The 72,089-nt window shown below is 40.3% G+C and overlaps 2 protein-coding genes across 2 annotated transcripts in view; both read left to right on the top strand.

Annotated features, from left to right (window-relative positions):
- LOC134616191 (zinc finger protein ZFP2-like) overlaps positions 1 to 14,734 on the top strand; it is an 18,157-nt gene extending 3,423 nt beyond the window's left edge. Inside the window, exons 3-8 of the mRNA XM_065469531.1 lie at positions 277 to 509; positions 11,137 to 11,224; positions 11,837 to 12,115; positions 12,257 to 12,844; positions 12,929 to 13,012; positions 14,703 to 14,734. Coding sequence (XP_065325603.1) covers positions 277 to 509; positions 11,137 to 11,224; positions 11,837 to 12,115; positions 12,257 to 12,844; positions 12,929 to 13,012; positions 14,703 to 14,734 — 1,304 coding nt within the window. The remainder of the gene's footprint in view (positions 1 to 276; positions 510 to 11,136; positions 11,225 to 11,836; positions 12,116 to 12,256; positions 12,845 to 12,928; positions 13,013 to 14,702) is intronic.
- A 19,025-nt stretch (positions 14,735 to 33,759) lies between these two features.
- LOC135932171 (zinc finger protein OZF-like) lies at positions 33,760 to 57,291 on the top strand. The gene is made up of 5 exons (XM_065469530.1): positions 33,760 to 33,822; positions 34,975 to 35,107; positions 38,526 to 39,533; positions 39,786 to 39,953; positions 57,221 to 57,291. Exons 1-5 carry the CDS (start codon positions 33,760 to 33,762, stop codon positions 57,289 to 57,291), a joined length of 1,443 nt encoding a protein of 480 aa, XP_065325602.1.
- Positions 57,292 to 72,089: the final 14,798 nt, after the last annotated feature.

Genomic DNA, 72,089 nt, shown 5'->3' with positions numbered 1-72,089 from the left:
GTTTAATAAAAAACAAACATTTCCACCAGATTTAAGTCATGTTAGTCCAGAACTGTACACAGTATGTAGAAAAATGTTGAGACAATGAAAACTGTGGATTATTGGCCACAAGGACCAAGTTGGAGTAGCGAGCTGTACGCCTCATAAATGATGACTCTGTATGTAAACAGAATTCTTCGCTGTTCACTGCATGAGAGAGAATATTTAAATATCGCTCACATATCTGAGAGACCTGCTCACAGTGTAACTTTTTTCTTGTGTGTTGTGTCCATCAAGACCTCCCACAGCAACATGATTGTAAGGAAAATGAGGATCTGGATGACCCGCAGGTCTGTAGCCAGGAGAGGAACTCCAGTCTGGACCAGCAGGACACAGAGCCTCCACAGATTAAAGAGGAACAGGAGGAAATCTCCATCAATCAGGAAGAAGACCAGCTTGCACTGACGCAGGAAACCAAAAGCGGCATCGTCTGGACCGGGAAGGAGCTGGGCATCATGTGGAACCCTGAAGTAAAGTTGCACAGAATAGGTATGCAAAACCTTAATAGATAGATTTCTTACTACAAAACTGAATCTAACTCATGTTGGGTCCTAATGAGACCTCAGAGATATGTTATAGAGACACATGATGAATCTAAGGACGAACTGCAACAAGGAAACTGATGTAATATTCTAAGAGCCAAAATTTCTAGCCCTCCCAGTTGGAAATAATTAAGTTGAGTACAAGAGAGAGGAAGACACCCTACAATGAGTTGAAACATTATTTAGTCCTGCATATACATTTTTGTCCTTCATATTGTCACTTTGTTTGTCCCTCACGAATTGCAGTCATCACTCCTTCGGCCACATTTTTCAAGTGACCTATATTTGACATCAGCATTATTGCGGCTCCTCCAACCTACGGCCGCGGCAGGCTAAACATGAGGACACAGGTGACGCGCAACAATAAACGCATAAAATACACTCCTGTAACATTTGCTCCTTTATTCACATGCACCGTCCAATATACAAATCAGCACATGGGATCAACTTCTAACCAAATACACAAATGCACAGGCTGCACAAACAAATGACTGCAACTCACAATGATGGCACTAACTACTATGCCAAACTACAACCTTTCTATAGCATCAATTAGTTCATAACCATACAAAACCATGAAGTTACAGACAAATCTATCAAATCGCTCAAGTTGCGGTCAACAGAAAGTTTTGCCCCATGCTCACCCTACCTTTCTGCTCATCAACAGCAGGTGCTGTGAACAGGTGAGTGCAACCACATTTATCCTCTACCACACCCATGAGACACACCCCGCACCCGTGCACCAATAAAGTGAATCTATTTAAACCAACCCACTTAAACAGACAAAGAGCAACTCATATGGCTCCTACATACCGGCCCCTAATTATTTTAGAGCAATAATTACCTCATACTTACTTATGTAGGAGACATATTAATAAACATAATCAATCTTTCATCAAACATTCAAAATACAATTTCAATTCAAATAAGCAAATACACATTAATACAAATAAACATCTGAAAAAGTCAATCTTCATGACTCTTCTGCTTCCTGTAGAAGACACACTTTAGTGATCGGCCTGTCCAAACAACCAGTCTTTGTTTTAACACGAATCCGACGTACAAGTCCTTTACCGTCAGAAATTGCTTCCACAACTCTACCAGTCACCCAAGAGTTACGAGGCGCAGAATCATCGACAACGATAACCACATCCCCAGGAATGAAGTTCCGTCCGATTCTCTGCCACTTCTGACGCTCTTGAAGCTGGGGCAGGTACTCCTTAACCCAGCGCTTCCAGAACAGGTCAGACATGTACTGTACTTGCCTCCATCGACGTCGTCCATACACGTCCCCCTTCTGGAACACTCCTGGTGGCATCAATGGCTTGGTCTTAAGCAGTAACAGATGGTTAGGAGTCAAGGCCTCCAAATCATTAGGATCAGTAGAGGCTTTGGTTATTGGCCTACTGTTTACAATAGCCTCTGCCTCACAAAGAACTGTACAAAGGCCTTCATCATCCAAGTTCTGCATTTTCAAAACAGAATTTAACACCTTCCTGACAGACCTTATGAGACGTTCCCAAACACCGCCATGATGGGAACCAGCAGGAGGATTAAAAATCCACTTTATGCCCTTTTGCAGCAGCATCTCATGAGTCTGTATCTGATTCCATCCTTCCACTGCCTCTTTCAACTCACGTTCACCACCGACAAAGTTCCCAGAGCACACTTCTTCCAGTGTAACCTCCAGGTCCAGTATTATGTCATTTCCTCTGGGAATATTCCTGTCCTGTTGCTGTCGGTTGCCACCAAACATTAACCCAAAGTCACCAAAGAAGCTGGAGAAGATATTACTGTGAGAGCTGTGGTGACCCACTTTGAGCCTGTGCTCTCCATACATGTCATACCGTTTTCTTTTCTCCTTATGTAAGAGGACCTCATAGGCTGCCCCCAAGTCTGCGAACTTGTCCTGGGCTTGCGGGTCGTCTTGCTTTCTGTCGGGATGTAACTGCAAAGCCAGCTTTCTGTAGGCCTTCTTGCTGTCCCTGATTGATGCACTCTTGAGTTCATTTGCATCAACAGCATGAACTAAAATGGCCATTTTAATCTCTGGATCATTTGAAGAGATCTTTCCAAAATCAAGTTTCACTGGCCACTTAATTTCTGGTTCAGCAAGAAACTTTGGCCCTGTCAACCAGGAATCATCCTTGATAAACATCCGTTTAAGGCTCATAGTTCGCTGTTCTACGACCTTCTTATTATTTGGCATTTTTACATGATTGCACCTAAAAGGTAAACCACCGGTATAATGACCATCAACCAACTTAGCCGAGTCCATCACTGACTTCATAAACTGCTGATTTTCTCTAGACAATGCAAACTGTTCATCCTGAATACATTCTGGAAAATCAGCCTTCATTTGACGTTCCCACAGCTCATCCAATCTTGCCACCGAAATGCTATTGACACTCACATCAAAAATGTCAGTCTTACGATCCTCTCTAAGAGGACCATTCACTGTCCAACCCAGCATAGTTTTTACAGCATAGGGACCTCCGTACTGACTTCTAACAACCTCCCATGGCTCTAAAGCCTTGGGCACATTGGTCCCGATCAATAGGTCTACCCCGGAATTTATCTCCAGTATGTTAATATAGCGCAAATGTGGCCATCTATTGAGATCTTCCTGTCGGGGAATATTGCATTGTTGAACAGGCATGCTTTTCTGTGTAAATAAGTCAGGCAAGTCACAGTAGTGATCCAAACCCAAACCAGCTACTTCCAAATCTGAGACTACATAACTACTGACCATTTTCTCCTGACCCATTGTCCGCAACAGAATGCCAGTTTTCCTTCCTGAAAGATTCAGCCTATTCATGAGCCCTTCAGTACAAAATGAAGCTGAGCTCCCAGGATCTAGGAAAGCATAAGTTATCAGTGACTGATTACCTTTCTTGGACTTCACTCTAACTGGTATTATGGCTAGAGCACTATTTTGCTCACCGGCCCCAGTAACACCACTGCTTTGCACAGCACATGAAGGACCTTCATCTGGTGGTTCTCCCCCTCCTATAGTTTGCACTGAAACACTTTCCCTCTGCTTTGAGTGGATATGTAAGAGTGTGGGGTGTTTCTGATTACAGACTTTACACAAGAGACGTTTCCTGCAGTCCTTGCTTCTGTGCCCACTGCGCAGACAACCAAAACACACACCATTCTCTTTCAAAAAAGATAATCTTTCACAGTGCAACTTTCTTTCAAATGAAGGACACAAATCCAACATATGTCCTGCTCCACAAAACAAGCAAACCTTGGTCACAACTGAACCACTCTCTCGCCTCAACGCTGGCTCAGTCTTCCCTTCCACCTTGGCCACTGTAGTAGCAAAACTACTCTTCTTAGCCTTAGGGTAAAACTGAGACTTACTCGCCTCCTTTCTGATGGCTGTTGGAGGATCCTTTATGTCTCCAAACAATGGGTCACTTGCGATCTTAACTTGCTTTTCAACAAACTCAACAACATCTCTAAAAACCACTTTACGTTGAAACCTCTCCTGCAGATCGCACACAACATTCCTCCATTTATCCCTGAGCTTATAAGGCAACCTTTTTATAACTGCTTGCATATTAGCAGAGACATCCAACTCATGCAAGGACTCAACGTCTCCCATTGCATTGCAACATTGCCTTAATAAAAACCCATATTCCTGCAAAGCCTTCACATCATCAGATTTTATAAGTGGCCATTTACTGACCCTTTCAGTGTAGGCAGCAGAAATTTTCAGCGAATTGCCAAAATTCTCCTGGAGCAAAGATTTAGCTTTAGCATATCCATACTCAACAGGCATATACTGACAGCTTCTGACCATTTCTCTTGGATGGCCTCTAGTGTACTGCTCAAGAAAATATAAACAATCCTTAGCACTGTGAGCTTGACTCTCCACCATGTGCTCAAAAGCTCTCATAAATGTTTGATATTGCAAAGGATCACCATCAAAAAACTGAATGTCACGCCTTGGTAGCAAAAAAAGAGACTGCTGCTCAGCCAATAAAGATGTAATTTCATTTTGTTTCTGCAAAACGGTGACTAGATGATCATGACCCTCACTACCTTGCACTGTATGTGTAAAATGTTTTGGTTGTGTGTGAGATTGCGACATCATCCGAGCAGTCGAAACTGCACCTGGAAATACTTGTGGCTTCGTCTCTGACTGTTCCAATGAAATGACCTTGGGCTGAAAAGTACTTTTAACCTTGGGCCTTACATCCAAAACCGGCGCTTGATGATCACTTGCATCAACACCCTGATAGGGTTGCTCTGGTAACACAGGTTTGAATGTCGGAGCATTAGGATTTAAAACACCTAAACGCCCCTGCTCTCGTTCTAAGTACGAATTCATTCCATCAGATTTATCATTAACGGCACTTGAGACTCGGGACATCTCAGAAGCTTTCAAAACATTCACCTTTGCTGCTGAGGCTGCTATTTCAGTTTCTAAGTCAAGCAGCTCCTTTCTTTTCTTAAGCTGTATTTCTTGTTCCTCCAAAGCATGCTTTTCTTTCAACAACCTCTGTCGAACAAGAAGGGACGCCATGTCAGCCTCTGCTGTTATGCGTGCTGACAGGGCAGATGAAACCATAGAGCCACTGAGTGAGGATTTGCTTCTCCTACAACTTCTGTTTCCAACATTAGAGATGCTATCACTTGGATTAACATCATCTATTGCAGCACCTTTACCAGCATTGCCGGCGTGCCTAGAAGCAGGTAATACATCAGAGGAATCAACACCAGGTGGATTTAACTGAGGCAAATCAAGCTCAGACACTTGATTTTTACTCTGAGAGTTTCCCTTTGCATCATGAAGCCATTTCTTTATCTCCTCCATAACCTCAGTATTATGTGCTCGCACACTTATGAACCAAGCAGTTTGTTTTTCTTGCTCTTCTTGAGGAAGCAAAGGAAGCAAGGTTTCATGCAGATGAGTTGCCTCATTAAGCAACACAGACAAATTCTCTAACTGAGTCTGAATAGTAGAAACATTATCCTCAGATTGCTTTAATTCTTTAATCACCTTTATGACCTTTTTAATTTTATTAATCTTAGTGTGACGTTCTGTTTGAAGCCTTTCAATCTGACTCTCCAAAGCCTTAGCAGTCGGTTTCGGCTGTCTTTTCTTTCTATCCTCATCAACACATTGTATTAATTGGTGTGTCTCCATTTTTCTTCAAAGCATTTCAAAATCCAAACGCTGAAATGCACCTATGCCACACAGCTTCATTCCAACACATCAACTTCATGACATTCACTTAATAAAACCTTGGACACACACAATTAACAGGAGCAATATCCCCCACTATCTGCCTATTAAACCTAACTAACTCACCCTAGTCTTCCGTACATACTAGCGGTGGGTATTTATGTACCTCCATACCGTCAGCTGTGAGGAAGACAAACTGTCTTAAACACAAACTGCGGCGGTACTCCCAAGCCAATGGCTTCAGCCGCCTGATGCACAATAACTAGAAAGCAAACCAGTACAATGCCTAATGCAGCTGTACTGCTAAAACCTAACAGGGGAATAAGACTCCTAAAAGAAATCTGTTTTGTGTAGCCAAAGGCTTCATCTAAAAGCTGCGTGAACAAAGGCAACTGCAAACTACAAAACTCTCATCAATAAAACTCATCTATATATAAATAATCCAATAAAACCTACAAAGCTTTCTGTTGACAAATTATTGCGGCTCCTCCAACCTACGGCCGCGGCAGGCTAAACATGAGGACACAGGTGACGCGCAACAATAAACGCATAAAATACACTCCTGTAACATTTGCTCCTTTATTCACATGCACCGTCCAATATACAAATCAGCACATGGGATCAACTTCTAACCAAATACACAAATGCACAGGCTGCACAAACAAATGACTGCAACTCACAATGATGGCACTAACTACTATGCCAAACTACAACCTTTCTATAGCATCAATTAGTTCATAACCATACAAAACCATGAAGTTACAGACAAATCTATCAAATCGCTCAAGTTGCGGTCAACAGAAAGTTTTGCCCCATGCTCACCCTACCTTTCTGCTCATCAACAGCAGGTGCTGTGAACAGGTGAGTGCAACCACATTTATCCTCTACCACACCCATGAGACACACCCCGCACCCGTGCACCAATAAAGTGAATCTATTTAAACCAACCCACTTAAACAGACAAAGAGCAACTCATATGGCTCCTACAAGCATATATATATAAAAAAAAAAAAAAAAAACCTTAAATTATGTTTTTGGTGTGACACCTCAATGTTTTCAGTAGCCCCCATATGGCCACCCATATGAAAAAACTCTGGAGCCGCCCCTGTACATTATGACTGAGTACATCCACTGGACCTTTTGTGGATAACATAATTATCCCCATTAGGACTGAACAATCAATTTAAAATATTGATTTGAAACTAAGCTTTTAACAAACCACACAACACTATGATAGGTGTGTCCTTGTGCCATGTGTTTCTTTCTTCTTCTGTCCCTTTGGATTCCAGCACAAGGCCTGTGTAGTTATTGGTGGATTTCCTGATTGTGTGGCCAATCCAGCATCACTTTCTTTCAGAACTGGTATTGCTATTGGTTCCTGGTTTGTTCTTGACTACATTTTTTAATCTTCTCTGGCCACTGGATACAGAGGATTTGTTGCAAGCAGATGTTGATGAATGTCTATAACATACAGAGCGCTGTCTTTGTCCTGCTCCATGTTTATGAACTATAGAGGACTATAGGTTTGACCCTGATTTTAAAAATGCTCCGCTCGGTGGAATTTCTGACCTCTTGAGTTTCAGACATTTTTTAAATTATGTTGTTTCTTTTTTCTTTCTTTTTAAACCATAATATAAACCAGCAAGTGGCCACCAGTAAATAAAACATACAAACAGACTTTAAGAGAATGCTAACTGCCCTAACAGTACTGACCTTATGAAAGCATACGAGAGAAGAAAATTAAGAAGAAAAATAAGAAGCTTCAGCTTTGCCACTAACTCCTGGACACTGGTCTCCAGAATCTGCTGATACTGAGTGGAATCCATGTGTCCCTCAACTTTGACAAGATTCCCAGTCCCTGCACTGGCCACACAGCCCCACAGCATGATGGTACGACCACCATATTTTACTGTAGGTAGCAGGTGTTTTTCTTGGAATGCTGTGTTCTTTTTCCTCCATGCATAACGCCCCTTGTTATGCCCAAATAGCTCAATTTTAGTTTCATCAGTCCACAGCACCTTATTCCAGAATGAAGCTGGCTTGTCCAAATGTGCTTTAGCAAACCTCAAGCTGCTCTGTTTGTGCTGTGGGCAGAGAAAAGGCTTCCTCTGCATCACTCTCGCATACAGCATCTCCTTGTGTAAAGTGCGCCAAATGGTTGAGCAATGCACAGTGACTCCATCTGCTGCAAGATGATGTTGTAGGTCTTTGGTGCTGATCTGTGGGTTGACTCTGACTCTTCTCACCATTCGTCGCTTCTGTCTATCCGAGATTTTTCTTGGTCTGCCACTTCGAGCCTTAACTTGAACTGAGCCTGTGGTCTTCCATTTTCTCAATATGTTCCTAACTGTGGAAACAGACAGCTTAAATCTCTGAGACAGCTTTCTGTATCCTTCCCCTAAACCATGATGGTGAACAGTCTTTGTCTTCAGGTCATTTGAGAGTTGTTTTGAAACCCCCATGTTTCTACTCTTCAGAGAAAATTTAAATAGGAGGGACACTTACAATTGACCCCCTTAAATACTCTTTCTCATTATTGGATTCACTTGTGTATGTAGGTCAGGGGTCACTGAGGTTACCAAGCCAATTTGAGTTCCAGTAATTAGTTCTAAAGGTTTTGGAATCAATAAAATGACAACAGTGCCCAAATTTATGGACCTGCCTGATTTTGTTTAAACAATTATTGCACACTTTCTGTAAATCCAATAAACTTAATTTCACTTCTCAAATATCACTGTGTGTGTCTCCTATATGATATATTTAACTGAGATTTTTTTTTTTTATTGTAACAAACAACGATTTATACAGGAAAATAATGACTATTAACAAAGTTGCTCAAACTTTTGCATCCCACTGTAATCCCAAACAGTGTCCTGAAGGGGCTTTATACTGTAAGGTAGGTCTGCCATGATTTGTCGACTAGTCACGAAATCGTCGACGACTAATTTAATAGTCAACCTTCGTTTGAAGCTTTGTAAGATCCCGAAAGTTGCAGGAATAAGTAGTAGGATTTAAGAGTGTAATAACGGACTGAAACGGAAGATGGCAGCACTGCATGTACAAGGATGCCAGTTGCCATTAAACCCCGAAGAAGAAGCAGTTTCCGGTATCGTAGCTGTGTCCAAAGTCAGGGGCAGCATCCTTCGGAGGCTGCATTTGTAGGCCGATTACGTTACAGCGACTCGATGAAGGCTGTCGAAATTCGAAGACTCCTCCAAATGCGGCCGACGAATGTGTCCTTCATTTCCAGATTTGAAGGATGGGTCGGGTGTATCCTTTGCTGCCCAACCTATCCCAAGATTCATAGCGCGGCCCAGCCAATTTCAGTTTCCAACAATGGCGGCAGCTACTTAGTTTTAATATTATCTTTATTACTCTTTCTAAAGCTCTATAAGGATAAAACTGAAATCCTCCTTATTTACACCAAATCTAACCTTTTGAAGGCAAACCACTTCTCACTCACTATCGATAACTCCACAGTTTTCCCTTCTCCTCAGGTTAAAAGCCTTGGTGTCATCCTAGACCAGGGGTGTCAAACTCAATTGCACAGGGGGCCAAAACTCAAGGCACACTTTAGGTCGCGGGCCAAACAAGATAAACATTTATTGAACACACTAAAACAATGTTTTTTAAACATAAATCTGAACAAAAACAGACAGGAATATTATTCCAGATTAAATAAACTTAAAAAAACAAACTTTAACTTTAAATATTTTGCTCTTTATAAAACTATATCCTGTCAAAATTATGCAAGTTAGAAATATGAACATGCTGCCAAAAACCCCAGAAAAAATAAATGAAAGCAAACACAAGGTTGGAGCCGCATGTAGACGGAGCTGGGGCATTGCTTCAGGAATGGAACTAATAAACTGTGCGGGCCATTCAGTGTCGTACTTTGCCTTGAGTGTATCATTACACTGCAGCTCCATCTGAATCTGCACAGGTGCAGTTCAGCAAGGTCCGCTGACTTGGTTCAACATTACTTGGCAACAGGGAAAGTGAGGCAGGTTGCACTGGTGCACTGGTGCAACCGGACCTCTGTATGATGAGGAATGTCGGCAAACTCTGAATCTATTTCCCACATAAAAGACTGAAATTGACAGTGGTTTAAACTTTTAGCTCAGATAAAATTTACGGTTTGCGTTACGGTGATCATTACATGCTCCATTTTTAGGACTTTACCACACAGCCTTTCCTGGTGTATGATGCAGTGATATGCTGATAACTCACCGGTACAGTTCTCCTCCTGCATCTTTACTCGCATCCTGCTGACTAGTCCGCTTTTTTTCACCGGCGCTCCATCTGTTGTAAGTCCAACAAGTTTGTCCCAGGGCAGTTTCATGGCGGTTACACTTTGACATACGTTTTCAAAAATGTCTTTTCCTGTCGTTGTCCCGTGCATCGATTTAATGTTCAATATTTCCTCTCCATGGATGAAGATGGCCAGCTGTGCAATGTCCATCATGTCTATACTTTTCTTGTCTATACATGTCTGTACTTTTCAGCTTATCCTGACGTTTTGTGTCGTAGTGCCGTCTTAAATTAAATCCCTTAATTACAGCCACATTAGCTCCACTAATAAGACACACGGGTTTACCAGCAATGTCTGTAAACATATATTCAGTCTCCCACTGGCGCTGAAAGGCTCTGCTTTCAGAATCAACTTTTCTCTCCACCATTGTGAGCGGCTAGCTTCACAATAACAGAAGTTTGACTTGATTGACGCGGGAATGTTCCCAGTTAGCCTAGCGTTCAGCAAGGAGGCTGCAGCGCTGCATTATGGGATCTGTAGTTTGTATATTATTAGCTCCTCATATCGCCGGGCCATGCATAACAATAATAGTACATCTATATAAAATGATCTCGCGGGCCGGATATAAATGTACGCCGGGCCGGATGTGGCCCGCGGGCCTTGACTTTGACACATGTGTCCTAGACAGTTCACTTTCCTATAAGTCTCACATCAATAATCTCACCCGTTCGGCCTATTTCCATCTACGCAACATTAACAGATTTCGTCCTTCTCTTTTCACCCAGTCTACATCCATCCTTGCCCAATCTTGTTACCTCCTGCACTGACTACTGCAACTCTCTCTTGCATGGTCTCCCCCAAAGATCCCTCCATAAGATTCAACTGGTTCAGAACTCTGCTGCTCGCATTATCACCAGAACTCCCTCCTACCAGCACATCACCCCGTTCTTCAGGAACTTCACTGGCTCCCAGTGAAATTCCCGATAATCTACAAGCTTCTTCTGCTCACCTTCAAGGCCATTCATAACCTCGCACCTCCTTACCTTTCTGACCTGTTAAGCACTGCCTTTTCTGTCCGCTCACTTCGATGTTCTTCTTCTATCCAGATTTCTGTGCCTTCCTTCTGCCTCACCACGATGGGAAGCAGAGCTTTTAGCTGCTCTGCTCCCAGGCTGTGGAACTCTCTACCCCCAGGTATAAGAAAGATGGTTCTCTCACCCTGTTTAAATCTCAATGAGCCTAATCAGGGTCACCTGATCCAGCCATAAATGTATGCTTTATCAAAAAGGAAAATTTTAAGCCTAATCTTGGATTGGATTAGATAATCTTAAAAAAAAAAAAAGAGAGAGAGAGAGTGTCTGTTTTCCTAATCCAAACTGGCAGCTTTTTCCACAGAAGAGGGACCTGAAAGCGGAAGACTCTACCTCCCATTCTCCCCAACTTTCAGGCAATGAATAAATGAATAAATCCTGCAGTGAGTGTCCTGTAAAGTTTTTGACTAATTTTAAATAAACTTTTAAATGTTTTTTGCACTTTGATAACAAAATTTAAGAGATACCACTTTGTGCTTTTGTTTGATTATATATTGTCTTTATTTTCTCATCGTAGATGGTCTGTTTATATTATTTGTAGAATTTGTAAATGAGCAGCCAAAATGGTTTTCACTGAAGCAGTAAAACGGATTCTCCCCACAACATGCCTTCATAGGTATATCTAAGCAATATGCTTACCATGTGGAGACCTGCTAGTGGTTAAGCTTACCTTGTAATTCCTCAAATGTATGTTTTTTTTGATCTGTCCCTTCAGATTTTCCACAACATGACTGTAAGGGCGAGGATGGGCTCACAAATCAGCAGGTCTGTAACCAGGAGAAGAACTCCAGTCTACACCAGAAGGATCCTTCACAGATTAAAGAGGAACAGGAGGAACTCCGTACCACTGAAGAGGAAAAACCGCTTCTTCTAAAGCAGGAGACTGCAACTTTTCCTGCTGGTGAAGCAAGTGACCACAGTGAACCAGAACCAAGCAGTGACCAGCTCCTTTCTCACAACTCTCCTGTCACAGATCAGGATGAAATCAAGGATGGTAACTCACACAGAAAGGAGTCGGAGGAAATAGTATCAGGTCTGACAGTTCAAAATTCCAAGACAGCACATTTATGTAGCACCTGTGGGAAAAGATTTTATAGGTTAGAAACATTGAGTCGACATATGCAAATTCACACAGGTGAGAAGCCACATTCTTGCAGCACCTGTGGCAAAAGATTTATTTGGAAGGCAGACTTGACTATACACATGCGAAGTCACACAGGTGAGAAACCACATTCTTGTAGCACCTGTGGGAAAAGATTTACTACGAAGGGTCCATTGAAGATACACATGCGAATTCACACAGGTGAGAAGCCACATTGTTGTTGCACCTGTGGGAAAAGATTTACTCAGAGGGGTCAGTTGAAGAGTCACATGCAAATTCACACAGGTGAGAAGCCACATTCTTGTAGCAACTGTGGGAAAAGATTTCGTTTGAAACAAATTTTGAATAGGCACATGCGAATTCACACAGGTGAGAAGCCACATTCTTGTAGCACCTGTGGGAAAAGATTCACTCAGAAGGGTCAGTTGAAGAGTCACATGCGAATTCACACAGGTGAGAAGCCACATTCTTGTAGCACCTGTGGGAAAAGATTTAGTTTGAAACAAATTTTGAATAGGCACATGCGAATTCACACAGGTGAGAAGCTACATTGCTGTAGTACTTGTGGGAAAAGATTTCATGTAAAATCAAATTTGAAAACACACATGCAAATTCACACAGGTGAGAAGCCACATTCTTGTAGCACCTGTGGGAAAAGTTTTACTCAGAGTGGTCTGTTGAATAGACACATGCGAATTCACACAGGTGAGAAGCCACATTCTTGTAGCACCTGTGGGAAAAGGTTTAGTTTGAAACAAATTTTGAATATGCACATGCGAATTCACACTGGTGAGAAGCCACATTCTTGTAGCATCTGTGGGAAAAGATTTACTCAGAAGAGTCAGTTGAAGAGTCACATGCGAATTCACACAGGTGAGAAGCCACATTCTTGTAGCACCTGTGGGAAAACATTTATTCAGAAGGGTCACCTGAAGAGTCACATGCAAATTCACACAGGTGAGAAGCCACATTCTTGTAGCACCTGTGGGAAAAGATTTACTCAGAAGAGTCAGTTGAAGAGTCACATGCGAGTTCACACAGGTGAGAAGCCACATTCTTGTAGCACCTCTGGAAAAGATTCAGGCAGAAGGAAACTTGAAATAACACATACCAGTTCACAAAAGTGAGAACCACATTGTTGCAGCACCTGTGTGAAACATTTTAGTTCTCCAGTACAGTTGAAAATGCAATTAGGAAAACATCCTACATGCTGAGTTTCATTCTTAGAAAATGGTGATGGTAGGACACATAAACAGTGTTTGGATCATTGAAAACTGAAAATTTCAAAAGGCTTTCGGAAGCTCAGTTTCTGTTTTGACACATGGACAAGACAAACAGTTTGTCTTGCAGCATAAAATGTGTGCACCTTATCACCTTTTTCTGACGTTGTTGTTTTATAGTTTATAGGCTTTGTCTTTGCTGAAGTTTCTTCATTTTCTTTAGCATGGCCTCGACAGTGCTTGAGATATTTTTAGTGTCTTGATGTAAAAAGAACTATTTCTCCAAAACACACTCGGTAATATCTGTTGAAAAAACAACTACACGTGTGAGGTAGCCTTTATTGAAATCAGTTTTTTCTCTGAAGTTCACAGTTTGAAGGTATTTAAAGCAGAAGACAATTGACTAACTTTGCACTGTTTGCTAACTTGCACACTGCCAGAACTCCTGTTGGGATTTTGTTTGGTTTTTTTATGAAATTTATACACTGGATTGACATTAATTGGAAGTGCTTTGTAGATGGAAAGGGAATATTTTAGGGAATGACAATGTTGACAAGTTGATCCATGTTCTCGTATTGTTTGTGACCCATATTTTTAGGTCATTTATTATTTATATTTATAACATAACTTACACTACTTTTATGTGAACACCTGTTGATACCCAGCTGTTGTTTTGAGATATAATAATGTGGACTAATGTGTAACTTTAACAGTGTTGTGTTCCATTTTGACAGGAAATAAATCCAGTTTAAGAAGATAGATTATTCATTTTAAAGATAAAATATGGATAATTATATAATAAAGGAGGAGGAGCTGGTGGTGACTCATCTCCCATAAAGGAGCTCAGAAGTGCCCCGGGAGTCTTCATCTTTATTTATCTCTGTTGGCTTTTGGCCTCCATATGGCAAACACCCTAGAGAGCTTTGCTTTCTTTTAAGTTTTTTTTAAATCTTGTATGTTCAATAAAACTGTTGGCATCAAACTTTACATCATCTCCTGTAAATTTTGTGTTTTGGTTTAAATTGTGTTCCAAAAGCCTGAATCAACATCTTTCCGGCCTGAAGAAATTTTGCAAAGCCTTTAAAATATGCGACTCCACAATCCTGCTGCTCTTTGGAAAACTAACAGTACTTCCAAAAGAGCTGTTAAACAGGGCTTTGTGTGATCTGCCTTTTGATGAAGCAACTGGCCAGGAAGATTCAACACATTCAAGGGGCTTAATCATACTAAGTTCCTTGATTCTTGTCCTCACTTTCCAGGTCCTCAACCGTACTCCATCAATGTCTTCTGAAGTTGTGTGTTTCAGAACAAAAGTGGAGCACATAATAGCAAACACTGAACACACACCTCCCCTGTCTGCTAAGAGCATATCTTCCTTTTTTTATACCACCATCAGTGACGTGAAAAAAGATTATTCAAACAAATCTGCAGTGGTATTTTCAGATTAAGTAAGCCAATTAAACATTACAGTGGACTTAATGCGGTCAACAATTCCTTAGGAGGTACCCAACATGAATTGAAACTAGCATGCATTTTAATTAAATAACACACCTCTCCCTCTCAGAGCTTCAGTAACACCAATTTGTATCAAAATCTTTGTTAACCTCTTTATTAACCTCTTAGGACCTGGCGTCCACATCACATCACATTTTGGGGTTTCTAGACCAAAGTACAAAATTTTGCTGTTCAGGGGCCTGATATCCACTTACAAGGACTGTTCTATCAAAAGGCCCAGGATCCTTCAGCAGCTTCTAGGCCTAGGATCCTCCAGCAGGCACCAACAACTAAGCAGCGTTTTGGTGAGTCGAAATTAACTACTACTTCAGAAATGGGGCCTAAGAGAACACGAACAGCTGAGGAAATTGAGGACATTAAAAAGTCACTGGACTTTTTAACTGAAGAAACATCAGCTATCAAGCTACAACAGAAATATATCCTGGACATTGTCAAGGAGATAAGGTCGCTTCGCAATCAGAATGCAGAGAAGGAGAAATGGATTGTCTATCTGGAGAACAGGGTCACAGACCTGGAGCAATACACGAGAATAAATGATGTGATCATCATGGGGCTAAACATAAAACCTCGGTCATATGCTCGGGCCGTGACTGCTGACAGCAAAGAAGAGCATGGAGAACTGGATGTTAGCTCTGCAGAGCAACAGGTGGCTGGTTTCTTGCAGTCAAAAGGGATTGACCTGGACTCTAATAACATCAAGGCATACCACCTTCTGCCCAGGAAAAACGTTAGTGATAAACCAGCTGTCATAAGATTTGTAAACCGGAAACACTGGAATGCACTGCTGAAGCAGGGGAGAAAACTAAAGGGATTGAACGTCTACATGAATGACCATCTAACCAAATACAACGCTGACATAGCTAAGAAAGCACGGCACCTAAAGAAACTGGGTAAAATTCAAAATACCTGGACTGCAAACTGTAAAATATTTATTAAACTCAACGGAACATTGGAGGAAGCCAAAGTGCTGGTCATCAAACACATCCAGCATCTGGAAAAATATTAACAAGCCACATGGACCACAAATGCAAGAAGCTGAACAAATAATCTACACTCATCAAACCATGAAGGTAACAACAGAAACTAAAGCACAACATATTATAACACAATCAACTAATTTAACATCTGGGAATTATACACTGCTATCACAGAGGATTGCTAATCATGAGAATCTGGAGTTAAATTCACCACAAAACACGGAATACATACACACTTCACAGAGCAGGACATTGATCAAGAATTGAACTTTTTTAACACCAGTAACACCTGCTGTTACTATACTGAAGAACAATTCAATTAAATTGTCAAGGCTGACTGCAAAATGTCCGTAATCCACTTTAATAGTAGAAGTTTATATGCCAACTTTCACAACATAAGAGAATATTTAAGCAAATTTGCACATCAATTCAGTGTGATTGCAGTATCTGAGACGTGGATTAATAAGGAGAAAGGAGTGGACTTTGAAATAGACGGATATTAACTAAATTTTATGAACAGAAAGAATAAGAATTGTGGGGGTGTGGCTTTGTTTGTGGACAAAAATTTTAAATACAGGGTAGTGGAAAAAATGACCGTGGTGGTGGACAACATATTAGAGTGTGTAACAATAGAAATTAGTATGGAAAAAAAGAAAAATGTCATTGTAAGTTGTATATATAGAACACCAGGTTCTAACATTGAAATGTTTAAGGAGTGGGTAGATAAAACATTTATTAAGACAAATCAGAAAGTTATGTTCATTTGTTGGGATTTCAACATAGACCTATTAATTCCAAACAAACATAGTATGACAGATGAGTTCATTAATACAATGTATAGCATGGGACTCTGTCCAATGATCACTAAGCCCAGCAGGATTACAGCACAGTGGGCAACCTTAATAGACAATATATTTACTAATGAAATAGAAAACAGATCTATAAGTGGTCTCCTAATTAATGACATTAGTGATCATCTACCTGTTCTTGCAGTGTATGACAGCAATAACAGGAAGGTCAAACAGGAAAATACAACAAAATACAAACGAGTGAGAACAGAGGAGTCCATAAATGCATTTAAAAGTAATTTACTTAAGCAAGAATGGGCGATGGTGTATAAGGAAAAAAATATTGATAAAGCTTATGAGACTTTGTTAGGAAAATTTAAAGTGTTATATGATAGCCGTTGCCGAGTAAAGAAATATAGCAAAAAGCAAAAATATGCAGCGTGCCCATGGATCACAAAAGGATTACAAAATGCATGTAAAAAGAAAAATACCTTATACAGAGAATTTATAAAGAACAGAAGTGTAGAAGCTGAAAATAAATACAAAAAATATAAAAAATAAATTAAGTAGTGTTTTGAGGTCATGTAAAAAGGAATATTATGAGAAATTATTAAATATGAATAAAAATAAAAGGGATTTGGAAAACATTAAATGCCATCATTAAAAATGGTTCTAGGCAGTTAAATTATCCTTTGTATTTCACTAATAATGATAGAAATATTAGTAACATGAGTGATGTAGTTAATGAGTTCAATAAATTCTTTATAAGTGTTGGGCTGATAGAATTCCTGATACAAGAAATTGTGCAGCGAAAGAAACTAAACTCATTCAACGTAATCCTCATTCAATGTTTTTAACGGTGGTAGAAGAAAAGGAAATCACTGATATTGTCGGGAAATCACAAACAAAAAATTCTACAGACTTTGATGACATTGATATGGAAATCGTTAAGAAAGTTATCGATGGCATCTCCAAACCCTTAACACACATTTGCAATTTGTCTCTACAAACTGGTCAATTCCCAACACAAATAAAAACAGCTAAAGTAATACCACTGTTTAAAAATGGAGATAGACACCAATTCACAAATTACAGGCCTGTTTCTCTACTTTCACAATTTTCAAAAATACTGGAAAAAGTTTTCATTAATAGACTTGACAAATTTATAGATAAATATAAAATAATAATGGACAGTCAGTATGGTTTCAGACCAAACAGATCAACATCCATGGCATTAATGGAACTTATTGAAAATATCACCAATAATATAGACAATGCACAGTTGGTGTTTTCATTGACCTAAAAAAAAAAGCTTTTGACACAATTAATCATGAAATATTACTTGATAAACTGGAGTACTGTGGCATTAGAGGATTGGTGCTAGAGTGGGTCAGGAGTTATTTGAGTGACAGGCAACAGTTTGTGAAGCTTGGTGAATCTCCACAGAGATCAGTATTGGCCCAAAGCTGTTTATTCTGTACATCAATGATATATGTAAAACATCTGATATATTACAGTTTATTTTATTTGCAGATGATACAAATATTTTTTTGTGCTGGAGAGAATTCACAGCAGCTTTTGGAAATTGTCACACCAGAAATTATTAAACTGAAAACATGGTTTGACAGAAACAAGTTATCACTAAATTTGAATAAAACTACATTTATATTATTTGGAAAATGTAAAAAAAGATGCTGGAGCAAAATTGTTGATAAATTATGTTGAAGTAGAGCAAGTTTCTCATACAAAATTTCTGGATGTGATAATAGACAACAAAATCTGCTGGAAACCTCACATAAAGCATATACAAGCTAAACTGTCAAGAAGCAACTCTGTACTGAGTAAAGCTAAAAAATTTTTGCATTTTTCCAAATCACTCCGGGTACTTTACTGTTCACTTATAATGCCATATTTGGAATACGGTGTGGAAATCTGGGGAAATACATACAAAACTTCACTTCAACCATTATGTAAAATTCAGAAAAAAGCTATCAGGATGATTACTAAAGCAGGATTTAGAGACCACACTAACATTATGTTCTTGAAATTAAAAATTCTGAAGTTTATGGATCTTATAAAATATAAAACTGCAAAATTTATGTACAAAGCCAGATACAATATGCTACCGGGATATGTGCAGAGGATGTTTTTTGACAGAGAAGGGGACTATGAATTGAGGGGAAAATGAAATCTGAAGACTCTTAAAGCACGGACAAAGGTTAAAACATTTTGTATTACCATTTGTGTAGTAAAACTGTTGAACAGTTTTGCTGTGGACCTACAGCAATGTTCAAGAATTAGTCAGTTTCTAAAGATGTTTCGAAAACTGCTTTTGGAAGAGTATGATGTTGATGTTGTTGATGACCCATTGTATATATAACTATGCTAAATTGTATCAAAATTATATCTATCACTGTAGCTAGGTTTATACATTTCCTTCATTCCTTGTTTATTGTGTGGGGTAAGTAATAATGGGAATTAGGGGTAACAATGAATAGTAGGATTCAATAGAATGTTGAGCATGGGTTAGGGATTAATAAGTATGTATATACAGTAGCTTGTAAAAGTATTCGGCCCCCTTGAACTTTTCCACATTTTGTCACATTACAGCCACAAATATGAATCAATTTTATTGGAATTCCACGTGAAAGACCAATACAAAGTGGTGTACATGTAACAAGTGGAACGAAAATCATACATGATTCCAAATATTTTTTACAAATAAATAACTGAAAAGTGGGGTGTGCGTAATTATTCAGCCCCCTTTGGTCTGAGTGCAGTCAGTTGCCCATAGACATTGCCTAGTGCTAATAATGGATTGCATTTATATAGCGCTTTTCTAGGCACCTAAAGCACTTTACAATTCCACTATTCATTCACTCTCAAATTCACACACTGGTGGAGGCTTGTAGGGCAGACTGAGTGAAGCGAGGTCGCCATATCGCGCCATTGGCCCCTCTGGCCAACACCCGTAGGCGGTAGGGTAAAGTGTCTTGCCCAAGGACACAACGACCAGGACAGAGAGAGCAGGGGGATCGAACCGGCAACCTTCCGGTTACAGATGAGCTTCCCAACCCCCTGAGCTACGATCGCCCTAGTGCTAATGACTAAATAGAGTGCACCTGTGTAATCTAATGTCAGTACAGCTGCTCTGTGACGGCCTCAGAGGTTGTCTAAGAGAATATTGGGAGCAACAACAGCATGAAGTCCAAAGAACACATCAGACAGGTCAGGGATAAAGTTATTGAGAAATTTAAAGCAGGCTTAGGCTACAAAAAGATTTCCCAAGCCTTGAACATCCCACGGAGCACTGTTCAAGCGATCATTCAGAAATGGAAGGAGTATGGCACAACTGTAAACCTACCAAGACAAGGCCGTCCACCTAAACTCACATGCCGAACAAGGAGAGCGCTGATCAGAAATGCAGCCAAGAGGCCCATGGTGACTCTGGACGAGCTGCAGAGATCTACAGCTCAGGTGGGGGAATCTGTCCATAGGACAACTATTAGTCGTGCACTGCACAAAGTTGGCCTTTATGGAAGAGTGGCAAGAAGAAAGCCATTGTTAACAGAAAACCATAAGAAGTCCCGTTTGCAGTTTGCCACAAGCCATGTGGGGGACACAGCAAACATGTGGAAGAAGGTGCTCTGGTCAGATGAGACCAAAATGGAACTTTTTGGCCAAAATGCAAAACGCTATGTGTGGCAGAAAACTAACACTGCACATCACTCTGAACACACCATCCCCACTGTCAAATATGGTGGTGGCAGCATCATGCTCTGGGGATGCTTCTCTTCAGCAGGGACAGGGAAGCTGGTCAGAGTTGATAGGAAGATGGATGGAGCCAAATACAGGGCAATCATGGAAGAAAACCTCTTGGAGTCTGCAAAAGACTTGAGACTGGGGCGGAGGTTCACCTTCCAGCAGGACAACGACCCTAAACATAAAGGCAGGGCAACAATGGAATGGTTTAAAACAAAACATATCCATGTGTTAGAATGGCCCAGTCAAAGTCCAGATCTAAATCCAATCCAGAATCTGTGGCAAGATCTGAAAACTGCTGTTCACAAACGCTATCCATCTAATCTGACTGAGCTGGAGCTGTTTTGCAAAGAAGAATGGGCAAGGATTTCAGTCTCTAGATGTGCAAAGCTGGTAGAGACATACCCTAAAAGACTGGCAGCTGTAATTGCAGCAAAAGGTGGTTCTACAAAGTATTGACTCAGGGGGCTGAATAATTATGCACACCCCACTTTGCAGTTATTTATTTGTAAAAAATGTTTGGAATCATGTATGATTTTCGTTCCACTTCTCACGTGTACACCACTTTGTATTGGTCTTTCACGTGGAATTCCAATAAAATTGATTCATGTTTGTGGCTGTAATGTGACAAAATGTGGAAAAGTTCAAGGGGGCCGAATACTTTTACAAGCCACTGTATGGCTGTATCCCAATTCAGGGTCTGCAGCCTTAAAGGTCGCATTTTAAGGCCGATTACGTCACAACGATGCGACGAAGGCTGTTCCAATTCGAAGGCTGCTCGAAATGCGGTCCTCAAACGCGTCCTTCATTTCCCTGAATTTTAAGGATGTGGCGGTGTAGACTTTGTGGCCCAACATATCCCAGACTTCATAGCGCAGCGGTGGGTGTGGATAATTTTGCCGAAAAAAACGGTGGAAGCGGAGCGGCCAAGGAGTAAACTTTTAAAAGTAAGTACTGAATAATATGTAACTTATTTGTGTGCAAATGTTTAATAATGAAGAACATTAAAGCAGTACTGTTGGCCACATGTCGGCAAAGTTATGTGACATTAGTGATGTTTGTACTTTCAGCGTTTACTTGGTTAACTTTAAAATATAGGCCGTTCAATAGTTGACCTTAATCTTACAGAGAATGTGATGATTTTATGGATAATTAAAGTCAGTCATATATCCACAAACACAACAAGCTGAAAGTCAGTGAATGCTGCTCAGTTTGCAGTCCTGAATATCACGGCACAAGCAGGATTCACCTCACTGTTAATGTTAGCTATGTTATATTGCTGCCTCTGTTCAGTGGTGTCGAGCCAAACGGACTTTAACGTGTGTTTGAACGAGCTGACGGTTCACTCGTTAAGCTGAAAGAAAGATGCTTTAATCACAGGAGTCACACATGTGTCCACTGTACCATCTGGGAACTCTTCTTGTTTAGCACTCGTAATAACACAAACACTAAATCCTCCTTTTCTTGTGCTGTTTTGTAGCAGTGTATACACCTGAGACTGTCACCTGTCTGTCTGTCCTGCACTCTCTCTCTTTTTCTTTCTCTCTGATTGTGTTTGAATTCTGCAGCTTATCACACATTTGATTTCCATGTGTGACGACTGCAAGTGTCCAGAGTGAGGACAGACTGAGGGACCCACTGCTGCACATCATCTGTGAGGCTTTGCACCCCTGATGATCCACCAGGACAAACTCAGCAGTGTGTGAGGAAGAGGAGGAGGAAGAGCCAGCAGCAGCTGACAGATGGAGAGAATAGACAGACTGTTCCCTGTTTGTGAAGGACTGCTAGAAAAGTTTAAAATAACTAATTGTCTGTCCTGAATCAGTCGTATTAGGTAATGTTCAAATAATTTTATCATTCCAGTGTTTTCAGTGTGGGAGAAAGTACTCAGGGCCTTCAAGTTAAACACTATGAAAGGCAGCAACAAGTTTAATATTCAGAAACCTAAAGTATGTATCAGCAGCAGAATGGAGCTAAAAATTAATGTTTGTTTCAGTTCTATGAAGCTTTGAGTATTTTGGATTAGTAGTACTGCTGTGTTTGTTGCATCATATTGCTGTAATTGTTTATATGCTTTATATATTCTGAGGTAAGTTGATCTATAGTGTTACATCATATTCTATAAGGATGTTATGTGTTTGTTTACTTTCTGCCCAGTTTGACCCATTTAGCAGAAGTCAGCCTGTTTAAGGCTCTGATATCTATTCTGTATGACTGAAAGCAGTTATGACATGGTATGATTTTCTCACCCAATAAAGGAATATTTAATATATCAGTCTACTCTTCATTCTATCAGAAACAGTTATCACAGCTCGTACATTTGTTTTTTCCACATATATGTAAGCACTGAGCCAAATTTAGTAATGCCAACATATTAAACGAACAATATTTGTCTCTTATATATAATACATCTATATATACACTGTCAAAGATACTTGTCTTTGAGTGAAGATTTAAGGTGATAGGACATATAAATAAATGCAACTTGAATCTTTACTGAAGCTCAGTATTTGACACAGAGTTCAAGTTCACTGCTGTAATAACTAATAATGATTAATATAATAACTATAATATTGGCCATATTATATTTACATTACCAAAGTGAGATGACTTTAGTCTCATGAACAACATTAGCTAATTGTTATTTACTAGCTAATCTTAAAATGACTGTTCAGTACAGAAATGAAGCCCAAAAATCATGTTTTACAGTCCTGTGGTCTCAGCCTCAGATACTTATTAAATCACACAGAGCTCATGTAGAAACAAATGAGCAAAATATGTTCTCCTTCATTTTTGTCAAACAAAGCTGTATGAAACGTTTCCAGCTGTTAGTATCATGGTTGCTAGGCAACCTGGGCAGTGTGACGGCGGTTAGACCGTCCCATTTCACAAGCCTCGCACTTCCGGCCTTAGCGGTCTTTGAGTACACGGCCCTTGAGGACCGTTAAGACTGCGTACTTTAAGGCTGCAGACCCTGAATTGGGATACAGCCTACGTCCACTGTGAGCGACCATTTTCCACAGAGGCGGTGGCTTATGACACCAACTGTCGGCCATCTATAATCCAGTTTTGAGATCCCTTCCCAGGCGCCTTAACGCTCACTCACACCCTGGGCCATCTTACCTCGGGAAATCACATGATAGGGTGGGGCTAGGTTTCACAATGAGCTCACCCGAAACCCTGGCTGATTGTGACCCACACCCGTTTTCACACCTTGGCTCATGTGATTAGGTGGAGTATCATCAGGGGGTCCCTTTGTCCCTCTTTGGGGGTATACTCCCGCAGGGTTTAAATGTGGGACTCTCCACCATTTGACCCTAGAACTGAAGAAGCTTCTCGGATGAGAGGTGAAACATCTTCAAGCAACTTAAAGAAGTCCAGATGCTTTTCTTTGCAAGCTCCTTAGACCATAAAAACGCAACTTTCAAGTTTGGACAGTGGACTTCTTTTGCCTGAGTACAAAATATTATCTCAGTACAGCAGTGGCTTGTGGATTTTTAATTGTGGGATGTTTGGTTTGTCAAACTAAATGAATTTCCACTACACAGCTGTTATTATCAGAGGGGAAGAGAAAGGCAACCACAATTAAAACAACAGCCTTATCCTAATTGTCCGTGATCATTAGCTCCACATGATACGTTAAATTTATCTGTGCTCTAAATGTCTGTAGTATATTTATATTAATGTATTTGTATATTTTTATTTCATTCCACTTCATGGACCGTACGAGAAGAAATCAGGAGACCTGATGAGGGCAGTATTACGCCTTTGATACCTCCAGTCTACCGTAAGTTCAGTAGAAGAAGAATAGCGGCAATGGCGCCATTGAGAGATTCCGTCGCGATCCCGAGTTAAGTTTGAAGACGTTGGTTTGGCGGTATCGGTTGTTGTTGCAATGTCTTCAGTTCAGCATCTGAGAGAGTTTATCAAGGAGAGATTAACTTCTGCTGCAGAAGAAATCTTCTCAGAGTTTGAAAAAACGATCGTCCGCTATGAGGACCAGATCCGTCAGCTAAGACTGCTTAATATCAGACCCGGGATAAAGTCACACAATACAGGTGTGTAAATTTGTGGAGGTGTGGGATTGGGGGATCATCCGTGGGCATGATCTAAATGCATTGATCTAAGCTAGTAATATACCACAGTAAAGTGTATGCAGTTATATCTGTGCAGTGTTGAGAAGGTTACTTTTAAAATGTTTTCCACTACAGATTACAGAATACATGGCCCAAATGTAGTTTGTAACGTATTCCGTTAAGTTACTCAATGTGAATAACGTATTCTAAATACTTTGGTCCGGATTATTTGGTATATTTTAATGCTTTTTACAACTACATGAATGTACTATTGCCGTGTGAATTATTGCTATAACTGAAGGCTACTAGCCACCGAGCTAATATTGTTAGCTGGCTTTAGCTAAAGTTAGTTCATAGATTTCAGACTGTTAGACTTGATTCATAGCATTAACATCCTGCTAGCTACAAACAATCATGTGCAGTTCTGAAAGCAATACCAAGTAAATTTTTAAATCGTGATGTAAAATGAGTAACAGTAGGGTGGACATTAGGTAAGGCTGCAGTTTTTGCAGTGATCTCGTATAGAAAACAATTTCTGTATCAGTAACATGTTTTCTTTCTGTTTGCTTTCAGAACTGCACATGATTATTTGCAGCTAGCAGGTTGTAATGCAGCCTTCAGTAATAGTAATGAGTCACACAGCAATAGTACATCGAAGATTCCGAAGTGGGGCATAACATGGATAGCTACAACAACTAAAACAAGGTAGTTGTAGTAGGCTTACGTTAGGGCTGTGCAATATGACGAAATATATCAGATGATGAAATGAAAACATCTATAGTTTCAAATTATATGCTATTGGTTTTTTTGTGGTGTCACAAAATACCTTTTTAACAACATACAACAACATTTTTTCATTGGTTTCATCTTCACTGGCTATCAATAAAGATGAGGCAGAACCTGGTAACTCCAAACAGAAGGACCAGTCAAAACAAATTGAGGATGTTAATCCTAAACGAGGGGCTCCCCCTGTTGCATGGACATGGCTTGGTTATGGAAAGCCTGACATGGATCAGGAAACTCTACTATTGAAATTATGCCCAGACCGGTCCCCACCATGGATTCAAACACGACAAACCTCTTCGACCACCTACGCAAGAATCATGTGAAAGTTTGTGGAGAGAGTTTATAGATGAGAAGCAAAAAAGAGCCGTCAGGTGCTCAAAATAAACCTTAGACTTAGTACTTCCAGATGTTTCTTTAGGTTGGAGGTGGAGTCTTTATAGTTGAGAGCAGCTCGGTTGCTGGGTCCATTGTGTAACTGACGCCACCAACATTACCAGGACACTTACACTAGAGCCTCTTATTGCGTGTTTTGTTTGGGTTTCCGGCAATGCGTGAAATCAACAAAATTAGAGAGAGTATAGCCTAACATATGAAACAGGAAAAGACCATCGTGTAATCCATTTATTTAGAAGTAACTGTATTCTAATTATTACCAATTTATCGGTAAATGTAATGGAATACAGTTACTTATATTTTGTGCTTTACATGCGTAACCCTGGTACATGTATACCGTTACTCCCTAACACTGCATCTATGTAAACATACTTACGGCCACTTTGTTAGGTAAACCTGTTCAACTACTCTTTAATCCAAAATGTAATCAGCCAATCAAATGGCAGCAGTCCATGCATTTCAGCATGTAGCGACCAGATGGTGATTGAAATCACTTTGATCGTGGTGTGGGTGTTGGTGCCACACTGGCTGGTCTGAGTGTTTCAGAAACTGCTGATCTGTTTAAATTTCCAGCACAAACATCTGTATGATTTACAGAGAGTAGTCCAAAAAAGAGAAAATATGCAGTGCCCGTAAAATGACAGTGAGTTCCCTGTACTCGGGTCTCCAGAGTCACCAGCTCTCAACCCAACAGAGCACCTTTGGAATGTAGTGGACCATGAGATTTGCATCATGGATGTGAAGATGACAGATATGCAGTAGCTGTGTGGAGCTCTCCGGTCAGTATAGACCACAAATATCTGAGGAACGTTTTCAGCACTTTGCTGAATCTCCACAAAGAATTAAGTCAGCTCTGAGGACGAAAGGGGCTCCAATCTAGTACTAGCAATGTGTACATTATTAAGTCACCAGTGAGTGTATATTTATTAGTAAAATGTTAAAAAATTAGCATTAATAGCATATCTTACCTTTGTCCTAAAATACTTTAAGCTTTCATGATCATATTCAGATCATGCTGCTGTTCATTTGTTTGTTTATTCACAGTGTGTGATGATCACTGGCAGTCAAATCTAAAAATTAGACGCCAGACAGCTGTAAAGTTATCAACATCACCCAATGAACAAATGACTATGAGTGAATGTTTCTGTGGCAACATCTGCAAGAATGCAAGAGACTGTGAAAACATAAGCTAAATTCTCAATAGGTGACCCCTTTTCATCCTTCTTTATCTTTCCTATCATCACATTAGTCACTATTTTCTTGTCTCCCTTTGTTGAACACGAAGGTCTGGATGATCAGCAGTTCTGTGTCCAGGAGAGGAGCTCCAGTCTCAAGCAGGAGGACCCAGAGCCTGCACAGACTAAAGAGGAACAGGAGGAAATCTACAGCAGTGAGGAAAGAGAGCAGCTTGAACTGAAGCAGGAGGATGAAAGCATTCATGTCTGGACCGGAGAACAGCTGGATTTGTTGTGGAAACCTGGAGTAAAGCAGACCAGAATAGGTATGTAAAAGTGTAATATACAGATTTCATAATATAGAAATGAATATGACTCGTAACAAAACGTCACAAAGTCACATGGCGTGCATTACCGCCTGGGGTACTGCCTCACTAAAGACATGTTTTCTGTTAGTACAGTAAAATAAAAACTGGGTTTCAAATCTTCTCTTGTTTAATAAAAACTAAAATTTCTACCAAATATAAGTCATGTTAGTCCAGAACTGTACACAGTATGTAGAGAAATGTTGAGACGCTGAAAACTGTGGATTATTGGCCACAAGGACCAAGTTGGAGTAACGAGCTGTACGCCTCATAAATGATGACTTTCTGTATGTAAACAGAATTCTTGGCTGTTCACTGCATGAGAGAGAATATTTAAATATCGCTCACATATCTGAGAGACATGCTCCAGAGTTCGTATGGGTGCTTGAAATCCTTGAAAATGCTTGAATTTTAATATTTTCTTTTCAAGGTTTGAAAAGTGTTTGAATTTCAGATGTGGTGCTTAAAAGTTCTTGAAAGTGTAACTGTATTTCATTCACCACAAATAACTCTCTGATTGAATAGTTTTCTTATCAGATAGAGAAATAAAATGAGTCGCAAAATGTAAAAGCAAAATTTCCCCGCCTGGGCTGCCTTGCGTCTGTTTCAACGTGTGACCCCGCCCCTCCCTCGGTCAGTCGGTGATGAGTGCGCTAACATACCTGTAGGTTGCTGTTTTAATGAGTGTTTGATGGAAAACGACAGTCGCATGATAGGTGAGTCCTAGTAAATAATTTTCCAGTACGTGTACGTTACACATGCTATTTGTAAAAATTATGATTATTATTTTGCTAGCTATCAAACTCGCTGGAGAAATGATTGAAATGCACTGAGTGTGATGCAGTATGGCAGCGCTATTATGGAATATGCTGTGAACTTAGCTAACAGTACTTAGCAGTAATATGAGTTAATTTACTCAAGTGAAAGCTTTAAACATTAGCCCGATGCATAACTAGCCAACTTAAGGCTTTCTGATTAACCCTCTGAGGTCGACGGACCCAGAGTCTCCATTTCAACTTGGGTCGAACGTGCGGACTTCAAACTATATACCAGTTTTTAAATTGTGTTGATAGGTCACGTAAAACCAATGTTTTTTGTTTTCTGAATAAAACAGTGGCGTTTAATCCGGGAAGAAACAATAAAAACTGTGTTTTCTAAGGAGAGCGCTAGCAAACACGCTTTGCTTGTGAGTGAAAAAAGAAAAAACACTCCTTCCCTATTGCTGGAAAAATGTACCATGTCGACCAATCAAAAAATGATATGGCAACATGTGGCATTTGGTTGCTTGGGAAGAGGGGGGAAGTTTTAGGAGTTACCGGCGAGAGAGAGCGAGTGAGCAAAAGAGAGAGAGAGAGAGAGTTTTGATACGTGAGAGATTTGTGACGTTTACCGTGTTTGGAGTCTCAAGTTAGTGTGTTGTCTTGTGTAGTTGGTGTGCAGTGTAGTCGTTGTTTTGTTTTTGTGTGTCAGTTCTACTAGTGAATGTCACAGTTGCTGCAAAAAAGCCACCAAAGGCAGGTTGCAGTGTAAACGCTGAGTGACACACCTGCTGTCAGACCTGCAGGATTTATCCCTGTGCTGTTCTCATCTGTGTCTTAGTGGATACAAAGTATTTTCTGGAGTTGCATAAATAATTTGTGTGCCTTCTTCTTTGATGCAGAACACCTGATTGTTCTGTAAATAGTTTGAAATGGTTATATAAAAAATGTCTGAGCCTTGGCTGCATTTGTAGGTAAATAGTACCATATAACTTTGTTGTTTGCAAAACTTGTGCATATTTTTTTTAAAAAATGTACAATTTCTATTTGCATTTCAAGTTATGAAAATGATTCGTTAAACATGCTTGTGATTTTTACAGTCAAAAATATCACTTTCTACTCGTATTTTAAATTTTGTCTGAATTTAGATAAATTGTGCTGATACAGTATGTCAAAATGAGAAAATAACAGTTTGGCAAGACAAACAGTTTTTAAAGGTGAAATATAGAGGCCAAATCAAAAGTAGTCAAAAACGGCCAATTATACCCTGGACCCCAGAGGGTCAAAGGCTAAAAGCAAAGTTGTCACCAAGTACTGTTTATATTTGTGTGTATTGCTGCAGCTTTTTTGAGTATTAACTTGGTGCCTTTGGGTGAAATAATGGTAATATGAGGGACCGATCCCTATGGTCACAAAGAATAACCACTTATTTCTGTGCTACCAAAGTTCCCCGGCTTTCATTCAAAATGTGTTTATGGTCAGCACCTACACATTAAACTACTTAAACATTATAAATGTCTTCAAGCTCACACTGAGGCCTGTGGGGCACTATCAGCCACTGAGACAGTACACACATTTATGTGTATTTGTATATGAATATTTCATACTTTAAGGCTGCCTGTTTATTTAAGGGAGATGAACAAAATACATTAGAATTGTACATAATAATATCACGGATGATAAATTAAATAGATTTTAAGTAGATGCTTGTGCATTCTTAAAGTCTTATATGTTGAATTGAACTATGTGATCTATTCAAAGCCTCTCCCAGTCAGTGCTGTTCTCCATGCCTGTCTGACTGTACATGATGTTATTAGCACAAACACTTTAAAGGTGATCATTTAGGACTTCAGCAATAATACAGACAGCAATGTAGTTAGCAATAAAACAGTTTAATTGGGAATTAACTTAAAAAACAAACAAACATCTGTCTCCTATTTTTTGTCACACAGGAAAGAAGCATCAATATCTGATGAGAAGACTTATTTATTTCTTTTTTTTGGGGGGGGGGGGGGGGGGGTGTTTCAAGAGGAGAAGAATATCTCTAACAAGTTGATTTGTTCACATTTTCACATCTTAATTTTTAAGTGAAATGTGTATTTTGAGTTTATACACTATGTATATAAGGCGACCGTTTCCTTTTGCAGTATTTTTGTTTGGTGTGTTTTTCTGTCTTAACAAAAGGGGAACAAAGGTGTTTAAGTTCACCTAGGATGATTTGTTTTAATTTTCACATGGTCTTACTGAGGTGATGCGAATTGAAACATGCATTCTTTTTTTTGGGGGGGGGGGATGTGCTGGAAAAGCTTGAAAAGGGACCTTGAAAGTGCTTAAAAAGTGCTTGAATTTGACCCTAAAAAAGGCGTATGAACCCTGATGCTCACAGTGTAACTTTTTTCTTGTGTGTTGTGTCCGTCAAGACCTCCCACAGCAACATGATTGTAAGCAAAATGAGGATCTGGATGACCCGCAGGTCTGTAGCCAGGAGAGGAACTCCAGTCTGGACCAGCAGGACACAGAGCCTCCACAGATTAAAGAGGAACAAGAGGAAATCTCCACCAATCAGGAAGAAGAGCAGCTTGCACTGAAGCAGGAAACGAACAGCGGCATCGTCTGGACCGGGCAGGAGCTGGGCATCATGTGGAACCCTGAAGTAAAGTTGCACAGAATAGGTATGCAAAACCTTAATAGATAGATTCAGTTTTGTATTAAGAAATCTAACTCATGTTGGATCCTAATCAGACCTCCGATATACTTTATAGGGGCACATGAAGAATTTAAAGACCAACTGCAATAAGGAAACTGACATAATATTCTAAGAGCCAAAATTTCTAGTCCGCCCTGTCAGGACTGTCTTATGTTGGAAATAATTGAGTACAAGAGAGAGGAAGACACCCTACAATGAGTTGAAACATCAGCTTGTTATTTATTCCTGCATATACATATTTGTCATTCATAGTGTCACTTTGTTTGTCCCTCACAAATTGCAGTCGTCACTCCTTCGCCTGTGCTGCGCCCCTGCACCTGCAGGCGCATTTACTGTGAATATCAAATTTAATAACAGGAAATAAACTAGGCATGCAATACTTTTCTTTCTTTTTTTGGCCACATTTTTTAAGTGACCTATATTTGACAACAGCATATTAAAAAAAAAACAAAAAAAAAAAACAAACCCTTTAAATTATGCTTTTGGTGTGCCATCTCAATGTTTTCAGTAGCCCCCATATGGCCACCCATATGAAAAAATTCATGAGCCGCCCCTGTACATTATGACTGAGTACATCCACTGAACCTTTTGTGGATAACATAATTATCCCCATTAGGACTGAACGATCATTTTAAAAATAAAATATATTGATTTGAAACTAAGCTTTTAGCAAACCACACAACACTATGTTAGGTGTGTCCTTGTGCCATGTGTTTCTGGGTCTTTCTTTCTTCTTCTGTTCCTTTGGATTCCAGCACAAGACCTGTGTAGTGATGTTATTGGTGGACTTCCTGATTGTGTGGCCAATCCAGCACCACTTTCTCTCAGAAGTGGTATTGCTAATGGTTCCTGGTTTGTACTTGTCCACAGTTTGTAATCTTCTCTGGCCACTGGATACGGAGGATTTGTTGCAGGCAGCTGCTGATGAATGTCTGCAACATACAGAGCGCTGTCTTTGCTTCATGTTTACGAGCTATAGAGAAGTATAGGTGTGACCCTGATTTTAAAAACGCTCAGCTTGGTGGAATTTCTGACCTCTTGAGTTTCAGACATTTTTTAAAATTATGTTGTTTCTCTTTTCTTTCTTTTTTTAACACTAGATTTACTAACCCGATGTGTTATTCACCCCTGCTGAGATTTTCACAGGTGTTCAGCTCGATTCTCCTCCTGCTTTTGTTGTGCAAACCACCCATTATCTTTGAGGCCTGGCACATTTGCATTTGTTTACTCAGAGTAGCTCAGATCCAAGGCAGGCCAAACCTCTGTGTTACAACCTTCAGAAATGCCTGCCGTATCTATACAAAATATCCCACACATTGACTGACCTGCAAATATGAAAGACACACATTCACAATATATGGAAACACAAGAATGTTTTATTTATAAAAACAATGTGTGAAAACAGAATGAAAAGTTGCTAATACAATGACATGAGTGACATGTGTGATCTCCCCAGCTTTGCATGTTCTCTCCTTTGCCTGTTCATGTAAAACTAGCAAAACCTAAAAAAAGAAAACATAAAAAATAAATTCTGTCCCTCAGTTCCAGGTTGGTTCATCTCTTCATCTCTCTGCCTTTTGTCTTAGGTTACTCTCCCACACAGTCTGTCTGTCTGTGTCATAGTCTGTTTGCAGCTTTCAGCAATGGAGTTCCTTGACTCTCAGCACAGATCTTCCATTGTTCCATTGTGACTGTGTATGTGAGGGAGTGGCATTGCATGACTACAGCACAGTGCTGTGCATAAAAGCAGACAGACCCAGGCGGGAGAATCATTTCTTCTTCGCATTTCTGACAACGCACATCAGGATGGCCTCCGTATCGCTGCCTCGCAGGAAGAACCTCTGCGCGCAACAGGCTTTGGCTTTGCTTCAGGAAATGGATGAAGCAGACTCTGATGGAGGAGAGGTTTCATTTGTGCAGCAGGCCACTGATACCTCCTCAGAAGAATCTGAAAAGGAGACGGAACAAGAACCCAACATGCCTCCACAGATGAGGCACCGTGGTACTGGGAAGCCCTGTCTGAGCCACACGGCAAAAGACGGCACTGTGTGGGCAGAGGAGGACATTGGAATGCCCAATGCAGTAGCAAATCGCTCGTGCTTCACTGCGCAAGCTGGACCCACAGAGTCTGCTAAGGTCTGTCATTGCCATAGTACGTATGATATTTATATAAAGCCATTTAGAGTGGGGTTCATATAAATTTACCATTCTTTATTTGTTTATCTTCCGACAGCGTAAAATTACAAGTGTGCTCCAAAGCGTCCTTTGGCTGTTAGACGTGGGAATGCGGCAGACCATCAGGGAGTGTACGGTCCATCAAGCCCGCAGAACAGAGCCGGACTGGAATTTGTCAATTCATGAACTGATGGCATTCATTTCAATTCTGTTTGTAAGAGCAATCATGCGTCTCATTGGTGCCATTGTGGATTGCTGGTAAGACAGTTTTCTGGTGCCAGTAATCAAAGAGACAATGCCCCGAGATAGATTCATTTCAATTATGCAACACCTTTGATTTGATGACAAGGACACGCGGGCAGAACGGGTGAAAACAGACAAATGTGCGGCAATCTCCGACATCTGGACACGCTTCAACCAGAACTGTGCTAAGAGTTTTACTCCAGGAGAACACATGACCATAGATGAACAGCTGTTCCCTACCAAGGTTCGTTGTCCATCCACACAGTATATCGCAAACGAGCCAGACAAATCTGGGATCAAGTTCTGGATGGCCACGGATTTGGAGACCAAATATGTCTCCAATACATCTCCTAACTTGGGAAAGGACCCCAGTCGTCAGAAGGGAGAGAGGCTGGCAGAGAACGTGGTCATGAAACTGATGGAGGCGTTTTTGGATGATGGGAGAAATGTCACAACGGACAGTTCCTTTACTTCCCTGTGACACTGCACAGCGAGAGGTATTCTCCACTTCAGTCCTTGGAAGTGGCAGTGTCTGCTTGACAATTTATGCACCTAAAAACAAGAAGACTGTGTGTTCAAGTTCAAGGCACCAAGACATGACGATCGGTGACGACAGAAAGAGGAAACCCAACATGATAACTGACTATAACCACATGAAGGTATGTGAATGTGTGTATAATTTTACACCAGTGCTACAATGTTTTCTCATGTGTGCTATACAGGCCTATAGAAAAAAAAGCATATTTTATTTATTTATTTATTTTATTTTATTTATTTATTTCAAACATGTAAACAATATACAGGTACATTTAGAAAAGAAAATAAGAGACAAAAAAATACTATACGAAAATCAGTACATTTCAATATTGCTACCATTCTGATTCATTTACATGTTGAAAGGGAGTGGGAAGAAGTAAACACTTATTTGATCCCACCCCTTTGCCATAAATTATCAGTTAATATTTAGTCAGCTTCCTTATTGATATAATTTGTAATAAAAATAGTGAACAGATTTCTGATATACTATATCCTATACTATCAAATCATGATTATTTTTATAACTCTTTTTTAAATAGGGACGTTCACATAATTTCAATATTTTCCCTTTCTTTATAGTTCGAGAAGATCATATTTTTATAACTCTTTTTTTGAACTGTTTTATGTTTGCACATTGCTTTAATTCCATATTCAGACTGTTCCACAGTTTCACTCCATGAACAGAAACACTTGTAGTATGTACCTTCCCTGTTTTGAAGTTGCAAAAACCCCTTCAATTATAACTTCCTTCTTTCAAAACAAACATACTCTGAATATTACCTGGCAGTTCTTTATTTTTTGCTTTGAATAGAATTTGTGCTGTTTGGAATTTTACTAGATTGTCAATTTTCAATATTTCAGACTGCAAAAATAGTGAGTTTGTATGTTCCCTATAACCTGCATTGTGGATGATTTGAATTGCTTTTTTTTTTTTTTTTTGAAGAGTAAAAAGTGAATGTAATGTGGTTTTATAGTTAAGTTTTTCATCTAATTTTCACTGACTCTTTCAATATCAACACCATTTATTTGAATCTTAGCATTTGTATTTAAACTACTATTTCCAAATAACATAAGTTTAGATGTATTCAAATTTAATGATAATCTGTTTTTATCAAGCCAGAACTTCACTTCACTTATTTCATTAATCATATCCTCCAATAAATTCTGCAGATCATCACTAGAGCAAAAAATGTTTGTGTCGTCAGCAAAGACCTAACCCTAACCCTTAACCCCCTAACCCATATACTCATGACTCTCTCTCTCTGCTTTTACAGTGTGGTGTAGACTTGTTGGACCAAATGGCGCGAATGTATTCCGTAAGAGCAGCAACACGCAGGTGGCCAGTAGTGGTTTTCTACAATATTCTGGACCTGGCGAAGATGAATGCCTACATTTTGTACAAGGGATGTACAGGATGGACAAGCGAAGGAAGATTGTTTCTGAGTCTTCTAGCTAAGGAACTTTGTTGTCGATTCATGCAGCACAAGGAAATACTAGCACAGTGGCAGGCTGCTGAACCTGCTGAAGCTGCTGCAGCTGCTGTGCCAGGGACTGTAAAGACAACGCAGTGCAAGAGAGCTGCAACAGGAATCGCAGCAGGTTTACCTGTGCAACATGTCAGAAATTCACCTGTGCCAAATGCAGGGATAATGGACACGGGATCTGCAAACGCTGTAAAGTTCGCAACACTTTAAAATAAAGCAGACTTGTGTATCCATATATTGTGAATGTGTGTTTTTTGTATAGATACGGCAGGCATTTCTGAAGGTTGTAACACAGAGGTTTGGCCTGCCTTGGATCTGAGCTACTAGTAAAGAAATGCAAATGTTGCACAACAACACACACACACGCACAAACACAGCAAATCTGTCTTTATTAGTCCCACAAGTGGAAAATCTGCATTGTCATTGCAGAAAAGTGGACAGTGCTGTGGAATGCCAGGACTGCCAAAATGAATTAATTAAATACACCATAAAATAATGAATAAAATGTATCAATTATTAATTAAAATTGGAATTAAATACATATTTAAGTAATTAATTATTGACACATTTAATAAATTCTTAACTCATTTAATTAATTATTTATTTCATATTTTAATTCTTTCTTGACACATTTAATTAATTATTTCATGATTTATTTATTTCTTTTTCACAGTCCTGACCTCTGGCTGTTCATGAATTTATTTTATCTGTCAGCCTCACCCATCAAACTCGGGGCGGGGTTAACGCTGATCGAGTCAAAACCATTGCTTTAGCCTGGTGGCCCCGTTTGTCCTTCTCCACACTAGCAACCGGCATGTGGAAAATAACTGAACTGTACTTTGAAAAACCCTATTTGTGTGTCACCAGATACACTTTTAATATTTTTTAGCAGTGAATGTAGTGGTTTAATCTTCAGATATCTTGTCGGTTTGTCAAGATAGAGCCTGTTTGTAAAAGTGCTTCGATGATTTTGGAGATGTCTGCCCAGCCTAGTCTCACAGCAAAGTGTGTGATAGTCCATCTAAGGAGCTTGGAAAGAAAAGCGTCTGGACTTTAAGTTTCCGTGAAGACGATAAAGAAGTCCAGATGTTTTCTTTCCAAGCTCCTTAGACTATGATGACCTGGATGACTGAGAACCTTCACACACGTGTGACAGACCTGCTCGGCTCACAAGCGCTTGCCGCAGACAAAGCATGGGTCCCGGTACACAACTGTCATAACCCCTGCTGACTGTCACCTCTCGGAGGTTCAACATAGACTTGGTTTAGTGAGGATATATCTATCGAGTGTTTATTTTCTGATGTTTGTATGTGCCATACTTGTTTCAATCGCCAATTCTGAATTATAACTAATGTTAAAAACATGTTTAAGGAGGAGATGGAGCAAAAACAAATCCAGTCAGCATTTGATCTTTGTGCTTTTTGTTCAATTATCACTGTGACCTGTGTATAAATGTGTGTGTGTGTGTGTATATGTATGTATGTGTGTGTATATATATATATATATATACATATAGATACATGTATTAGGGGTGCAACGATACACAAAATTCACAGTTCGGTTCGATACTTTGGTGTCACGGTTCGATATTTATTCGATACAAAAATATGTTCATGCCTTTTTAATTTGTCATTTATTAAAATTATAAATATATATTTTAACTCAAAAGTACAGTTTTTTAAATTTAATGTTGCTGAAACAACAAAATAATAATAAAAAAAGAAATCTATCTGATCGAGAAATCACTTGTTAAGTCAAATTGTTGAATGTTCTCATTGTGTTTCTTAAATTTGTAAAGTTTTAGTTCAAGCAGTAGGATCAAAGCCACTCCTTTGACCCTGACCACCTCTCCAGCCATTTTGGTGCTGGGGGAGGCTGACGTGGGTTTTATTGTACAGGGTGGGCCATTTATATGGATACACCGTAATAACATGGGAATGGTTGGTGATATTAAAGTCCTGTTTGTGGCACATTAGTATATGTGAGGGGGCAAACTCCTCAAGATGGGTGGTGACCATGGTGGCCATTTAGAAGTCGGCCATCTTGGATACAACTTTTGTTTTTTCAATAGGAAGAGGGCCATGTGACACATCAAACTTATTGGTAATGTCACAAGAAAAACAATGGTGTGCTTGGTTTCAACGTAACTTTATTCTTTCATGAGTTATTTACACGTTTCTGACCACTTATAATATGTGTTCAATGTGCTGCCCACGAGCTAACTGCACTAACGCACTAGTTCCCACCAAAGTAATTGAGCATTGCGTGGCACATCCGACATACTGTTTTACTTTTGTCCATGACGCGCTTACCATCAGGGTCATACTTCACATGAAAACCAAAAGAGTTCCAAACGCCAGATCTGAATGAGGGTGGGGGAGGTTCAATTTCGGGTAGCGTTGAGGCAGTTGCCATGTTGCAACGAGCTTAGCTTCTGTCTCACTAGCTTGCGCTGCGCTCAGTGGCGCTGCGCTCAACAGTGCAGCCTAGGCGGAGTAGTCAAACGCAGATCCACTGATCTCTCAATACAGACAGCATCGTCAGAAGAAAAGTTGATAAAATAAATTAAAAAATTTGTATTGTTCGATACATATGCGTACCGAACCGAAAGCACTGTATCGAACGGTTCAATACCGATACATGTATTGTTGCACCCCTAATATATATATATATAAATTGGGGTGCTAGTAGGTGTTAGGTTCAGGGAATTTACCCAAATTTGCGTGGGGTTAGTAAATCCAGTGGTAGGGACTTACCACTAGATTCTAGAAAGTCAGTATTTCTAGTGTTAACCATAATGTAAACCAACAAGAGGCCACCAGACAGTAAAACATACAAAGAGGCTTTAAGAGAATGCTAACTGCCCCAACAGTACTGACCTAAGCCTAATCTTAAAAGTAGAGAGGGTGTCTGTCTTCCGAATCCAAACTGGCAGCTGTTTACACAGAAGAGGGACCTGAAAGGTGAAGGTTCTACCTCCCATTCTCCCCAACTTTCAGGCAATGAATGGTTAATCTAAAAAATAAACAAAAAAATCCTGCAGTGAGTGTCCTGTAAAGTTTTTAACTAATTTTAAATACATTTTTAAATGTTTTGTGCACATTGATTATAAAACTTCAGGGATACGACTTTGTTGTTTTGTTTGGTTATATATTGTCTTTATTTTCTCATCGTAGATGGTCTCTTTATATTATTTGTAGAGTTTGGTTTTCACTGAGTCATCAAAACTGTTTCTCCCCACAAAATGCCTTTCATTGGTATTTCTAAGCAACATGCTTACCATGTGGAGATTTGCTAATGGTTAAGGCAAAAAATGTATGCTTTTTGATCTGTCCCTTCAGATTTTCCACAACATGACTGTAAGGATGAGGAGGGGCTCACAAATCAGCAGGTCTGTAACCAGGAGAAGAACTCCAGTTTAGGCCAGGAGGATCCTTCACAGATTAAAGGGGAACAGGAGGAACTCAGTACCAATGAAGAGGAAAAACCACTTGTGCTAATGCAGGAGACTGCAAATTTTCCATCTCGTGAAAAAAGTGACCACAGTGAATCAGAACCAAGCTGTGACCAGTGCCTTTCTCACAACTCTCCTGACACAGATCAGGATGAAAGCAAGGATGGTAACTCACACAGAAATAAGTTGGAGGAAATTGTATCAGGCCTGACAGTTCAAAATTCCAAGGCAGCTAAGTTATGTAGAACCTGTGGGAAAAGATTTATTTGGAAGTCAGACTTGACTAAACACATGCGAAGTCACACTGGTGAGAAACCACATTCTTGTAGCACCTGTGGGAAAAGATTTAATTTGAAACAAATTTTGAATATGCACATGCGAATTCACACAGGTGAGAAGCCACATTCTTGTAGCACCTGTGGGATAAGGTTTACTCGGAAGGCTCACTTGAAGAGACACATGCAAATTCACACAGGTGAGAAGCCACATTGCTGTAGCACCTGTGGGAAAAGATTTCCTGTAAAATCAAATTTGAAAGCACACATGCGAGTTCACACAGGTGAGAAGCCAAAGTCTTGTAGCACCTGTGGGAAAAGATTTACTCAGAAAGGTCAGTTGAAGAGACACATGCAAATTCACACAGGTGAGAAGCCACATTCTTGTAGCACCTGTGGGAAAAGATTTACTCAGAAGGGTCCGTTGAAGAGACACATGCAAATTCACACAGGTGAGAAGCCACATTCTTGTAGCACCTGTGGGAAAAGATTTAGTCTTAAGGGTAACTTGAATGTGCACATGCGAATTCACACAGGTGAGAAGCCACATTCTTGTAGCACCTGTGGGAAAAGATTTACTCAGAAGGGTCCGTTGAAGACTCACATGCAAAGTCACACAGGTGAGAAGCCACATTGCTGTAGCACCTGTGGGAAAAGATTTACCAGTAAGAGTCAGCTGAACAGTCACACGCAAATTCACACAGGTGAGAAGCCACATTGCTGTAGCACCTGTGGGAAAAGATTTACCAGGAAGAGTCAGTTGAACAGTCACACGCAAATTCACACAGGTGAGAAGCCACATTCTTGTAGCACCTGTGGGAAAAGATTTACTCTGAAGGGTTACTTGAATATGCACATGCGAATTCACACAGGTGAGAAGCCACATTCTTGTAGCACCTGTGGGAAAAGATTTAGTCTGAAGGGTCACTTGAATATGCACATGCGAATTCACACAGGTGAGAAGCCACATTCTTGTAGCACCTGTGGGAAAAGATTTACTCAGAAGGGTCCGTTGAAGAGACACATGAAAATTCACACAGGTGAGAAGCCACATTCTGTATTACTTTAGTACAGTTGAAAATGCATTTCGGAAACCATGCTACATGCTAAGTTTCATTCTTAGAAAATGGTGATGGTAAAACACATAAACAGTGTTTGGATCATTTAAAAATGAACATTCGGAAAAAAAAAAACCTTCATTTTGAAAAGGTTTTCGGAAGCTCAGTTTCTCTTTTCACACATGGACAAGAAAAACTGTTCGTCTCACAACATAAAATGTGTGCACCTTTATCACCTTTCTGACGTCATTTTCTTTTTTGTTTATGGGCTTTGTCTTTACTGAAGTTTCTTCATTTTCTTTGGCATGGCCTCAACAGTGCTTGAGATATTTTTGGGTCTTGACATATTTCTCAGAATCACACTTGGAAATATCAGTTTAAAAAACTACCCGTATACATGCGGTAGCCTTTATTGAAATCAGTTTTTTCTATGAAGTTCACAGTTTGAAGGTGTTTAAAAAAGTTTACTAACTGTGCACTGTTCGCTAACTTGCACACTGCCAGAACTCCTGTTGGGATTTTTTTTTTTTAATGAATTTATACACTGGATTGACATTAACGGGAAGTGCTTTGTAGATGGAAAGGGAATATTTTAGGGAATGACAATGTTAGGCTGTTGATCCAAGTTCTCGTATTGTTTGTGACCCATATACTTAGGTCATTTATTGTTTATATATTTAACATAACTTGCACTACTGTTATGTGAGCACCTGTTGATACCCAGCTGTTGTTTTGTAAAAGGACCTCAGAAGAGTCCCGGGAGTCTTCATCTTTATTTATCTTGATTGGCGTTTGGCCTGCATGTGCTTATGGCGAACACCTTAGTGTGCTTTTCTTTCTTCTAAATCTTTGTTAATCTTGTATGTTCAATAAAACTGTTGGCATCACACTTCACTCATCTCCTGTAAATTTTGTGTTTTGGTTTAAATTGTGTTCCAAAAGCCTGAATCAACATCTTTCCAGCCTATAGAAATTCTGCAAAGCCTTTAAAATTTGCGACCCCAAAATCCTGCTGCTCTTTGAAAAACTAACAGTACTTCCAAACGAGCTGTTAAACAGGGCTTCGTGTGATCTGCCTTTTGGTGATCAACTGGCCAGAAAGATTCAACACATTCAAGTGGATAATCATGCCAACTTCCTTGATTCTCGTCCTCACTTTCCAGGTCCTCAACGGTACTCCATCAATGTCTCCTGAAGTTGTGTGTTTCAGAACAAAAGTGGAGCAAATAATAGCAAACACTGAACACACACCTCCCCTGTCTGCCAAGAGCATGTCTAAGACTTTTCTATACCACCATCAGTGACGTGAAGACAGATTGTTCAAACAAATCTGCGATGGTATTTTCAGATTAAGTTAGCCAATTAAACATCACAGTGGACTTAATTAATGCAGTCAACAATTCCTTAGGAAGTGTCATGGCTCGTGGGGTGAGCTGTGTGGAATTTAACTAGGACCCAAGATGCTGGCAGCTGAGATGCAGGAGAGTTTTATTGAGAAGGTGGAGATACAAACAGAAACGGCGGAGGTGTGTAGGAAACTAAGCATAACCTAAACTGTAAAAAACAGTTTACCTAAACTGTAAAAAGTCGTCAGACCCAGGACCATGACAGGAGGTACCCAACATGAATTTAAACTAGCGTGCAATTTAGTTAAATAACACACCCCTCCCTCTCAGAGCTTCAGTAACACCAATTTGTATCAAAATCTTCATTAAATCAAAATTCAGGAATCGTCTAAACTGCACTGATATCTGAGTTAGGTTCAACCTTCACAGTCACTGGAAGCACTAATCTTACTGACATACAGGTTCCAGACCACATCTGACACAGCAAATTCAAAAGTGTTTTTCTCCACAGAACCAAAATAGGCCAGTCCTGAAACGAAGTAACTGACAGGTGTTATGCTGATTCATAATGTTTATTATTTTATTACATCATGCAGGCTGCATTTCACTTACCTCACTGAGCTATCTATTATTGATGATGATTGTAATATGACAAGATCTGACCTAATAAATAGGCTGATAACTGATACATGCCATTCACTTTTTTATGACCCAGGTCATGATGCTGTGTGTTGTCTGTGCTCCTCACACCTGAGGGTGGTGTTGGTCGTTTTCTCTGTTTGTGTTTATGTAAGTTCCAGATGGAGACGGACCACTGGCTGAGGATGGAATGAAGCTGGCTATAAAGTGGCACCTTTCGAGACCGGCGGCACCGCCTACTTCCTGCTTCCAAACAAGCTGTTCGTTTAGCCCTGTGTCTTGTGTTTAGTGGTGTGCTGCGTTTGACCACATTTCGGTGATGAGAAGAGCTTGTTTGTCTTGTATACATTGTAAAAAGTGTAAATAGACCTTTTCTTCTTGATCGAGGAGCTGTAGGGTTGGGAAGCCTTTTTAAACAAAAAATAGAGAAAAAAAAAGCTTTTAGGTTTTAGGTTTAGGTTAGAGAGATAGGTAAGAGGTCTGTATTTTCTTTTTTCGTTTCTCATTATAGGTAAGTCAGTTCTGTTTCATTTCTTGAGTGTTTTGTTTGTTATTTTCGCCATGCCCACCAATGTTCCCTCTAATTTTTAATGTGTCTGAGCGAACACACAAACTCTCTGAGCGATCCCTTGGACCACTGTGAGCGACATCAGACGTGTGCACTGTGGTCACGCCAGCATCGAATCCATCCAAGTCACATGGTTTATTAAAATAATCAAATTACAGCATTTACATTTATGTTAGACTACTTTTAATTAACTGCTTTAGCCCACTTACAATGAAAATTTAAAACAAATCTTGTTCATGACCTGTGGAGTATGTTAATGTGGCAGGATGAATGTTATTCCTTGGTTTAACCCACTTTCAGCCTGGCGCATTAGGGGGCGCTAGTATAAATAGTGGCCATTTGAGCATTCCTGGATCGCTTACCTGTGATCTTCTTTTTGGTCACCTGACTTCCCTTTGGTGTTGCAGAGATCATTTGCGGGTTACACTTCTGAAGCCTCCATTGCGGCTGGTAGGCGTTTACTCATTGTAGTGTGTACATTACCTTACTTGGTAGTAAACAGATATTGTTTGTAGGTCGTAGCTGTAGAAGCCTCCTTTGAGCCTTTCTGCTCGTGTTTCATGACGCGGCTTACTCGGTACGTAATTCAATTTTGTCACGATCTCTGCCTTTTATTTTTCTTTTATAGTAATTATTTATTTATTTATTTTATTTTATTTTTTTTTATTTTTATTTTTTTGTCTGTCCCATTTGGTTCTTTAGCCGTCAGAATTGTTGTCTGAAGACCAACAAGGATACCAAATGGATTTATTTTGCCAAATGGATCATCATGGCATTGCCGTATTGGTCCATTTGATCAACTTTTGTTGTTATTATTTATTTTATTTTCAGTAGTTACAGATGAGACAGACATGATTGGGGGATAGGAAAGGGAGAAAGAAAGAGAGGAAGGAAAAGAAAAACAGAAGGGAAGAGGGACAGTGAGAAAGGGCACTTACAAAGACAAAGAGAAAAAAAAAAATCTCCTGGATCACCTGTTGAGAGAAAAAGAATAGAAGACAAGCAAAAAAAAAACAAAGCAACATACTAAACACAACACCATCATGTTAATCTAGCTAAGTGTAAACAGCAATAAATACTAAATATTGAATGTTGTTGTGCAGCACAGACAGCGCACAATGTGCTTTGAAGTAGCAGCTAAGAAAGGTGTAGTTTATGTCTACGAACAGTGAACACCCATGTGCACACCCGTGTGGATCAGCGCGCTTGTATACAGAAGGTTTCCCCATGTAACGGTCTGCTAGAGGGTGTGGAGGGCCATAGCCCCGTCCCCCAGGGCATGAAGCAGGCATGGAGGAGATCCAGGCTCCAGACATCCAGGGACCCCAGAGTGCGAGAGCCCAAGGAGTACCACCGGAGGGGCATCTGTGCCACCCTCCTGGGAAGGGCTGAGGAGATCCCCAGACGAGGGGTCACCCAGTAGCCACGGAGCAGAAGCCAGAGGGGGCTGCACTGGCGCGCCCGCCGGCACTGCCGGCAGCCAGCTGTGCCAGAGTGAACCGAGCTGCAGGCCCCGAGGCCGGAGGTTCGAGGGCCCCCTTTGCCCCGGAAGAGGCCTGACCGAGCGACAGGCACCAGGCCCCGCCAAGTAGCCACCGGGAGTGAGCTGGTGTATACCTGAGCGCCCAGCCCCGGACACCAAGAACCACCAATGCACCGACCCCTGAGTGCATCAGTTACCGGCAGGGAGTGTGGTGAGGGGAGATAGGCCTCCACACTTTGGAGGGCCTGGGTGTTCCCAGAGAGGTGGAGTCTAAGACCTGACCTGACATATAAACACAGACAAACAGGCACACACAGACACAAACATGCATTCCCACCCTCATGCACACATATACAAACACTCAGCACTCATCCAACGTAGGAATAGACATATATGCACATGTACACACAATCGCACTCCCCAAACATACTCTATACCCCGGGTCCAGGTACCCTCGCCCCCAGAGGGGGAAACGGCACCCAGACCCAAGAGATGTGACCCTTTCCCCCCAGGGTGGAGGCAAGCAGACCGCTCCAGGCCTCGCAGAAGCAGGGAGGCCAATCTGTCAGCCAACACCTCCTCCCAGCCCCCCGCCCCGATGGCTGGCAGAGAACGGGGGTGTGTGAAGACCCCATACCTCCCTCCTCCCGCTCATGTGTAGTGTTGCTGCGTGTTGTTCTAAAGTGCATTTAAAACAGGGGAGGGCATGGTGCTGCTGCCGGAGAGCAGCAGGTGTTAGCACGGCCCCTCCCGAGAACCCTCAATGTCTACATGGATTTAAAATTGAGAGGTGGGCACCGGCGCCAGAGGTAGGGTTGAATACTCAGACCATTCACTGGACGCCGTTGGCGTGGTCACCCTCAAGGCCCTATATATATGTGTGTGTTATGACAGTGTGAATAATGTGGATGTCTAAGTTGTGGAATAAAATTGAGGCACAGGTGGCCAGAAGGGGACAGAGGGGGGGGATGTCTCCCCTGCACCCTGGTGACACACCCACACCCCAAGGCCCTACCTGTGTGGGTGGGTGTGGTGGAGCGGGAAGAGGGAGGCAGCCGGGGATGGGGAGGAAAATAAAGGAGGGGCAAGATGCTCCTCCCTAGGGCCAGCTCCCCCGCTGACCCCAGTAGGCACCCCCGTCCTCTGGCACCCACCAAGGCAAGGGAGTCCAGGCCCATCCAGACCGGGGCCTACGGCAGCAGCACCGCCAAGCCCCACAGGACCCAGGGAAGCCCACCCTACCCCACCGCAGAGGAAACTGTACCCACCCTAACATTAAATCATCTCCCAGACTACACAAGACAACAGACACCCAGGTTAGGTTTGTTCTCCACCTCTCCTATGTCTCTCCCCCACCTGCAGAGTGGACTTCTGCAAGGATGGAACAACCTCCCCGCCAGTTAAAGAGCCCCCCAGTTAGGCCGATGCACCAGAGGCCCCCTGCGCCAGGGCTGAGCCCCCGTGCACCCACCCGCCCACAACCTCGGCGACACACCGACTAGGACCGAAGCCCCAAGGCCCAGCCAGAGCCCCATCACGTAGACAAAGCACCCCCGAACCCCAAGCCCCCCCGCCTGCCCCGGATCCACTCAGGGGCAGCCAGGCCACCAGGCCAGTAACCTACATCCGCCAGCACAGACCATCCCCCAACCCCCGCTGCACGCAGCCACGAGGAGAACACCCTCTAAGAGCGACCAGAGCCACTGACCAGGTTATGACCACAGCCCCCCGGGTTGAGCCCTCCCGGGATAACGTCTCTAGGGGTCCTCCAGGCGCCCTAAGCCCGTCCCAACCTCCACATCAACCACAATAGCTAAGACGGGACCAAACCACGACCCCCCACCCCCTCTAGGTGACGGAGCCGATCAAAGGAGCCCAGAGGGATTGATCTAATGTGGTGGCAGAGGCTGTATCAAGACTAATGTGATCTATTAGATGGTTTCTATATTGGCTAGAATTAAGATTATTTTTATTTTTCCAGTTCATGAGGATCGTTTTCTTGGCGATGCATAGGGCAGTAAAAACCATGTGGACTGTATTAGTTTCTGTAGTGACATCATCCAATTTTCCCAACAAGCACACTAAAGGGGAGGCTGGAATTTTACATTTCAGACACTTTGATAAGTCTTCACATATCTCACGCCAAAACTTCTGAACTGGTGGACAGAATCAAAGAGCGTGGATGTAATTGTCTGGTGTATTGCCTTGACAGTGTGAGCAGTTGTTGGAAGATGTAAAGCCCATCTTGAACATCCGATGACCAGTATAGTGCACTCTATGTAGTATTTTGTATTGTATTAATTGCAGACTGGGATTTTTAATCAATTTAAAGGTTTTTAAGCATACCTGAGACCAGAAGTTTTGGTCTAAGCTTACTGATAAATCTGCTTCCCACTTTGCAATAGGAAGGGATACTGATTCATCTATTTTAGAAAGTGTTCTGTATATTTTAGATAATAATTTGGGGGATTTAAGAGTAAGAAAATGTACCACACTTGGTGGTGTTTGTAATTCAGCTTGACTGGGGTAAAATTTCTTTTTTACTATGGATTTAATTTGTTGATATTCTAAAAACCTTTTCTTGTTGATCCCATATTGTGCAACTAGTCTGTCAAATGAAATAAATTCTGTTCCCTCTAATATATGTTCTAAGTATTTAATTCCTTTACAACTCCATTCTGGAAAATTAATCATATTATTGTTTTGTAATATGTCAGGGTTATTCCAGATAGGTGTACGTTTGCATGGGATTAATGAAGACTCCGTTATTTTTAGAAACTCCCACCATGCTGTCAGAGAAGAGCTGATGTTAACACTTTTGAAGCATTCATATCTTTTGATGTTTGAGCTGATAAATGGTAGGTCTGAAATCTCTAGATCATTGCATAGTGCCTGTTCAACATCTAGCCAGGGCTCATCTAAGAGGGTATGTTTTAACCATTCTGAAATGAACTGAAGCCTGTTGGCTAAAAAGTATTGTTGAAAATTAGGCAGATCTAATCCTCCTTTATCCTTAGTTCTTTGTAGCGTTTTTAAGCTGATACGCGGGGGTTTATCTTTCCAAAGGAATTTAGAAATATATGAATCCAGAGATCTGAACCAATCTTGTGATGGTTTGTTAGGGATCATTAAAAATAAGTAATTTATTTTTGGCAAGATCATCATTTTTATAGTGGCGACCCTTCCCATGAGTGATATGGGTAAAGATTTCCATCTAGTCAGATCACCTTCTACTTTCTTAAGAAGTGGGATGTGGTTTAATTTAGTTAAGTCTGAAAGCTTAGGAGAAACATTAATACCCAAATATTTAATGTTTCCAGATTGTAGTGGGGCAGAAGAAGAGTTATGGAAGGAGCAGTTAATGGGAAGAACTGTAGATTTTGACCAGTTAATTGAATAATCTGAAACTCTTGAAAACCAGTTTATTAGAGTAATTACCTCAGAAAGGTTGGTTTGTGAGTTTTGCAGAAAAAGCAACACATCATCTGCATAGAGACTGATTTTATGTTCTACGTTCTTACATTTTATGCCCTTAATTTTTGTGGCCTGTCTAAATGCTGCCGCTAGTGGTTCGATAAAAATTGCAAAAAGTGAAGGGGAGAGTGGGCATCCCTGCCTGGTGCCCCTCAGGAGACAGAAGCTGGAGGATGTCTGGTCATTTGTCCTGATACAAGCTGTTGGAGAATTGTATAATATTCTTATCCAGTTTATGAAAGAGGTTCCAAAACCAAATTTGTGTAAAGTTGCAAATAGAAATTTCCAGTTTACTCTGTCAAATGCTTTTTCTGCATCTAGAGATAATATTATGGTTTCAATGTTTTTACTGCATGAGTAGTCTATCAAATTAAGTAATCTACGAGTGTTTGTTGATGAGTGTCTACCTGACCAGTTTGGTCAGGATGAATTAAAAGGGGGGTTATTTTCTCTAGTCTCTTTGAGAGAGCTTTGCAGATTATTTTGAGGTCTACATTTATAAGAGATATTGGACGATAGCTTGAGGGAAATAAAGGGTCCTTGCCTGGTTTTAGTAGGAGACTAATGTTGGCAGAATTCATATTTGATGGAAGTCTGCCATTTTCCTTGATTTCCTGCAACATTCCGCGGAATACTGGTGCCAAAATTGTCCAGAATTCTTTGTAGAATTCTGCAGGAAAGCCGTCGGGACCTGGAGCCTTATTATTGGGCATACTTATCAGGGCTTCCTGGAGTTCACCTGGCGTCAGTGGCGAATCCAGTGCCATTGCTTGACTGTCTAGTAATTTCGGAAGATTTACGTTGTCAAGAAACTGATCAATTTCATTATTAGATGGGTTTATTTGTGGTGAATATAAAGTTTCATAGAAATCCCTAAAAATGTTGTTTATTCTTCCCGGGTCATATATTGTGTTCCCCGATAGATCTTTAACAGCACATATAGTTGTTTTTTCTTTATTTATTTTTAACTGGTTAGCTAGAAATCGACCGGATTTGTTACTGTGTTCAAAATTCTGCAAGCGAAGTCTTTGTACTAGGAATTCTGTTTTTTTATTAATAATTTCATTTAATTCTAGTTTTGTTTTGCATATTTTGTTCATTATTTCTTGATCTTGGTGGGACGCGTAGGCTTCTTCTAAGGATTTGATGGTTTTTTCTAATTCCTGAATATTTTTGTTTTCTTCTTTCTTTTTATGTGATGAGAAAGAAATTATTCTACCTCTCATCACAGCTTTCCCTGCTTCCCATAGAACAGAAGCAGATGTTCCGGGAGTGTCGTTAAAGTCTAAATATAAAGTCCATTCTTTTTTAAAATATTTAATAAAGTCTTCATCTTTGAGCAGTGATGTGTTAAATCTCCAGTTTTTACTTGGTGTAGTATTATTCTTGTGCATCAATGTTAAAGATACAGGAGCATGATCGCTGACAGCTATAGGGTGAATCTCAGTGTCTGAAATGTCACTCAGCAGTGAGCTGCTGACCAAAAAATAATCCAGACGAGAGTAGGAGTGATGAACATGTGAGAAGAAAGAATATTCCTTACTGTTGGGGTGAAGGGAGCGCCATGCATCACAAAGACCAAAGTCGCTCATATACTGTTTGATTATATTTGTGGACTGCCAATTACGCTGAGTTCCTGTTGTGTTGAGCCTATCCATTTCTTCATTTAGTCCCAGGTTGAGGTCTCCCCCAAGAATGGGTGTGCAATCAAGGTGTTCAGAGAGTGCACTAAAAAAACCGTGGAAGAATGAGGGATCATCAACATTTGGACCGTATATACTTACAATGCATAGCTTTTTGTTCAATATTGATAGTTTAATAATTAGAAATCTACCCTCTGGATCTATAACTGTATCGAGTACTGTAAAATTAACATTTTTATGTATTAAAATTGCTACTCCCCTTTGTCTAGAGTTATAACAGGCTGCTAACACAGTAGGAAACTCAGGTGTTTTAAGTTCATTTAAACCTGTGACAGGTCTGTGAGTTTCTTGTAATAAAACAACATCTGCCTGTATTTTTTTAAGCTGGTTAAATATCTTTAACCTCTTTCCTCTGGTGCCGGCTCCATTTATATTCCATGTGACAAACCTCAGTGTGCCCATAATTGTGTGTGTATGTCTAATGATGTGCGCTGGGTGTTTCCTTTAGACAGGTGAAGAGAATGTGGAAACATCACTTGTTTGTGAATAGAAAGAGAGGAAAAAATTGTGGTGAGAGAATCCATAAGTCTGACTATGTGTGTGAATATTCACTAATATGAAGACCCGTGGTTTGCTTATGTGTCCTGTAAGTCTGTGCGCTGTGTGAGGTTGTTGTAGATGTGCTGCCGTTGAGCGCATGTGTTTGCGTGATCGTGGTGTGTGAATATGCAGAAATAGAGGGTGTTGTTTGTAGGTGAGTGGGGAGGTAGGTGATCACAGCAGTGGAAGAAAAGAGAAAGAAGGAAACCACATTAACTGTGAGTGACAACAAAAAAAAGAAAAGAAACGGAAACATTCTAATAAACACAATAACGGAGGGTGACGGTGTTATATCTGCTATGACATCATATTGATATTACTAGGTCAAACACATGTCAAAGGAGAGCGTGTGAGTGAATAAGAAAAGAGTGTAGCGGGTTCTTATCTGGAGTGCAGTCAATATAACCGAAGTCGATGTTTTTTACGGTGTCCTCCGGCAGCTTCAGGTGGATTTTAATGAAGCTTTTCACCGTTGCCTCCGCGTCCTCTCCGGGAGATTCTGGAATACCAGAAAACACAAGATTATCTCTCATGCTACGGGCTTGTAGATCGATAACGGATTCTTTTATTTTTTTGTTTTCTATGTTTAGCTGGGTCACGTTATCAGTGAGAGATTTGACCGACTCCCGTAGCGTGGCATTTTCAGCGGCAAGCGTTTCCACCTGCTGCTGGCTGAATTCCAGGGATTCTCTCAGAGATTTAAATTCCCGGTGTAAAATCTCCACCAGGGACAGCCTCGCATCGAAACTGGACAATCGCCTGTCGATTGACTCCAGGATGTTTGCAATGTCTTTGCCGGCAGGCGATGTTGTTCCGGGGGAGTCTGCCGGGCGACATCTCTTCGATGACGGCGTCTCAATTTTGGCCGGGGAAGATGCACTCTGGGCCTTCTTCATTACTATATCTTGGAAACAGCGGTCGATATAATCTTGGAGAGCGTCTAAACTCTCCCCGTTGTCCTCCAGGGTGTTAGAGATGATAGGACAGAAGTGGTTAGTTATATGACAATTTGATTAGTATATTTGGTAATAGTGAAGCTAAAGAAACTTTGTTAAATTCTACACTACCATTAGTTCTTTTTCCGCCAAATCTCCGGTGTCTGACGTCACCTACTACATGGGTCGCTTACCTTACCGACGGGTAAGGTAAGCGACGGGTTTATTATGCTTTGCAGGAAGTGTGGGCCTTAGTTTTACGCCACGCTACGCTAACTGAAGTGCTGCTGCTTTGCTTTGCTTTTACCGTCTGTTCCTTGCGAGGTTTCTTTTCCTGCTGCTGCCAGCTTTTAAAGTGGATGTCGGCGTGGACAGCGGCCATATGCATGCCGGTTATGGGCGTCAGCTGGCGTGCATATTGATTGACCAGATGATTAACTTATAGTCGTGCAGACAGCAAGTTGGAGCAATACGGCGATTCCGTTTGCCCCAGATTTTAAAGTTTTATCCAGATTGTATGTTGTTTTCTGGTGTTTTGATTTGTAGTTTGGATTTTTGTTACGCCACTGGTGTGAGGCCCTTTTTCTAGCTGTAGATCACCAGTGTGGTCCTGCAGTTGGGTTATCCCCCAGCGCTGCATATTAGTTTTGTTGTAATATATTAAAATTTTCTTTGTTTCTTTTATTCAGATGCGGCGCGCCGACGTGGAGGAGACTAGGGTGCCTTGGTGGTGGGATCCTTTGAGTGTACACACCTGCCTTGTTTACTTTATTAGTGTGAGTGCGTGATAGTGTGCTGCACTTGTGTCTTGGTGTGTTTTCTTCTTTTTTTTGAGTTTGTGTGTGGCATCCCTGCCCCTCCACTGGTAAGCCTCGGCTCTGAATACCTTTTTTTAAGCATATTTGTACACTGATATTTATGATTGTGCTTTTATACGTTGTTTTAAATAATTAATAAATTGTCAACTTATTTTATCATTGAACCTCGTCTCTGTACTGAGTATAACAAACCTAACTGCCTTCTTGGTGATTAGTGTTACCTCCAGTATCCTCCTCTGGGTGAAATTCCCAGGGTGGCGTTGTCTTTTAAACTGTGAAGCGTATTTACTTTATTTCCACCTCGTGCTGCCACATTAACACTATTGGAAGTAAAAATGACTCCAAATTTGAAAACACAACTTTCTTTCTTCTTCTTTTTTTTTTTTTTTTTGTAAAGCTCTGACTTGTATTATGAGTATGAGTCTGCGGTCTGGGAGAGAGTCCTGTAACTCTGTCTGCAAAATACAGTATATAATGACCAATGTTGGGCAATTAATTATATAGTTACTTCTTCAAAAAAGTACCTCAGTTTGGCAAACAAATTTTTTTGCAGCTTTTTTTTTTTTTAATGCAGCCAATGCGTTTTTAAATAAACATTTCAAACTATTTACAGAACAATCAGCTGTTCTGCATCAAATTTGATGCCACACAAATTATTTGTGCCACTCCAAAAAATAATTTGTCCACTATGAGATAAAGGAGAACAACAGCCTGATACCTGCAGGCTTGACAACAGGAGATTTATCACTCCTGTAACACCTGTAACATTCAGCATTTGCCTCATTGTTCTGACACACACAACAAAACTATTGACTAAACTACACACTGACTACACAAGATTTGCACTAAACGTTGCAAATCTCTCACATCTCAAAACACCGCCGTCGCTCCTAAAACTTCCCCCCGTTTCTTAACAACTAGATGCCACGTTGCCATATCATTTTTTGATTGGTCGACATGGTACATTTTTCGACCAATAGGAAAGGGTGGGGTTTTGGTTTTGGTTTTGCTCACAGGCGGAGAGTCCTTTTGAGCGTTTTCCTTATAAAACACAGTTTTTACCATTTCTTCCCACAGTAAATATAAACAACGATAGTATCCAGGAAGAAAACCAAACATTGCAAATATTTTTATCATAACTCTGGTTTCACGTGGCCTATCAACACAATTTAAAAACTGCTATAAAGTCCACATGTTTTCCATCAATTGTTCAGTCTGTCCTGCTCACATCTCCAATGGTTGTACACGTTGTCATTAACGTGGCTTCACTCCACATCAGCCACGCCGCTTTGCTAGCTAAAACACCGGTGTCGGCACATAAGGATGCTGTCATAGCCTGTCAACAACATTGATTAGCTGCGTATATACGAATGTGAATTGCGTGATTGGCTGGACTATGGGATAAGGTGGCATCGTTCTAATCCCATACTGGAGCAGCCAGTCACTTACAGACTAACACTGCAAAACAGAATTGTTAAAGTATCAATTTCAATTCAGGTTAGATTTTTTTTGTGTGTGTGCGACGCAGATTTTCTGTGCGTAGAGACCGTGCCAGCAGTGCGCAATTGCGCACGTGCGCAGCTTAGAGGGAACATTGATGCCCACCCCCACGCTCACTACCTTTTGAAATTAATAAAATATCTGGTTGCTCTGAAAGCGCAATCCTGTGGCAGCGTTGGTCTTTCCTTGGGAGCAGGGGCGATATCTTTCCTTCGTTTTTGTTTTTTTGTGTTGCGCTCCTGTTTCCTCTAGGCCGCGGTGTAACAATTTACTGTAGAAAAGCTCATCTGTGATATAATATACAAATTCAAGTAATTTCTTAGTCAAAAATTGAAGTTCACTTCTTTAAGATATAAGCACAGGATTGCAATCCTTGGCTTCAAATGAGAAACAAATGAAAACAGGGTTTCTAAATTTGTTACTAATAAAGCATGATATATGTTCAGTGACAGGGATTTTACTTGAATCACTGACCTAGGATTTGACCCTCCAACATTTGTATGCTGTTCTAGTGCAATGCAGCAAAACAACAGAAAAAACATTTAGGAAATTCACAGTTGCAGGAAACCAAAGTGCAATTATTTAAAATGAAAAACTGAAGGAGAAAAAAACAGAAACTGCTTTTCCTTTCAGTCCTGTTTTGTATATTGACTCATATTAGAATATGAAACATTAAGAATTCAGGATTTTAATTTCATTGTATTGCAGTGAAGTAGATTCTGGGGTAGGATTTTACATGATGTCCACAAACGCACCACTGACATCCACACCTTCCCAGTTGACAATTAGCAGGCTTATAAGAAACAGCTGCGCTTCACTACCAGAAGGAGTCATTTGGCAGTCTTGTCCATCCAAGGTGGCTGCGAGCATTAGGCAGTTAAGCGCTGCAGATCTCTCAAGGAAAGCTACTCAGTTTAGTATTGCCCTTTAGAGAGTGGTTTGCACTATACTGCTGCTGTCTTGTCATGCTGTTTTGTTGTTATGCGATGCTTTTATAACGAACAGTAATTTGGGGTGTATTTGTTTTATGTAGATCTTTTACTAATTTGTTTAACGTTTTATGCTTTCTTTTATTGCTTTAGTGGAGGTGCGGCCGCTTGTTGAGGGGCTAGGCACGTGAGGTGGAATCCCCTCCCCGATGCATGCGAGTGTACACACCGGGCATAGGTAGATTGCACCATTTAGAGTTTAGTGTGAGTGAGGTCTGCAGTGAAATCACACGGGTGAGTAATTGGTGGCACCCTTGGGCACTCCTCCCTGTAGGTTGCCTCCTCAAGTGGCCGGTCTCCACCATTTTTTTTAGTTATTCTTTTATCATGCTGTGATTGTTTTTAGGGTAGCATCGTGGTAGGGAGTCTGGTCGTTTTAATCATCGGTTGTTAATAAAGTGTTTTAATTAACTATTTTGCCGTCTCAACCCTGCTACCTTAGGTGCCTTTTTGATTTTATAATTCTATGCTCTTAGTAGTTCTTAATAAACTTTGATTTGTAAAATTCATCTGTCTCACCTCTGCCGTTAATAACGAGTCTGTGGGCTTTGGTAGCCAGTGTAACACTTACATTGGCTAGAGAAATCTTTCCTGGAGTGTAACTCCCTCCCCCAGGTGGCGTTGTCAACATTTTAGTTACCGTCCCCAGTTACCCCGCATTCGCGCCACCACAGTATTTTTTTCAGTTTAAAATAAGCTATTAGGTTTTGAATAGTCTATTGAAATTGGGCTCTACAAGTTTCCCTGTTAGTAAAATAAGCTGCAGGTGAAGAGAAGCAGAATCGAGCCCTGAATACAACACCCAGTGGTGGGCTGCTCTTAAAGCAGGAAGGAAAGCTAAATGCTAATCACCAACACCCGAGGGTATGACAGTGTTGCTGCGTCAAAATATTGAAGGTGTTGGTTTTTCTGGAATGTTACTGGATTTTTCTCATGTAAAAGTAATTCTGTTTTTCTCCTTTGTAGAAAAAGGACAGTGTCACAGCCGAGGGGCCAAAGTGAGAAAATGGACTCAAATGCAGACAGCACTCGGAAGCACAGAGACTGGGAGTAAAATAAACTTTTATTACAGAGTTTGTGTAGACATACAAAGTGAACCGAAAGATGCACTAAACAAGAGGACCGTAAACTTAAAGCGCATAAGTAAACCATGAACCTTCTACTCAGACAATTCAATGTTTCACTGTGAATGAAAATACTACTGTGGAACTACAAGCTCCTGTTACAAAACTGTAAGTACAACTTAAACACTTCTATGAATCACTACGAATGAGAGTACTACTATGATACACTATAACAACACTAAAGTCACAAACATTAACTGTGAAACAAGGTGCAGGTAATCACTACATGAACTGTGAGGGGGTCCATGAGGGAGCCTTGGGAACCCGACACTGGGTAACATGCAGTGCAGGAACCGTGAGGAGTGGGGCAGAGGGAAGTTACGTGGTGAAATTCTCAGAGTCACTAAAACAATGAAAACAGGTGTTAGAAATTGCAGCAGATCCAGAGTGTAGGTTGCAATTAGTAAACAGTCTTACTTTGTTGCATAGAGGGTCAGGTGATCCAGGTGAGGCATAGAAGAAATCCAAGGAGTAAAATCCAAGAATGTCAGAGTGCTGGGCAGGAAGGCGGGCAGGTGAACCTAAACAGAGAAGCTGCGGGTGGATCAGCAACTGAACAAAGGCATGTTATGGTTATGTAGAGCAACAACATCCAGAAGTTTACTCTGAGCAGAGAAACACAAGGTCAGCACAGGAAAATAGAATAGAATAATCCTTTAATTGTCCCACAAGGGGAAATTTGGTTGTAACAGCAGCAAAGAAACCAACCCCCCCCCCCAACATATATACACAAACAGAACAGGCAGACGATCTGGCGAGGAATGGTTGTGAGCGCTGGTCTTAAATCCCTGCAGTGTAATTACTGCCTGTTGCCAGTCTGTGGAAAAGAGCTGTGAAGATGCTAATGGCATAGAAAGCCTCAGAACTGACCCAGACCATGACAGACAGTGACAACACTACCTTTTTCAGAAACCTCCAACTAAAATAATTCAGCATATTCAGGAGGGGCAAGAGCTGCAACTGGAGCTGGGCCGTGATTTGTGGTTGTGAAGAGCAGTGTTGGTCAAGTTACTCGAAAATAGTAATTAGGTATTAATTGCTTATTACTTTTCCAATAATATAATCCTGTTACTTTACAAATTACTTCTTTTTAAAAAGTAATTAGTTACTTTATTACTTAGTTGCTTTAAAAAAAATTGGTACACAACCTGAGTACATTAAAGCAATTACATAAAGTAATAGCCAAATTATCTTTCTTCTGCATATTTCATGATATAAAACTGAGTCAAATGAAAAAGACTTTTTAAAATTTGTTTTATTACTTTTAATCTTATAATTTTATGCACATTGCATCAAGCAAAAATTAAATTATATGCAACATTCTCTGAGTGGAAGAAATTTGTTTAACATTTAAACCAATTTTCTCCACATTTCAGTATATAAATTTTTTTGTTTTGTTTACAATCCCTCTTTCAAATAGATGCAAATAAAACAAAGCAAAAAAAAAATAAATGAAATCAAAGATTCAGCAGCACTAAATCTATTTTCACCTGTTTATCAGGAGGGGGGCCGGTGGAGGTTTGCCTGATGCTGCAGCAGTCATATCAGTGGGGGGATCCGGGGGTTTCTCTGTGAACTTCACATTTCTGTGGCAGCTTGCTAGCTGCTTTCGGAGATTTGAAGTTTAATTTTTCGCTGTAGAAAGAAGTAAAAAGAATGTACAATGGACGCTAATGTTTTTGTCACTTTTTACAGACTCATGCTGCATGGTCGTACTCTCTCCCGCACTCCATATTATCCATTGTTGGGTCTGAGCGACCCAGGGTCCCTGAGAAGTTATGGACTTGTATTTTATTATGTGTTTTTGCTACTCTGCGTTGCTGTCCCTCGTTCTTCCTGCTTGCAGGTATGTGTGTCTGGGTGTGGATGCAGGCAGACACACATTTGTTTGCAGGCATCTTCAGGCCTAGCGGGTGTGCCCTGCCAGGTGGCTGGCCACACCCAAGGAAATGATCACACACACCTGCAGCTGATCAAGCATCGTGGGGGGAGCTACAAAGCAGTGTGACTGAGAGCTCCTCGACGTTGGATAGTTGAGTGACTACCCGTCAGTGTTTTCAGCCAAATCAGTGAGTGCTAGTCTGTCGCTGTTTAGTTGTGTGTTAATGGCTGCCTCTGTGGATTTTCCAGCAGGAGTGTGGGAACAGGAGGGCAGCGAGCTCACGTATCAGGGGAGCGGAGACACAGAGCACGAGCACTGAGAAGAGGACACGGCACAGGAGTTGGAATAGCACGGGGATTTAATGTTGTGTACCATTTACTTCACTATAAATAAACGCACTGCATTCATCGCACAGAGTCCTGCATTTTGGGTCTTCCTTCCCCACACTCCCACGGTCTGCCACGCAGACCATGACAGTTATGCTGTTCTTTCAAAGTTTCTGAGTTTTATAAATTGTGTAGTTTAAGTAATTGCCTGACAGAAATCAAGTAATGTTTAAACAACTTCCTCCAGATTAACTCTGATAAAACAGAAACTGTAATTATTGCTCCCGACTATATGATTTCAGAAATTAGGCAGCATATCAGCTTCTTAGACCCTTCTGTTAAATCAAGCCTTAGAAATCTCAGTGTCATATTTGACAGTTCGATGTCACATGAGCAACATTCCAAACGGCTGGTCCGGAACGGTTTTTATCATCTAAGGAATTTTTCAAAACTCAGACTAATTATGTCAAAGGCTGAAGTTGAGATGATTATTCATGCTTTTATTTCTTTCCGTTTGGAATATTGCAAAGGTCTTTATACTTGTTTTAACAATTCAGCTTTAAATTGTCTTCAGATTGTGCAGAATGCTGCAGCAAGACTCTTAACATGCACCAACAGAAGATCACATAACACTCCAGTTTTGACCTCCCTTCAAAATTTTAGTTCTAACCTTTAGGGCCCTACATGGTCAAGCTCCCCGGTATATGGCTGTGCCCACATTCAGGGGAATGATGCTCCCAAGGATCCTACCTTCCTGTATCACGTATGTAGGATCCTTTGACCGCCAGGTAGGACGGAAGTGAGCAGCTGTGAAACTGGACGTCCTTCTAGCCATTGTTCAAGTCCACCCTTACTTCAGTGTTTTTCCGGTCGCTAGCGCCACAGTGCGAAAACTTTAAAATGGACCCAGAAAGGCTGCTCCGTTTTTATTTTTGTACATTTTTAATTTTCGAGGAGCTAGAAAAACTTGATTGTCGTCGCCGGCAGGTTTTGTACCTGTTGGGTCTAAACTCAGACCCCGCTGTATCCAGGACTTATTCCCGTGAAAGAAAAACAAGGCAACAGCATTCGATCATTTTTATTTGCAAGGAAGGTCTCGTCGGTATCTCAGCTCATCACAAATGACCCTGACGATGGCCTCCTCTCGCTGCCTTTTATTGAAAACAGTTCAAACAATAGTTTACAAACACCTCCCCTCATAACCCCCCTTGGTTACAAAGACAAGGCACTATGTATATATGTGTGTGTGTGTGTGTGTGTGTGTGTGTGTGTGTGTGTGTGTGTTCTCCTGCTGATCAAAGGGTCATAAAACATAAAAGCAGGAGGAACATCCTTGGTCATAAAGAGCAGCAGGCAACATCCTTGGTCATAAAGAGGGTAGTCTCCCCCACACCCAATGTATGGTTTGCCATAGATAACACAGTGAAACCATACAAAGGGCAGGAAGTTTTACCAAACATCAAACAAACCTTCACAAGGATGTTGCCTGTGATAAAAACACTACAGCCCCCACCCAGAGTCTCGAGAATCTGGGGAGGGGAGGACGGAAAGAATTCCTTTCCTCACACAGTTAAACAATGCACCGATAGTAAGCTTAAAAATGACAAACATTTAACAATTCACTCTAACAGTACCTTAGGCTCATCAGAGACAATCCTATCCAGGTAAAATAATTTTCTTTAATCTACACATGTGTGGAAATTACTTAGCTAATTTCATGGATAATTTCACTGACTGAATGATCGCCGGTCATTCGTACACATTTACTGTATTATATAAAAGATATAAACTAAATGTCTTTGAAACTTATAGAATCTAATCTTTTGGTCACTTTTTTTTTTACAAAGCACTTTATCAAACTGTGGTCTGCTACAGAGTTATAAGTATTGTACTAGTAGTAATATAGCATCCATCATCTCCTGCTTGCATATTTCTTGCATACCACATCTTAGTGTTGTGGCAGCCGTCGATTGAGCCAGCCCTGCAAACCCTGTGGATGGACAATGCAGTGGTTTGCAGGGCTGGGAGGAAGCATCCTAAAGCTCTCTTTGCAAACCACCCTGTGTGATTCTCCACTCACTGACCAGAAAAGACAAACCGCAGGTCTCAGTTGCAGCACCCCATCCATGTCTGATTTTGCTTCAGCAGACTCAGCAACACTGCTAGAGACTTCCTGTAATCTATTACAGTTGTTAAAGAAACGGTCCAGCAACAGGTCACTCAGGTTAATCCTGTGTGAACAACTGTAAATGTTGTTTTTCCTTTTTTAGATATTGTTGGTGTATTATAAATATTCTTGTTGAATTGTTATTGTTATTTACTTTATTGTCATCAAATAAATATCTTCCTCATTGCTTTCGTTTTGGTCACCCACTTCTGCGCTTGGCCCTGGAGTGTCCTCAGGGACAGAGGAAATTAGGACAGGAGGCCTAATGGAAGGCCTTTGTCTGATCAACTCATCCATGAGGTGCTTGTGTGAAAAATTCTCCTGTATGGCCCACAATGAATCCTGGGATACGGTAGGACATGAAGGATACACCCGACCCATCTTTCATATTTTAGGGAAAGGAAGGACGCATTTGTCGCCACATTTGGAGGACTCTTCGAATTTGGACAGCCTTCGTTGCGTCACTGTGGCGTGATTGCCTCCAAATAGGGCATTTGAAGCATCCTTCCCCTGATTTTGGACACAGCCTATATCTGACCTGCCGAAACCTCCTTCATCATCCTGAGCTCTAAGGTCATCAGGTCAAAGTCTGCTGGCAGCCCCAGAGACTTAATTTAAAACTCATGGGGATCGGGTCCTTCAAGCAGTGGCACCACATTTGTGGAATTCTCTTCCACTGTTTTTGCGCTGTACAGACTCCATTGATTCTTTTAACAAGCAGCTGAAAACATTTTTATATAGACAAGCTTTCAACTAATTTGTTTTTATTTCTTATTTTCTTATTTTTATTTTATTTATTATAACTGTTTTTATGTTGCATTTTATTGTTTTACATTGTTTTATGTTGTATTTCATTCTTTGTATTGTGAAGCACTTTGTAATTTTTATGTGTGAAAAGTTCTATATAAATAAATTTTACTTACTCCTGCCTGCCCTCCTGCTTGCTTGGAAGGACGCCCCCGTCTCGGATCACCGACACCCCAACCTTCTTCGGCTCCCCCCCACAGAGCTACTCACCTGCCTTACAAGTTAGCCCCCCCCCCCCCCACTGTACAATCGCTCCCCGTCACAGGCAGCACATGTCGCTAATTCTCTCTCTTTTCAGACCTGTCTCTCCATGACTTTCTCACCGTGCACTTTCACTATTCACCTTTAAATAATTTCACTGTTGCATTCAAAAATTCTGTGTACTGTGTCTGCCTTTGGGTCCATTCCTTTGCCGCGTTTCTTCCTCCTTATCATGTTCCTCATTTGCTTTTTGATGCAGGGCTCCTATTGCATCATTAGTAGGGACTGGTGCTCCTGGATATGTGGAAGAAAATCCTTATTTTCCCACATTTTCCATATTTTTCATTTCGAGGCGTTTTCCCAATTTTGACAATTTCTTCATCTCTTTTTCTGTTCCCAGCATCTGGTACTTTGCAGATTCCTTGATGTCATAGTCTGTGTGAGTGTTCAGTGTTTTTCCACTCAGGCCTGGTCCTGCAGTGTCTGCCAGGATGGAGCTTGGAGTCCACACTTGCCTCATCTGAGGTGTATTTAACCCTGGAGAACCCATACTCACTCAGATTTCCCCTCCAATCATTAACCTTTCTGTCCTCTATTGCAGTGCCTTTTACCCTGATACTCATTATCACTCACACGGCAGAACCAGAGCTCCTAGACCAATACCACAAAGCCATAATTGTAAATACACAATAAAGTAGTAAAAAGCAATTCTTGTCTCCGTAATGTGTCTCGCATTTGGGGCCACGCTCTCTCTCTCTCTCCGGCCACCTGGCACTAACACTTGAGCTGTCTCATATTGCTAGGCAGTGCTGGGTCATCATCTTTGAATGTTGCAGGGATACTAGTTGCCATTGTAATTTCTCTCTCTCTTGTTGTTAAGAGTGAATGGAAATTGATGCTGTTAAATATGTGGGTATTTTTTTAAGACCTGGGTAAATCTCAAATCATCACATTTTTACTGCTCACCTTCAATTTGCATAAAAAATTATGGTCGAATGTTTGAACATAAACAGTGATTGCTGTGAAATTGTATCTTCATACATCAAGTAGTTTTGAAGATTATTGTTTTGAAAAATGGTCCACCCATTAATGCCCGTCCATTTATCAAGATTGTGAATGTGATAAGGATAAGGGTAAGATTTTGACATTCATATAAGAGGTGCATCTAATAATAACATTTATGAAAATCATTTGAATGCAATAACTTAAGAAGTAAGTCACCATGGATTTTCAAATTTATACCATAGGTGAATCTACAAGGAGGCTGAAGGGCAGCACTAGCATCTGCCAGTATGTTGCTCTCATCATGATGAGGTGATGAAGACGTTCTGCCGTACTGATCAGCAGAGTATCTGTTATCTCTGCTCTGTGGATGAACATAAAGGCCACGACACAGTCTCAGCTGCAGCAGAAAGGACTGAAAGGCAGAGAGAGCCGGAGGTGAGTCGACAAAACATCCAGCAGAGAATCCAGGACAGAGAGAAAGATATGAAGCTGCTTCAACAGGAGGTGGAGGCCATCAATCAGTCTGCTGATCAAACAGTGGAGCACAGTGAGAAGATCTTCACTGAGCTGATCCATCTCATCCAGAAAAGAAGCTCTGATGTGAAGCAGCAGATCAGATCCCAGCAGGAAACTGAAGTGAGTCGAGTCAAAGAGCTTCAGGAGAAGCTGGAGCAGGAGATCACTGAGCTGAAGAGGAAAGATGCTGAGCTGAAGCAGCTCTCACACACAGAGGATCACATCCAGTTTCTACACAACTACCCCTCACTGTCAGCACTCAGTGAGTCTACAGACTCATCCAGCATCAATATCCGTCCTCTTAGCTACTTTGAGGATGTGACAGCAGCTGTGTCAGAGGTCAGAGATAAACTACAGGACATTTTGAGAGAGGAATGGACAAACATCTCACTGACAGTCACTGAAGTGGATGTTTTACTGTCAGATCCACCAGAGCCAAAGACCAGAGCTGAATTCTTAAAATATTCATGTAAAATCACACTGGATCCTGAAGACAGCACACAAACAGCTGTTATTATCAGAGGGGAAGAGAAAGGTGACCACAATTAAATAACAGCCTTATTCTAATTGTCCATGATCATTTGCTCCACACGAAAATTGAAATTTAGAACGTGTGTAGGATATTCATATTAATGTATTTGTATACTGTAATTGTTATCACTTCCTCTTCATGCACCGTACCAGAGAAATCAGGAGTCTTGGAACAAACTAAAGGTTTTTCCAATAAATCAAACCTAAATTAAACTATTTTCTTCTCTTTATTCCAGGATATCACTAATAATCTCATGCCAACAATATAAATAGTCTGAGAGAATCTGAGTGTTTAAAACAGAACAGGATTGTTGATAAGAACAAACATCTGGGACACAGAATCACCAAGCAGCATTGTTTAACTTGAACACATTAAAAATCAGGTAAAAGGGTTTTTTAAAAAAATGACTTCTTTTAAATGTTTCTTATCCTTACTATGAACAAAGCATCTGTACTTTACTACAGCTGTGATGAAAATGAAGGAACAGTTTGATGTGAGGCATGTAAGTCAGAAAAGCATGTTTTGATGGTCCCCAGAATGAGACCTTAAGCATAGTGAATTGTGAGAGATGGGCATTACAGTCATTCTTCAACTTGGATTATTGGTAATTATAAATTCTTTATCTTTATATTTATGGTTATAGTACCATGGTTAAATCAAGTACCAGACTTTATGTCAGGATTCGATTTTTGTTGGACTGACCGGATGAGGGCAGTATTACGCCTTTGGTATCTCCAGTCTACCGTAAGTTGAACAGAAGAAGAAGAATAGCGGCAATGGCGCCACTCAGAGATTCTATCGCGACCCTGCGTGAAGTTTGAAGACGTTGGTTTGGCGGTATTGGTTGTTGTTGCAATAATGTCTTCAGTTCAGAATCTGAGAGAGTTTATCAAGGAGAGATTAACTTCTGCTGCAGAAGAAATCTTCTCAGAGTTTGAAAAAACGTTCGTCCGCTATGAGGAGGAGATTAGTCAGCTAAGACTGCTTAATATCAGACCCGGGATAAAGTCACACAATACAGGTGTGTAGATTTGTGGAGATGTTGGGGTTGCGGGATCATCGCGGGATTCACGTGCCTGGGCATGTGGGGAATTCCCGAGGTGCTTTAGAGGCATTTGGAATGTGTGGATAGAGGCTCTGATGACTTAAACTCCAGTGACATGTAAAGTAATAAGGAACAGCTTTATTTAGTGACCAACGCTTTTCGGTTTGTGGTCTTCATCAGCGTCATTGCAAAATGTCAAATGGCTTGTGTTTAAATAAAAATCAGGAAACAGAAAAAAGAAAAACTCCAATTAGACCAATCACAGCCTCACAAATAAAGCAGTTGACCAATTATCATTTAACAAGTTGGTATTGGTAAATTGGTTAAGCCACAGCCCAAATAGGTTCTGGACTGAGCCACTACAGATTAAAAGGGGAGAAAAGATAAATGTAAAAAATCCCTGCATGTCTTAATGTAATACATACTAAAAAGTACACAGAAACCTGCAAAGAAGTTAACATAAAAAATAAAGTACCTACAGGAACATTAAAAGGAAAATGAAGCAAAAATCTAGTTAAAAACATAGAAACAAAAAAAGTAAAGTTCACAGAAACTCATTAATAGATAAAACCTCAATCATACCTGTATGATTTAAACTCTTTAAACAAAGTATCCAGGATGTCTCCTTTTTCTGTGATAAAATTAATATTACCACCTCTTTGAATCAATACCTATGTAAAATAAAGGTGATTTATAATGTTTTCATTAAAATGCCTTGAAACAGGACTGGTTAAATCATTTTTCTTAATCAAACTTTTGTGTTCATTAATTTGTTCTTTTAGATGACAGGATGTTTCTCATATATATTTTATTGCATGGGCACTGTATCATGTAGATTATATTTTCAGTTCTGCAAATGATCAAACCTTTGTCAGTGATCTTGCCACTAATAGGGTCTTTTAATGATTTTACATTTTTTGTGTATTGACTGTTTATGCCACATTTGAAATTAGCTTGTAGCTTGTGACTTATTAAAGTTTTATCTGGAGTTTTAGGGTCCTGGAAAGCTCTGACAAGGCTATCTGTAATGTTTTACCTCTCTTAAGTTATCATTGGCGGTTCTTTAAAAATCCCTAATGAGAAGCTTGGATCACTTTGAAGGCTATACCAATGTTTTAAAATTATTTCTTTAATGTTCCTGGGTGTTTGTGTAAAGGTTGTCTAGAAGACAAGATTTGATTTAAGTTTTGGAGGTTTCTTGATCTCTAAATAAAACTTCCTACTTTTTGAGTCGACCTTTTTTTTTCTGCAGATCTTATTGAGTCCTCTTCATAATTTCTTTCTTTAACTTTTTTCAACATCTCTTCTTTATTCTCATAGTATTGTTCTGGAATTTCACAGATACGTTTAAGACTAACCAATTGGCTTACAGGTAAGCTTTTTTTGAGGTGGCTAGGATGGAAACTTCCATGACCCAGACCTAGTGCTAGATTTTTTACATTTTACTCTGCACAAACTTTCCCACAATTACAGTAGAGTTATTTTAATCAGTGCAGCATTTTCTTTTGTTTTGCAATGTACTGTATTCCAATCAGTAGGTTTGGGGTACAGAGAGGTGGACAGAGATTTGTCTTTTTTGTTACTTTTTTTGTCAAGGAAGTCAATTTCTTTAGTGCTGTAATTAAGGGTAAAACATAAACTTGCAAAATGTCCATTTAAGGATTCTACAAACTCCAGTAATGAAGTAACTTGTACATAATCTATATGCCATAATAAGTGGGAGGAAAGGGCTATTGTAGTGGTAATATAAAATTAGTTCTTTAGTTCTTCCAGGTGACCAAAAAATAGAAAAGCAAAACTGGGTGCCAGAAATGTTGAGATATGGTATGTTGGGTGTTGGTGCCACACTGGCTGGTCTGAGTGTTTCAGAAACTGCTGATCTGCTTAAATGTTCCAGCACAAACATCTGTATGATTTACAGAGAGTAATCCGAAAAAGAGAAAATATGCAGTGCCCGTAAAATGACAGTGAGTTCCCTGTACTCGGGTCTCCAGAGTCACCAGCTCTCAACCCAACAGAGCACCTTTGGAATGTAGTGGACCATGAGATTTGCATCATGGATGTGAAGATGACAGATATGCAGCAGCTGTGTGAAACTCTCAGGTCAATATAGACCACAAATGTCTGAGGAACGTTTTCAGCACTTTGCTGAATCTCCACAAAGAATTAAGTCAGCTCTGAGGACGAAAGGGGCTCCAATCTAGTACTAGCAATGTGTACATTATTAAGTGACCAGTGAGTTTATATTTATTAGTAAAATGTTAAAAGATTAGCATTAACAGCATATCTTAGCTGCTTTCATGATCATATTCGGAACATGCTGCTGTTAATTTGTTTGGGTTTTTTTTACATTGTGTGATGATCACTGGCAGTCAAATCTAAAAATTAGACCCCAGACAGCTGTAAGGTTATCAACATCACCCAATGAACAAATGACTATGAGTGAATGTTTCTGTGGTAACGTCTGCAAGAATGCAAGAGCCTGTGAAACCATGAGCTTAATTCTCAATAGGTGACCCTTTTCATCCTTCTTTATCTTTCTTATCATCACATTAGTCACTATTTTCTTGTCTCTCTTTGTTGAACACGAAGGTCTGGATGATCAGCAGGTCTGTGACCAGGAGAAGAGCTCCAGTCTCAACCAGGAGGACCCAGAGCCTCCACAGACTACAGAAGAACAGGAGGAAACCTGCAGCAGTGAGGAAGGAGAGCAGCTTGAACTGAAGCAGGAGGATGAAGGCATTCATGTGTGGACTGGGGAACAGCTGGATTTGTTGTGTAAACCTGGATTACGGCTGACCAGAATAGGTATGTGAAACTGTAATAAGCAGATTTCATAATACAGAGTGAATATGACTCATATCAAAAGGCCAGGTGATGACGTCACAAAGACACGTGGCGTGCATTACTGCCTGGCATACTACCTCATTGAAGACATGTTTTCTTTTAGCACAGTAAAATAAAAACTGGATATAAAATCTTCTGTTGTTTAATAAAAAAAACTACATTTTCCATCATATAGATTTAAGTCATGTTGGCCCAGAACTGTATGCAGAACGTAGGAAAATGTTAAGACGATGAAAAATGTGGATTATTGGCCACAAGGACCAAGTTGGACTAGCAAGCTGTACGCCTCATAAATGATGACTTTCTGCACCTTAAATATCGCTCACATATCTGAGAGACCTGCTCACAGTGTAACTTTTTTCATGTGTTTTTTGTCCATCAAGACCTCCCACAGCAACATGATTGTAAGGAAAATGAGGATCTTAATGACCCGCAGGACACAGATCCTCCACAGACTAAAGAGGAACAAGAGGAAATCTCCACCAATCAGGAAGAAGAGCAGCTTGCACTGAAGCAGGAAACCAAAGGCATCATCGTCTGGACCGGGCAGGAGCTGGGCATTATGTGAAACCCTGAAGTAAAGTTGCACAGAATAGGTATGCAAAACCTTAATAGATAGATTCAGTTTTATAGTAAGAAATCTAACTCATGTTGGATCCCAATCAGACCTCAGAGATATGTTATAGAGGCTAGGGCTGCCAGAAATGATTATTTTGATAGTTGACTAGTCACCGATTATTTTTGCAATTAGTTGACTGATCAGATCATGCATCCATTGGTCGTTAAACGTACAGCTTATTGCACCAGCATGCATCTGCTCATTAGCTTCCAGTTTGAAGTGTTTAAGGTAAGTCGTAACTAAAAATACAAATATAAATAAAGACAAGATGATAGTTTATTAAACTTTTAATGAAATTTGCAGATTGTAGCAGCAAACTGAAAGGCCCACAAAATGTGTGCTGAGGTGTGCATATTGTTGGCTTGGCGACAACGTCATCTATTGAAGACTAACATATTTTTTTTAAGCAGTACTGTAACATAATGTTTACAGCTATCAATATGAGTAAATAGCTCGCTGTTTACGCTAATGTTAGCAGCTAACTAGCCAATTACCTTACTGAGACAACTGTACCACTTCGTCGTCAGAAGCCACCACATGCTTCCTTTTCAGATGCTTGTGCATCACTGTCGTACTGCCGTAAAAGGCCAGGTCCATTTTGCAGATTTTGCATTGGACATTCTTCTCTTTTATTTTCTCAGAAGGCTCCCAGACTTAACGGCAGCTGGCATCCTTGTAGATGCATTGCTGCTTTCTTTTGTTTCAGTCCGTTATTACACTCTTAAATCCTACTACTTTTTCTTGCATCTTTCAGGATCTTACAAAGCTTGAAATGACGCTTTGCTATTAAATTAGTTGTCGACGCTTTTAAAAGTCGACGTAATCGTGACTAGTTGACTAGTCGTGGCAGCCCTAATAGAGGCACATGAAAAATTTAAAGACCAACTGAAATAAGGAAACTGACTGATTCCAAAAGCCAAAATTTCTAGCTTCCCAGTGGCCCCCCCTGGCAAGACTGTCCTATGTTGGTAATACTTGTTATAAATGAGCCCAACAGAGAGGAAGACACCCTACAATGAGTTGAAACATCAGCTTGTAATTTATTCCTGCATATACATTTCTGTCATTTGTATTGTCACTTTGTTTGTCCCTCACGAACTGCAGTTGTCACTCCTTCACCTGTGCTGCACCCCTGCACCTGCAGGCGCACTTACAGTGAATATCAAATTTAATAGCAGGAAGTTAACTAAGCATGTAATTCTTTTCCTTCTTGTTTTTGGCCACATTGATAACAGAACAGGTTCCTTGCATGGCTGTGTTTTGTAAACACAGGGTGTTGTGAGTAGTGTTGGTCAAGTTACTTGAAAAAAGTAATCAGTAACTAATTACTGATTACTTCCCCCAAAAAGTAATCCCATTACTTTACTGATTACTTATTTTCAAAAGTAATTAATTACTTAGTTACTTAGTTACTTTTTAAAAACACGATTTACAACCTGAATAGGTAATAAAGCAATAGATCTTTCAGCCCAATTCTACTTTTTCTGCATAATCCATCACACAAAATGTAATCAAATGAAAAAGTCTCTTTTTAAAACTTGTTTTACTAGTTTTAATCTTTTAACTTTATGTATCAAGCAAAAATTTAATTACATGCAACATTCTCTGACTGGAAGAAATTTGTTTAACATTTAAACCTATTTTCTGCACATTCCAGCACATAAAATAAAATTTTTTTTTGTGTTTACACTCACTCTTTCAAATAGATGCAAGTAAAACACAGCAGAAAATAAAGTCAAAGACTAGCGGTCCTGTTGCTCTATTTTCACCTGTAAAGCAGGAGTGGGTTAGGCGGAGGTTTGCCCTGGTGCAGGTGTGCCGCAGCGGTCAGTGGAAGGATCTGGGAGTTTCTCTGTGAATTTCACATTACGTCATAGCTTACTCGGTGCTTGCTTGGAAGTTTAGGGGGGTTTTTCACTGTAAAAAGAAGTTTTCTTCCCACGCACAATGGACGCTAATGTTTTTGTCACTTTTTATGGAATCAAACTCAAAGTAAGGTCAGTACTTCCACGCTTTAAACGCTGCACGCTCATACTCTCTCCCGCACTCGATATATTATCCATTGTTGATCTGCAGACAGCTGTTGTCACGAACGTCGCACTCGCTTACGTCATTGTCATGAGACATTCTCGCAAAAAACTCACGGTTTTAGTAATGCAGCGTTTCTACAGGAAAGTAACGGTAATCTAATTACCGTTTTTGCAATAGTAATCCCTTGCTTTACTCGTTACTTGAAAAAAGTAATCGGATTACAGTAACGCGTTACTGCCCATCTCTGGTTGTGAGTGAAGAAGAAATACTCATGAATTTTGGCAAGTCCTAGGCCTAATCAGGGTCACCTGATCCAGCCATAACTCTATGCTTTATCAAAAAGGAAAGTTTTAAGCCTAATCTTAAAAGTAGAGAGGGTGTCTGTCTTCTGAATCCAAACTGGCAGCTGTTTCCACAGAAGAGGGACCTGAAAGCTGAAGGCTCTGCCTCCCATTCTCCCCACCAATCAGGCAATGAATAGTTAATCTAAAAAATAAATCAATACTGTAGTGAGTGTCCTGTAAATTTTAAGTAAACTGTTAAATGTTTTCTGCACTTTAATGTTTAAATTAAAACATTTTGTTGTTTTGTTTGGTTATATATTGTCTGTGTTTTCTCACTGTAGATGGTCTGTAGTTGATATCACATATTTGTGATTCATCACGAGAGTTTAAATCACTTGAAAAATATACGATTCCAAAGTTAAATTGATCACAGAAGAAGAATGTTTTTCATAGAGTTTGTAAATGATGTTTGTAAATGGTTTTCAATTCAAAGTCAGCAAAATGGCTTCTCCCCACAACATGCCTTTCATTGGTATATCTGAGCAACATGCTTATCATGTGGTACCTGCTAATGGTTAAGATTACCTTGTAATTTCTGAAACATGTGTTGTTGTTGTTTTTAAATCTGTCGCTTTAGATTTTCCGCAACAAGACTGTAAGGACGAAAACCCGCTTGTACTGAAGCAGGAGGCTGAAACTTTTCCTGCTCATGAAGAAAGTGACCACAGTGACCCAGAACCAAGCAGTAACCAGCTACTTTCTCAAAACTCTCCTGACACAGATCAGGACGAAAGCAAGGAGTCATACAGAAATAAGTCAGAACAAATGGTATCAGGCCTGAAAGTTCAAAATCCCAAGACAGCACATTTATGTAGCACCTGTGGGAAAAAATTTAATAAGACGGAAAAATTGAATCGACATATACAAATTCACACAGGTGAGAAGCCACGTTCTTGTAGCATCTGTGGAAAAAGATTTAGCCAGAAGTCACATTCGAAACAACACATGCCAGTTCACACAGGTGAGAAACTACATTCTTGCGGCACCTGTGGGAAAAGATTTAGCAGGAAGTCAGTGTTGACTAAACACATGCTAATTCACACAGGTGAGAAGCAACATTCTTGTAGCGTCTGTGGGAATGGATTTAGCAGGAAGTCAGTGTTAAGTAGACACATGCTAATTCACACAGGTGAGAAGCAACATTCTTGTCCTACCTGTAAGAAAAGATTTAGCCACAAGTCACACTTGAATAGACACATGCTAATTCACACAGGTGAGAAGCCACATTCTTGTAGTACCTGTAGGAAAAGATTTAGCAGGAAGTCAGTGTTAACTAGACACATGCTAATTCACACAGGTGAGAAGCAACATTCTTGTCCTACCTGTAGGAAAAGATTTAGCCACAAGTCACACTTGAATAGACACATGCTAATTCACACAGGTGAGAAGCCACATTTTTGTAGCGTCTGTGGGAATGGATTTAGCCGGAAGGAACATTTGAATAGACACATGGAAATCCATACAAATGAAAAACAATATTCCTGTAGCACCTGTGGGAAAAGATTTAATGTAAAATCAAATTTGAATATACACATGAGAATTCACAAAGGTAAAAATATTTACTCACAAAGGGCAGTTGAAGAGACACGTGCAAGAAACCACACCTGTGGCAAACAGTTTAGTTCTTCAGTACAGTTGAAAATGCTGAAAATGCATATAGGAAACCATGGTACATGCTAAATGCTGATGGTAGAACACAAACAGTGTTTGGATCATTTAAAAATGAACATTTGAAAAAAAACCTCATTTTCAAAAGGTTTTTGGAAGCTCAGTTTCTGCTTTCACACATGGACAAGACAAACAGAGTTTGTCTCGCAGCATAAAATGTGTGCACCTTTATCACCTTTTTCTGACGTCATTGTTTTATAGTTTATTGGCTTTGTCTTTGGCTGAAGTTTGTTCATTTCCTTCGTCATGGCCTTGACAGTGCTTGAGATATTTTTTGTGTCTTGATGTAAAAAGAACTATTTCTCAAAAACACAATCGGAAATATCTGTATAAAAAAACTACACGTGTTCATGACTTAATTAAAGTCAGTTGTTTATCTGAAGTTCACAGTTTGAAGGTGTTTAAAGCAGCAAACAGTTGTAATCACTTTTCGCTGACTTGCACACTGCCAGAACTACTGTTGGTGTTCTTTTAATTAAATTTATACATTGAATTGACATATTTGGGAAGTGCTTTGTATACAGAAAAGGAATATTTTCGGGAATGACAATGTTAAGCAGTTGATCCATTTACTCATATTGTTTGTGACCCACATACTTAGGTTGTTTATTCTCTATGTTTATATCATAACTTGCACTACTTTTATGTGAGCACCTGTTGATACCCAGCTGTTGTTTTGTGATATAATAATTTGGACTAATGTGTAATTTTAACAGTGTTCCATTTTCAAAGGTTTGTGATATGTTGGTTGGTAGAAACTGAAACTGGATTTGAAGATGCACTTGGTAATTATTTTATATATATGTGAGTCACTTTGACGGCCCAAACTGTCCAAAGTTGTAGAAGCCCCTAATTAGTGAAATTTATAGCTTACATTTAGCAGTGCAAATTGATTTAAAGGCATAAAAAAATCTGTAGTATTAATTGCTTCTTACTGTAAGGCTGGCATAACAGTCATTATTCCTGACCCTATGAGCTGACCTCGGGCCATAAACCTGTCAAAAAAAAA

This window comes from Pelmatolapia mariae, linkage group LG18 (assembly GCF_036321145.2).
Source record: "Pelmatolapia mariae isolate MD_Pm_ZW linkage group LG18, Pm_UMD_F_2, whole genome shotgun sequence".
Classification (NCBI taxonomy): Eukaryota; Metazoa; Chordata; class Actinopteri; order Cichliformes; family Cichlidae; genus Pelmatolapia; species Pelmatolapia mariae.
Note: the sequence above shows the minus strand (reverse complement) of the source record. Positions and strands in the feature narration are given on the sequence as shown.

What these genes read in the sequence shown, in the direction of transcription:
- LOC135932171 (XM_065469530.1), top strand. Translation starts at nt 33,760, where the DNA reads ATGACGATCGGTGACGACAGAAAGAGGAAACCCAACATGATAACTGAC. An exon ending in CTGACTATAACCACATGAAG is followed by an intron (nt 33,823 to 34,974) that starts GTATGTGAATGT and finishes CTGCTTTTACAG; the next exon opens with TGTGGTGTAGACTTGTTGGA. An exon ending in TCACATGCAAAGTCACACAG is followed by an intron (nt 39,534 to 39,785) that starts GTGAGAAGCCAC and finishes GAATTCACACAG; the next exon opens with GTGAGAAGCCACATTCTTGT.